Source organism: Mobula hypostoma, chromosome 3 (genome assembly GCF_963921235.1).
Source record: "Mobula hypostoma chromosome 3, sMobHyp1.1, whole genome shotgun sequence".
Classification (NCBI taxonomy): domain Eukaryota; kingdom Metazoa; phylum Chordata; class Chondrichthyes; order Myliobatiformes; family Myliobatidae; genus Mobula; species Mobula hypostoma.
Window position 1 is genome coordinate 91110915 of NC_086099.1, and position 72089 is coordinate 91183003.

Genomic DNA, 72089 nt, shown 5'->3' on the forward strand with positions numbered 1-72089 from the left:
CTGGATGCTGCTTTCCTGTGACAGCGCTCTGTGTAGACTCTGTGGGCCTTCTCCACTACTTCGTAGGATTTTCTGTTCAAGGGCATTGGTGTTTCCATACTAGGCTATGAGACAACCAGTCAATATACTCTCCAACACATATCTATAGAAGTTTGTCAGAGTTTTAGATGTCATGCTGAATCTTCACAAACTTCTTAAGGAAGTAGATATGCTACTGTGCTTTCTTCATAATTACTCTTACTTGCTACACCCAGGACAGGTCCTCTGAAATGATAACACTCAGGAATTTAATGCTGTTGATCCTCTCCGCCTCTGATTCCCTGATGAGGACTGGCTGGTGGACCTTTGGTTTCCTTCCCCTGAAGTCAATAATCAGCTCCTTGGTCTTGTTGACATTGAGAGAGAGGTTGTTGTTGTTGCACCACTCAGCCTGATTTTCAATCTCCGCTATATGTTGATTCGTCAGCACCTTTGATACGGCCAATGACAGTGGTGTCATCTGCAAATTTAAATATGGCATTGGAGCTGTGCTTAGCCATGCATTCGTAAGTGTAAAGGGGGCTAAGCACAAAGCCTTGTGGTGCTCCTGTGCTGATGGAGATTGTGGAGGAGATGTTGTTGCCAATCCAAACTGACCGAAATGATAAGAGAAAATGATAAGAGAAAAGGTGGAGATGCACTAGGTACAGTAGGTAGATAGGGAAGATAGACCCATATTTAATCTTGTTAACAACATTGTTGGACGTATAAGGAATGAGGAGGAATTGCATCTAAAAACAATTGGATAAAAGAAGATATTGTGGGGAAAAGAATCAAATTATATTTTAAATAATATATTTAAAAATAGTTAAATCAATCCATAATTTCACTCCAATTGTTAGCTTGGAGAAATTACCATTACACAGTCAATATTGAAAATTGGTGTAACTCTGCACATGATTAATCCATCTTCAACCTTTTGTTTCTGTAATTTTTCAGTGTCAAAGATGAAGCTAGTCAGTTCCTCATCCTGCCTTGATCTGAATTAATTTGTGCTTTAGCTTACTTATTTTATTCAGTTCTTTGATCTTGATATTCTTACTGAGTGAAAACACTTGATATCAGTTCTGAAAATTCCAATTAGTCCAGCAACAATAACCTGCCAGAGAGGGGAGATGAGTTTTACAACATTTTAATGTGATTAGCTTCATAAATTAGCTTGATCTAATTTTATCATTATATTTCCATTATTCTTGAATGGATGATCATCATCTTTTTTCCACCTCTATACATCATTTTAATAGGTAGTCAGAGCTGTTGTGCTACCTACGTCATTGAAACCACTACACAGTTGTGATTACTTTTCCAGATTAGCACAAAAGTTGCATCTTCCAGTGATTTTGGTGAAGGATTGAAGATTCTATGCCCACTTTTTGGTGTAAAATTACAGAGATACTCTGGTAACTTTGCCAGGAGGTTGTTTATTTGCAAAAATTGGGACTTTCTGTTGAATTTTTGGCAAATTTGCATTAGTAAAATGAAAGCAGATCAGTGGATATCATGGCATATTGGTTATTATTTCTTTGAATAAATAGCACCAAAAATGGATTAGATAAGATTAGGTTATGAGGACACGCAGTCCTCTTTTATTGTCATTTAGTAATGCATGCATTAAGAAATGATACAATGTTTTTCCAGAATGATATCACAGAAACACATGACAAACCGACTTAAAAACTGACAAAAACCACATAATTATAACATATAGTTCCAACAGTGTAATGCAATACCGTAATTTGATAAGAACAGACCATGGGCACGGTAAAAGTCTCAAAGTCTCTCGAAAGTCCCATCATCTCATGCAGACGGTGAACCTCCAGCACCGCAAACTTGCCGATGCAGCATCCTGGAAGCATCCGACCACAGTCTGACTCCAAGTCCGTCCGAAAACTCCGAGCCTCCGACCAGCTCTCTGACACCGAGCACCGAGCACCATCTCTGCCAAGCGCTTCGACCCATGGCCCCAGCACCAGGCAATAGGCAAAGACAAGGTTTTGGGGTCTTCCCCTCCGGGGATTCTCGATCGCACAGTAGCAGCGGCAGCGAAGTGGGCATTTCAGAAGTTTCTCCATGCTTCTCACAGATGTTCAGACTATAACAAAAATTTGCCTCAGACTTTATGGTTCCTCCACTTCTCACCAAGATATGTTCAGCTTAAGTATCTTTCTTCTCCTTTGTGGAAAACAGTAGGAGAATAAGGTATGTGCTATGTTGTCTGGCGGATATGGGAGGCTTCAGTGGCCAAAGGTGGAATGGCTGAATAGCTGCACTCTGGTTGAAGTCCTAAACTGAGGGAGGGGGAAAACCATGGTGTCTACCTATGTTAGAGCACAGAACAGTACAGCGCCGGAACAGGCTCTTTGGCCCACAATGTTGTGCTGAGCTAATTAAATTAGTAATCAAATGGCCAACTAAACTAATCCCTCCAACCCACACAATGTCCACATCCTCCTCAACATTTTCTGACAACATCTCCTTTCAAAATGCCCCCTCACGTTAAATGCATGCCATATGGAATTTGACATTTTAAACCTGGGAAAAAGATACACTTGTCTACTTTCTCTATGCCTCCCAGAATCTTATAAGCCTCTATCAGATCTCCTATCAGTCTCCGCCCCTCTGGAGAAAACACCCAAAGTTTGTCCAATTTCTCATTTCAGCGCATACCATCTAATCCAGGCAGCTTCATGGTAAACACCTTCTGCACCCTCTCTATAGCCTTGACATCCTTCCTATAACAGGGCAATCAGAACTGTATGCAATACTGCTGATGCAGTCTAACTAGAGCTTCAACATAACTTTCTGACCTTTACACTCAATGCTTCCACTAATAAAAGCAAGTATGGAATATGACTTCTTAACTGCCCTATCAACCCATATAGCCATTGTCAGGGTGTTAGGAACTTGGACACAATATCCCACTGCTTATCAACACTGTTAAGGTTCTTGCACTTAACAGTGTAGTGTCTCTTTACATTTGATTTGCCAACGTGTAGCGCTTTACATTTGGCCAGGCTAAACTCTATCTGCCACTTCTTGGCCCATTTCTGCAACTAATACATATCCCACATATTCTTTGCCTGTCATCTATACTATCCACAACACCAGCAACCTTTATATCAGCTGTGTACATACTTATTAACCAACCCATCTACATTTTCATTCAGGTCATTTACTATATATGCATCACAAACAGCAGACGACCCTGCCCAGATCCCTGTGGAACACCACACTAATCACAGACCTCCTGCTAGAACAAGGGTTCCCATCTTCTTTTATGCATTGGAGCCTTACCATTAATTGAGGGCTCTATGGACACCAAGTTGGGAACCCCTGAGCTAGAGTAAGTCCCTTCAACAACCACCCTGTGTCTTCTATGGGCAGAAACCAAAAAGCCAATTCACCATTGATCCCATGCACCTTAATCTGCTGGATACAGCTCCCATGAGGGACTTGGTCAAGAACCTTAGTAAAGTCCATGTAGACAACATCCACAGCTCTACCTTCATCAATCACCTTCATCACCTTGTCAAAAAACTCAAGCATGTTATTAAGACAAAACTTGTCTTGCATAAAGCCATGCTGGTTTTCTATAACTAGGCCATGGCTTTCTAAATGCTCATAAATCCTATCCCTAAGAATTCTCTCCAGTAACTGTCCTCCTACTGAAAGGATATTCACCAGCCTATAGTTTCCAAGATTATCTCTGATTTCCTTCTTAAATAATGAAACAACTTTAGCTAATTGCCAGTCCTTTGGGACCTCACCTGAGGGGACACAAAGATATTGGTCAAGACCCTAGCAATCTCTTCACTAGACTCTCTCAATAACTTGGGGTATATCCCATCAGTCCCTGGGGACTTATTCACATTAAAGCTCTTTAACAGACCCACACTACCACCTCCTTTACCTCAAAATGTCCTGGCATATTACTATACTCTGCATTGATCATCCTATTCTCTATGTCTTTCTCCTCGGCAAATACTGATGTAAAGTACTCACCCACATCCTCCACATCCAAGCAAATGTTTCCCCCACCCCAACCGCCCCTTTATCCCTGAGTGGCCCTACCCTCTCCCTAGTTACACTATTGCTGTTGAGGTATGATGAAAATCCCTCAGCGTTCTTTTCAATACTATTTGCCAAGGACTTTTCATGATCCCTTCTGACTTTCTTCATTCCTTTCTTAAGGACTTTTCTAGCTTCCTTATAACCCTCAAGGGCTCTATGTATTTCTAGGGATTTACCCTGCATGAAGCCATGCTGGGTCTCCCTAATTACTTTACTTTATTACTATTACCTTACTTTATTGAAACCAAACAATTGATTCTAGAGCGTACAATCATCACAGCGATATTTGATTCTGCATTTCACGTTCCCTGGAGTACAAATTGATAATAAATATAATAGAAATTTAAATTATAAATCATAAATAGAAAATAGAAAAGGGAAAGTAAGGCAGTGCCAAAAAAAAAAACGAGAGGCAGGTCCGGATATTTGGAGGGTACGGCCCAGATTCAGGTCAGGATCCGTTCAGCAGTCTTATCACAGTTGGAAAGAAGCTGTTCCCAAATCAGTCCATATGAGTCTTCAAGCTCCTGAGCCTTCTCCCGGAGGGAAGAGGGATGAAAAGTGTGTTGGCTGGGTGGGTCGTGTCCTTTGTTATCCTGGAAGCACTGCTCCGACAGCATGTGGTGTAAAGTGAGTCCAAGGATGGAAGATTGGTTTGTCTGATGTGCTGTGCTGTGTTCGTGATCTTCTGCAGCTTCTTCCAGTCTTGGACAGGACAATTTCCATACCAGGTTGTGATGCACCCTAGAAGAATACTTTCTTCGAGTGCATCTATAAAAATTAGTGAGTGTTTTAGGGGACAGACCAACCTTCTTTAGCTTCCTCAGGAAGTAAAGGCGCTGGTGGGCGTTCTTGGCAATGGACTCTGCTTGGTTGGACCAAGTCAGGTCATTTGTGATATTGACCCCGAGGAGCTTAAAGCTTTTGACCTGTTCCACCTGCGCACCACTGATGTAGATGGGGTCGTGCAGTCCGCTACTCCTAAAGTCAACAATCAATTCCTTCGTCTTGCTGACATTGAGGGATAGGTTATTGTCTTCGCACCATGCCACCAGGTTCTTAATTTCCTCTCTGTACTCAAACTCATCATTACCCGAGATATGGCCTACAATTGTTGTGTCATCAGCAAACTTATGTATTGAGTTGAATGGAAACTTGGCTACACAATCATGGGTGTACAGTGAGTACAGCAGGGTGCTGGGTACACAGCCTTGTGGGGCATCGGTGCTCAGATTGATTGCAGAGGAGAGCTTGTCCCCTATTTTTACAGCCTGGGTCCTGTCTGTGAGGAAGCTGAAGATCCAGCTGCAGATCTGAGTGCTTAGGCCCACGTTCCGGAGCTTAGGAATCAGTTTATTTGGAATGATAGTATTAAGGGCAGAGCTATAGTCAATGAAAAGGAGCCTTACATATGCGTCTTTATTCTCCAGGTGTTCTAAGGAGGAATGTAGGGCCAGAGAAATGGCATCTGCCATTGACCTGTTGCTCCGGTAGGCGAATTGCAAAGCGTCGAGGTTGACCAGTAGGCTGTGGTTGATGTGTGCCATAACCAATCGCACTTCATAGCAATTGATGTCAGAGCCACAGGTCGATAGTCATTCAGGCATGGCACCTTGCTCTTCTTCGGCACAGGGATTATTGTTGCCTTCTTAAAACACAAAGGGATCTTAGACTGAAGCAGTGAGCAGTTGAAGATGTCAGCAAACACACCAGCTAGCTCGCTTGCACTGGCCTGGAGAACCCATCCTGGGATGTCATCTGGGCCTGTCGCCTTCCTTGGATTTATCTTCAGGAAGGCCCTTCTAACGTCCTCCTCTAATTAGGCCAAATTGATAAAATAAAGTGTCCCATTTTATACTAGGAAATAAAGTGCCTATCCAGCAACAGAGGTGATGAGAACAAGAAGGCATACAGTAAGGAACAGGAGCTTAAAGTCTGATATAAGAAAGTATTTTTTTAACACCAAGAGCTTGAATGAGGTTAGAAGTGCTCTGTCTGAGAGTATGATGTGCTCAGAGACTCTCACAACATTTAAAAAGTACATGACCGTGTTCAGGAACTGGAACTGCAGATGGATAACCTTCACCTTATATGGGAGAATAAGGAGGAGATAGACAGGTGCCACTGGGAGGTAGTCACATCTAAATTGCAGGAGGCAGGTATCTGGGTGATTGTCAGGAGAGGGAAAAAGTTATCTGGTGCTGAGTACCCCTGTGGCCATTCTCCTCAATAATAAATATACCATTTTGGATACTGTTGGGAACATCCTACCAAGGGAAGCCACAAGACTGGGTCTCTGGCAGAGTCTGGCTCTGTGGCTCAGTAGGGAAGGTGGGGAGAAGAGGAGTGGAGTTGTGATAGGGGATTCTACAGACAATGAAGAGACAGAATATTCTGTGGATATGCCAGGTCCCTCCCGGTGCCCAGGTCAGGAATATCTCAGATCGAGTCCACGGCATTCTAAAGAGAGAAGGTGAACAGCCAGAAGTCATGATACGTATTGATACCAATGGTATAAGTAGGAAAAGGGATGAGGACTTGAAGAGAGAATACAGGGAGTTAGGTGGAAAGTTAAAAGGCAGGATATTGAGGGTAGTTATCTCTGGATTGCTGCCTGTGTCAGATGCCAGTGAGGGTAAGGATAGAATGATTTGGCAAATGAATGCATGGCTGAGGAATTGGTGCAAGGGCCAGGATTTCAGTCTTCTGGACCATTGGGCTTTCTTCTGGAGAATATATGACCTGTACAAAAAGGATGAGTTACACGGGAACTCGAGGCGGACCAATATTGTTTGCTGTCAGGTTTGCTCGAGCTCTTGAGGAGGGTTTAAACTAGTTTGGTAGGGGAGAGAACACTCATAATAGGGCTGAGGTTGTGGCTGTTGGTGCTCAAGTGGATACAGTGTATCGTGAGAATGAGAGGAAGGACAAGTAGATGATAGGGCAAAATTGCAGTCAGTGGAATGAGTTGAAGTGTAACATGGGGGAAAAATCAAAAAGGGTGATAATACATGACTGAAGGTGTTATGTTCAAATGCGCACAGTGATCGGAATAAAGTCGATGATCCTGTCGCGCAATTAGAGATTGGCAGGTATCTCATTGTGGATATCACTGAGCCGTGGCTAAAGGAAGAGCTTAACATCCAAGGATACACATTGTATCAACAAAATTGTCAAGCAGGTAGGCAGAGTAGATGGAGTGGTTCTATTGGAAAAAAATGAAATCAAATCCTTAGAAAGAGTTAATATAGAATCCTTGTGAGTAAAGTTAAGAAAATGCAGGGGTAAAAAGACCCTGATGGGAGTTATATACAGGCCTCAAAATGGTATGAAAGAGGATATCAAACATTTTTTAGATATATAAAGAGCAAAAGAAAGGCGAGAGTGGATATTGGACAGCTGGACAATGACAATGGAGTGGTAGTAATAGAGGACAAGGAAATGGTGGATAAACTTAAAAAGTATTTTGCATCAATCTTCACTGTAGAAGACACCAGCAGTATGACAGGAATTCATGAGTATCAGTGGACAGAAGTAAGTGCAGTTGCTGTTACTAAGGCGAAAGAGCCTGGGAAGCCGAAAGGTCTGAAGGTAGGTAAATCACCGAGACCAGATGGGCTACACCCCAGGGTTCTGAAAGAGGTAGCTGAAGAGATTGTGCAGGCATCGGTAATGATCTTTCAAGAATCACTATATTCTGGAATGGTTCCAGAGGAATAGAAAATTGCAAATGTCACTCCAAACTTTCAGAAGGGAGGGAGGCAGGAAGTTATAGGCTAGTTAGCCTGACATCAGTATTTAGGAAGATAATAGAGTTCAAAGGTTCAGAGTTCAATTTAATGTCAGAGAAATGCATACAGTATACATCCTGAAATGCTTTTTCTTCACAAACATCCACAAAAACAGAGAAGTGCCCCAAAGAATGAATGACAGTTAAATATGAGAACCTCAAAGTCCCCCCCAGCTCCCTCTCCCGTGCGTAAGCAGCAGCAAAACGACGATACCCCCTCCCCCCAGGCAAAGAAAATGCACCCGCTACCGAGCACAAGCGTGAGCTAAGTGATAGCAAAGATACACACATTGCAGTTACCCCAAAGACAATCGCATTTCATCCGACATTCGAAAAACCACAGGTTCTCTCTCTCCCTAATAAGAGAGGGAGGTGGCCCCTATTTTCACAGTGTGCGGGAGGTATAACAACAACCTGCTGGTTTACGATGTTAAAATGTCCGTTACGTCGCTTTTTATTAGCTCTGTGGCTGAAGATCACAAAGATCTTGAGTCTTCAGGCCCACAGCGAAAGATTTTCTGGCCTCCCCAATGACACACGAGTCCCCTGCCATAATACTGACCCTTGATCCGCCTGCTTCCAGAGCCCCAAGATCTTAGGTTTCCAAACACGAGGCCGCCTTTCAGGTCGAACCCTTGGCATGCTGAACAACGCCCAGTTCTGTAACCCCGAGAACAGTTCTCTTACTGGCAAAGAACTGAAGTCTGTGTGTAACTCCAGGTCAAGGTCTTCAAAAGAATTCTGAAAGGAAAAAACAAATATATTAAAGATGGAAATAGAGCTGTTTCCAAAGTTGCAAGCAAAGGAGTCGCTGTTTAATGCCATCATACGAATGAATGAGTTCATTATGAATGAATGAGATTTCAGGGTACTTGGAGACCAAGTGAGCATGTTTTCCTTAAAGGGCAATTTTGCCTGTTAAATTTGCCTGTTGGAATTTTTTGAGGCAATAATAGGCAGGATAGACAAAGGAGAGTCAGTGGAAGTTGTTTACTTGGATTTTCAGATGGCTTTTGACAATATTCCACATATGAGGCTGCTAAAGAAGATAAGAGCTCATGGTATTACAGGAACAATTGTAACATGGATAGACGATTGACTGAGGAAAAGAGTGGAATTAAAAGAGTCCTTTTCTGGTTGGCTGCCAGTGACAGGTGGTGTTCCACAGGGGATGGTGTTGGAACTGCTTCTTTTCTTGTTCTATGTCAATGATTTGGATGATGGAGTTAATGGCTCTGTGGGTAAGTTTGTAGATGATATGAAGACAGCTGAAGGTGTGTTAGTGTTGAGGAAACAGGGAGTCTGCAGAGGGACTCTAATTAGGAGAATGGGCAATTAAGTGGCAGATGGACTATTGTGTAGGGATGTGTATGGTCATGTACTTTGGGATATAAACATGAACTATTTTTAAACAAGGAGAAAATTCAGAAATCAGAGGTGCAAAGGGACTTGGAAGCCTTACAGGTTATCTTGCAGGTTGAGTCGGTGGTAAGGAAGACAAATCCAATGTTAGCATTCATTTCATAGAAACATAGAAAATAGGTGCAGGAGTAGGCCATTCGGCCCTTCGAGCCTGCACCGCCATTTATTATGATCATGGCTGATCATCCAACTCAGAACCCAGCCTTCCCTCCATACCCCCTGACCCCTGTAGCCACAAGGGCCATATCTAACTTCCTTTTAAACATAGCTAATGAACTGGCCTCAACAGTTTGCTGTGGCAGAGAATTCCACAGATTCACCACTCTCTGTGTGAAGAAGTTTTTCCTAACCTCGGTCCTAAAAGGCTTCCCCTCTATCCTCAAACTGTGACCCCTCGTTCTAGACCTCCCCAACATCGGGAACAATCTTCCTGCATCTAGCCTGTCCAATCCCTTTAGGATCTTATACGTTTCAATCAGATCCCCCCTCAATCTTCTAAATTCCAACGAGTACAAGCCCAGTTCATCCAGTCTTTCTTCATATCAAGAGGATTAAAATCTAAGAGCAAAGATGTGATGCTGAGGCTTTACGAAGCATTGTTCAGACCACACTTGGAATATTACAAACAGTTTAAGGCACCTTATGTAAGAAAGAATGTGTCAGCTTTAGAGAGGGTCTCGAAGAGGTTCATGAGAATGATTCTGGGAATGAAAAGGGTTAAAGTATGAGGGACATTTGATGGATTTGGGCCTGTACTCTCTGGAACTTGGAAGAAAGAGGGGGTATCTGATCGAATCCTATTGAACATTGAAAGGCCTAGACAAAGTGGATTTCAAGAGAATGTTTCTTATAGTGAGTAAGTCTAGGTCCAGAGGGCATAGCCTCTGAATAGAGGGACATCCCTTTAGAACAGAGGTGTGTAGGAATTTTTTTAGTTAGGTGGTGGTGAATCTGGAATTCATTGCCTCAGATGACTGTGGAGTGCCAAGTTTTCGGGTATATTTAAAGCAGAGTTTGATAGGTCCTTGATTAGTAAGGGTGTCAAAAGTTACGGGGTGAAGACAGGGGAATAGAGTTAAGAGGGATAATAAATCAGTATGATGTAATGGCGGAGAAAACTTGATGGGCTGAATGGCCTAATTCTGCTCCCATGTATTGTATCTTATGTTGTTATGGATGTGGTCTAGAGTTGCTAAGACATAGGAAGCTACTGAGTGCTGGTAAATAAGGTTAATATAACTGTATACCTGATGGTTGACATGAATAGAATGGGCTAAAAGGCCTGTTTCTGTGGTTTATGACGTTTATTTTCTTAGATATACAGCATGGTAACAGGCTCTTCTGGCCCAACAGGCCCAAACCACTTATTTATACCCATGGGATCAATTACCCTACTAGCCCGTACGACTCTGGAATGTAAATTGAAAGCTGAGGCATCCAGAGAAGGTCCTGCTGATTTTAATAGAAATATGCACAGTAATATGTGGACATGGACAGAATGGATGTGGCAAAGTTGTTTCCCATGATGGGGGAGTCTAGTACGAGAGGGCATGACTTAAAGATTGAAGGGCGCCCATTCAGAACAGAAAAGTTAGGGGATGTCTTTTCTCAGGGCGAGTTTGATGTGGGATGTTCCAAGAGCACTCGGCACACCATTCGGGTGACAAATGACACCCCGTTTAGGGAGAGGTCGCGGTGGTTGTCCCCAGCGGATGTGGAAGATGTGCGGCAGCACTTACGGCAGTTGAAGGATGCAGGGATTATCGCGGAGTCCCGAAGCCCCTATGCGTGCCCCACAGTGGTGGCAAGGAAGAAAAATGGGAAGGTACGCATGTGCGTGGACTATAGGACCCTGAACCGGCGCACTGTTCCCGACCAATATACGGTCCCGAGGGTGGAAGACGCATTGGCCTGTTTGAGTGGGGCGCAGTGGTTTAGTGTATTGGATTTGCGGAGTGGGTATTACCAGATTCCGATGAGTGAGACTGATAAAGAGAAGACAGCCTTTATCTGCCCCCTGGGGTTTTTTCCAGTTCGAACGAATGCCCCAAGGCATCGCGGGGGCCCCAGCCACCTTCCAGCGGCTCCTGGAGAGGACAGTGGGGGACATGAACCTGCTGGAGGTATTGGTGTACCTAGACGACCTGATAGTGTTTGGATCTATGTTGGAGGAACATGAGGAGCGGCTGCTGAAGGTGCTGAGTCGGCTGAAGGAGGAAGGGTTAAAACTTTCCCTGGATAAATGTCAGTTCTGTAAGACATTGGTCAGTTATGTCCGGCACATAATCTTGCGAAATGGAGTGGCCACTGATCTGGGTAAGATAGTAAGATAGCAGTAACCACCCGGCCGAGACGGCAGAAGATGAGTGCCTTACGTTCGTTTTTGGGGTTTTGTGGATATTACCGGCGATTTGTGAAAGGATATGCAAAAATGAGTCATCCATTGAACCAGCTGCTGTGTGGCTATCCACCTGTGGGGAGGAGGAGGAAGGGAGACCGAGGGTCGGAGGTAGGAGGATACTTGAACCCGGGGGAGCCTTTTGGATAGAGGTGGGGTGCTAAATGTGAGGAGACATTCCAATCTCTAAAAAGGGCGCTGACTCAGGCCCCAGTGTTGGCTTTTGCTGATCCCTGGAAGCCGTATGTTCTACACACTGATGCCAGTCACGAGGGTCTGGGGGCTGTTCTGTACCAGGAACAGAGCAATGGATTGAGGCCGGTGGCATTTGTCAGTCGGAGCTTGTTGCCATCTGAGAGAAATTATCCCACTCACAAGCTGGAGTTCTTGGCGTTGAAATGGGCGGTGGTGGACAAGTTGAGTGACTACCTATACGGGGCCCAGTTTGAGGTGAGAACTGACAACAACCCCCTCACTTATATCCTGACCTCAGCAAAGCTCGCCGCTACTGGGCACCGGTGGTTAGCAGCATTGTCTGCCTATGAGTTCAGCCTGAAGTACTGCCCGGGGAGTCGGAACATCGATGCAGATGCCCTGTCTCGTCAGACGCACGACGAGTTGGGCACGGCCGAGGAGTGGAAGAGTGTCCCTGCCCAGGGAGTAAAGGCCATGTGTCAAGTTGGAAGCGACGGGGAAGTAGGAGCACAGATGGGAACGGATCGGGCAGTAGATCAACTGGGGGCTGACGATGACGCGCTGCCCACTGTTTACTGTAATGTGACTGCTCTGAGGAACAGGCAGCTGCCGGAGTTGAGTCCCCAGGAAGTAGAGGCGGCTCAGTGTGATGACCCGAGCATTGGCACTATCTGGTACGCCGTTAGCCGGGGTGATAGGGGGCAGGTGGAGAAGGCGAAACATGCCTCCGTTCCCCTACTACTGAAGGAGTGGCCCCGGTTGAAGCTGAAGAACCACGTCCTGTACCGGGTCACGTCGCCTCCGGACCACCCCCGGCGCTGGCAGCTGGTCATGCCTGAGAAGTATTGGGAGTGTGCTCCAGGCTCTACATGATGATTCCGGGCACTTAGGGGTAGAGAAGACCTATGGATTAGTCAAGGACCGGTTTTACTGGCCCCGGATGAGGGGGGAGGTGGAAGAATACTGTAAGACCTGTAGCCGTTGCGTCAGGAGGAAGACCTTGTCTGCGCAGGCGGCCCCGTTATCCCACTTGCAGAGTGCGGGACCCATGGACCTGGTGTGTATGGATTTCCTGTCTATTGAGCCAGACACCAGCAACACCGCGAATGTTTTGGTCCTCACGGATCACTACACTAGATATGCACAGGCTTTTCCTACTAAGGACCAGAAAGCGACTACAGTGGCGAAGGTGTTATGGGAGAAGTACTTTGTTCATTATGGCCTTCCCTGGCGGACCCATAGTGATCAGGGACGGGACTTCAAGAGCAGGCTTATCCATGAATTACTGGGTATGCTTGGGGTTGAGAAATCCAGAACCACCCTTATCACCCGTACGGTGATCCTCAGCCCGAGAGGTTTAACCGGACCCTGCTGGACATGCTCGTCACCTTGGAGATTGGACAGAAGAGTAAGTGGAGTCGGCACATTGCTCATTTGGTTCATTGTTACAATTGTACTCACAATGATGCTACGGGGTACTCGCCCTACTATCTGATGTTCGGACGGGAAGTGAGGTTGCCCATTGATCTGTGTTTTGGGACTGAAGCGGGTGAAATACCTTCGAAGCCATGTCTGAAGTACATGTCCGATATGAGGACAGAGTTGAAAAGGGCGTACGAGTTGGCTGAGGCGGCAGCCACCAAGCAGAACCAGTGGAATAAGAAGAGATATGATCAGAAAGTTAAGTTCGTCCAGCTATTGCCGGGAGACTGAGTCCTTATCCGGAATTTAGGACTACCTGGTAAGCACAAGTTGGCGGATGCGGAATCTCCCGGTTTACCGGGTGAGACCCGAGGACGGGCAGGGGCCTGTCAAGGTACTCCATCGGAACCATCTGTTGCCTCTGGGTCGAGAGGTGAAGGCCAAATGGGAGTTTACAGCTAGTATGAGGACTCTGCCAGGGCGTGCGGTGAGGGAAAAGCCCGCTGCGAAAGAGATGGGGCTGGTCCCCACCTCGAGAAGGGATACATCATCAGAAGACGATGATTCGGACGTGTGGTACCCGTTTCCATTCGCTGATTCCCCGGTGCCGGGAGAAGAGGCTCCTGGCCCTTCCATCACTGAGTTAGGGGAACCGAGGGAGGGAGTTGCAGAGCCGCCTGTATTACAGCCGGGATTGGGGGAGGGTGTTGCAGAGCCGCCTGTATTCCAGCCGGGATTGGGGGAGGGTGTTGCAGAGCCGCCTGTATTCCAGCCGGGATTGGGGGAGGGTGTTGCAGAGCCGCCTGTATTCCAGCCGGGATTGGGGGAGGGTGTTGCAGAGCCGCCTGTATTCCAGCCGGGATTGGGGGAGGGTGTTGCAGAGCCGCCTGTATTACAGCCGGGATTGGGGGAGGGTGTTGCAGAGCCGCCTGTATTACAGCCGGGATTGGGGGAGGGTGTTGCAGAGCCGCCTGTATTCCAGCCGGGATTGGGGGAGGGTGTTGCAGAGCCGCCTTTATTCCAGCCGGGATTGGGGGAGGGTGTTGCAGAGCCGCCTGTATTCCAGCCGGGATTGGGGGAGGGTGTTGCAGAGCCGCCTGTATTCCAGCCGGGATTGGGGGAGGGTGTTGCAGAGCCGCCTGTATTACAGCCAGGATTGGGGGAGGGTGTTGCAGAGCCGCCTGTATTACAGCCGGGATTGAGGGAGGAGAGGGTGTTGCAGAGCCGCCTGTATTCCAGCCGGGATTGGGGGAGGGTGTTGCAGAGCCGCCTGTATTACAGCCAGGATTGGGGGAGGGTGTTGCAGAGCCGCCTATATTACAGCCGGGATTGGGGGAGGGTGTTGCAGAGCCGCCTGTATTCCAGCCGGGATTGGGGGAGGAGAGGGTGGAGGCAGAACCTGAGCCAGAGGGCTCACAGGGGCAGAGGGGTCCCGGTGAGGGGGAGGGTCCGACAGATAGGCCCGGGGGGGTCACCTGGGATGTCTGAACAGGGAGAGTCAGCAGAGGCCTTGGAGGAGTAGGCATCCCCCAGAGAGACTGACTTATACAGCGCCAGGAGAGCAGGGTGTGATCTCTACTGCCCTGGAAAGTTATGTCACTGCTTTATGCACCTGGGATGGGTTTTGTGTTTTACAAAGAGCACTGGTGAACTCTGTTAACGTCATGAGGGCATGACTTTTATTGGTGGGGGGAGAGTGTAAAGGGTCTTTCTTTTTGTTAAATTATAAATGGCTTCTTTTGTTATGTTATACTGGGGAATGCTGAGACAGTCTCTAACTAGACAGTTGTTTGGGTTATTAGAGATAGCAGGGTACTATTAACCAATGGGTGGTCATGTATCGTTTTGTTTTCGGATACCATGCTGTATCATATGACTGTGGACGGGGTTTTGGCGGGGAGTCGGAGGGGAGACGAGGGGGACGGTGGACAGGGTTTTTGTCCGGAAGTCAGAGGAGAGACAAGGAGGATGGTGGACTTCCGGGGGTTCTGGGGGGGAGTCGAAGGAGAGACGGGGAGGACGGTGGACTTCCGGGGGTTTTGGGGGGGAGTCGGAGGAGAGACGAGGAGGACGGTGCACGTGCGGGGGTTTTGGGGGGGAATCGGAGGAGAGATGAGGAGGACGGTGGACGTGCGGGGGTTTTTGGGGGGGAGTCGGAGGAGAGATGGGGAGTCAGAGGAGAGACGGGGAGGACGGCGGACGTGCGGGAGTTTTTGGGGGGGAATCGGAGGAGAGACGAGGAGGACGGTGGACGTGCAGGGGTTTTTGGGGTGTAGTCGGAGGAGAGACAGGGAGTCGGAAAAGAGACGAGGAGGACGGTGGAGAGACGGGGAGTTGGAGGAGAGACAGGGAGTCGGAGGAGAGACGGGGAGGACGGCGGACGGGCGGGGGTTTTTGGGGGGGGAGTCGGAGGAGAGACGGGGAGGACGGTGGACGTGCGGAGAGGCTCTGGTCGATCACTCTGGGTGGTCCCGAGCCGTGAGTCAACAGGATTCGGGTGGTCGTCCGGATTCAACTGAGCTCCAACGGTTGCGCGCGAAGAACTTGGACTTTGATAAGTGTTGGCACCTTTTTTTTTCCATTACTTCCTTTTCTGTATCGAATTTATATTAACATCACAGAATTAGTACTATCTATAAAGTGTACTTGTTAAAAGTTACTGAGTGTGCTGGCTGATGATTGATGTTTGGGCTTGATTTGGGCGGCAACCAACCCTATGGGGAGTATTGAGGCAGGTACTGGGTGGGATTTCCCCTAGACATATACGAGCCAATATAACAGAACGTTACAGGTGTATTTAAGGCAGAGATTGATAGGTATCTGAGTAGCCAAGGCATCAAAGGTTATGGTGAGAAGGCGGGGGAGTGGGACTAAATGGGAGAATGGATCAGCTAATGATAAAATGGCGGAACAGACTCGATGGGCCGAATGACTGACTTCTACTCCTTTGTCTTATGGTCTAATATATGAATGCTTCAACATAGCATGAAGACATTCATGAAATCTTATTTTGAATAGTTACATAAATTCTAGAAAGTAACCAGACTCACACAATTCTGTCAAATAACTCATTTCATCCATAGTTTCAAACCTCTGGCATTTATTCTATAGTTTCCCACCCTCTCTTCCCAACAACTAGGAGAAATCTGCTCTTACTGTTTCCCATACTTCGACAAATTCAAATATTCACATAGTTTGCACTTTTCTAGGAAAAGGACAGAAGTGATTTTGTTTTTCCTACTCTTCATGATTGCCATTCTTTATGTTAGGCTGCATTCTAGTCAGTTGGCACTACGCTGGTGTAGCAGCTAGTGAGACATTATTACAGCTTGGTGCATTGGAGTTCAGAGTTCAATTCTGGCACCATCTGGAAGGAATTTGTACGTTCTCCTCGTGACTGCTTGTGTTTCTTCTGGATGCTCCAATTTCCTCCCACAGTCCAAATACATGGTTGGTTAACCAGTCATTGTACATTGTCCTATGATTACGCTACAGTTAAATAGATAGGTTACTGGGTGGTGTGGCCTATTGTCCCAGAAGGGCCGATTCTGCGCTATAAGTCTGAATAAGTAAATGCATCCATTTCATGTCTTGATATTTGAATGCTATGAATTGTGCATCAGCTGAATTCTGATTAGGATTTTACTTTGACTCATTTTTATCTTTTGGCCTTCACATTCAATAGGCTTTGTTAGATATTGTTTTCTGAGAAGACTTTGTCAGTCTTTCATGTCATGGAAACCCATGTCTGCAAATTGTTTATGTCATGCCACAGCAGAGGTGTTATTAATATTGAGATATTAATTCCAAAATGCATCATCTCACACATTATTTTTATTCCATCTGCTTACTCACCATCTACATTATTTCTTTGCATAATCCTATAATTCTCATAAGAATCAATAATAATACTCACCTTGGCATTTTCTACAATACTCAACCAGCTCTCTTCTGGACCTGCCACTTCATTAGGTACACCTGTACACCTGCTCTTTAATACAAATATCTAATCAACCAATCATGTAGCAGCAACACAAAGCTTAAAAAGCATGCAAACGTGGTCAAGAAGTTCAGTTGCTGTTCAGACCAAACAACAGAATGGGCAAAAAATATGACCTAAGTGACTTTAACTGTGAAATGAATGTTGATGCCAGATGGGGTGGTTTGAGTATCTCAGAATCTGCTGACATCCTGGGATTTTCATGCACAACAGTCTCTAGAGTTTACAGAGAACGGTGTGCAAAACAAAAAAAAATATATAGTGCGTGCTGTTTTGTGGGTGGAAATTATTTATTTATTTCTCTATTCAGATACATTACAGCACAGAATAAGCACTTCCGGCCTTTGAGCGAAACCACCCAGCAATCCCCTACAATTTAATCCAAGACTAATTTACAATCTACCAACCAGTATGATTTTGGACGGTGGGAGAAAACTGGAGCACCCGGAGGAAACCCACGTGGTCATGGGGAGAATGTACAATCTCCTTACAATCAATGGTGGGAACTGAACCTGCGTCACATGTACTGTAAACTGTTGTGCTAGCCCCCACGCTACCATGCCACTTTAACGAGAGAGGACAGAGGAAAATGGTCAGACTGGTTCAAGCCGGCAGGAAGGCAACAGTAATTCAAATAACCACGTGTCGCAACAGTGCTGTGCAGAAGAGCATCGCTGAACATACAACACGTCAAACCTTGAAGTTGATAGGCTACAGCAGCAGAAGACAACAAGCTTCACTCGGTGACCACTGTATTAGATACCTCCTAATGCCCTCAGTATCTCCTAATACCTCCTGTACCTAATAGAGTGGCCACCGAGTGCCTTTTGTTAAATAAAGAAACTAATTGTGTTCCAAGATGGTGGCGTGCCACCATGCCCAACAAATGGTGTAATTGTTTGACTTATATGCTTTTCTTATGATCACAAACCCCTGCTGGAGGTTAAGAATGTAAAAACTGTAAGTCTCCATCTGTAACAGCGGAGATATGGATCAGACCCTTAGACGATGAAGTTGCCTGCCTCAGACGCAGAGGAAAGGAGGCATTGGAAGCGGTGTGCAGTAAATGAGCTGGAATCCATGCTAGATTGAAGATGAAAACATTCAGTCTGGTTCTCCCTTCAATACTACTTTCCAGTGTCTGATCCCTGAGGAAAAAACTGGATTACCTGCTGTATGTCTACAGTGTGCGAGATGAGAGACTGCTGAGTTTTATCTTTACAGAATTGTGGCTCCAGGGCACCAGCACAGTCTCAGCCATCCAACCAGAGGGATCCAACTCTTTTTGTGAAGATACGAATGCTGTGACCTTAGGTAAGACCTCAGTGGAGCCCTGTGTATCTACATTAATAGGAACTGGTGTGCGAAAGCTACGGTAGTAGGAACCCAATGTTCACCACTTCTTAATGTTCACCAGATCTTAACGGTGAAGTGCAAGCCCTACTACTTACCAAGGGAGTTCACTGGCATGGTGATTGTGACCCTCCTTGTGCTAATGCTGGGGAAGCACTGTGTGACCTGCAAAGCATACACCTCTTGTTGGGGGCTTCCGTGATGCAAACTTCAAATCAGTCCTACCTAAATTTTATCAACATGTGAACTTTGCTACCAGAGGAGAGTACACATTAGACCTGGTTTACACCAGCATCTGTGTGGCCTAGGAGACTGCCTCCCGCTCCCACCTTGGATACTCTGATCACTTATTTAATCTGTTAATCCTTGCATGCAGAGCACTGTTAAAGTGGGTAAATCAGGATCTGGCCAGTAGGACCAACTTCAGTGTTACAAGACTGTTTTGAAAGCAATATGTTCAGGGAGGTGGCTACCTTCGATCAACATATAAACATTGATGAATATGCATGACACGTGACTATCTATCTGGCAATATTCATTGAAGGCATTACTGTCATTAAGTCCATCACCATTTGGGCTAATCAGGAGCCATGGCTGACACAGTGGTCTAGGTGCTACTGAAAGAATGTCATGCTGACTTCAGTTTGGTGGATAAGGTGACTCACAGGTCAGCAAGAGCTGCTTATTCCTGGTCCATCAAGAAGGCAAAGTGACAATCTACAGCCTTTTATGTGATACCAGGGACACCTGGGAAATCTGGCAGGGCAGTCTGTCCAAAATGGACTATAAGACTACATTGCATGTCAAATAGAGCAACATTCCTCTTCCTGATATGTTGAACGTCTGCTAAGCACAATCTTGTGCACTGAACAATGTGCTGACAAGGAAGGACCCCCTTCTGCAATAAGCCGACATTCCGTCAGCCACAGGTAATGTGAGGAAGACCCTTGGCAGGATCAACTCACGCAAGGCTGCAGGGCCTGATGACATACCTAGTTGGGTGTTCAGAGTCTGCGCCACCCAGCTAGCAGATATCCTCATGGAAATGTTCAACTTCTCTTGAAGCAGTCCACTGTCCCTGCAGGCTTCAAGGCCATCACCATCATCCCAGTGCCCACGAGGTAAATGGTAACCTGCCTTAACGACTACTGTCCAGTGGCACTAACCTCAATAATAATGAAGTACTTTGAGCAGCTGGTCATGAACTGCAATAAATCCTGCCGAGCCACAACAGTTTGTGCATCTCCTGGTACTATAGCCTCTTGCCCTCTACTTCGTCCTGTCCCATCTAGAGAATGGTGTCTCCTACATCAGAATGCTGTTCATCAACTTCAGTTCAGTGTTCAATATGATCATTCCGATCATTCCTCAGAAGCGGGTGGGTAAACTCTCCTTGTTGGATCTCAACACCTCCCTCTTTAACTGGATGTTGGACTTCTTGATGGAGAGAGCTCAAGCTCCACCACACTGAGCTCTAGTGCCTTCCGAATGCTGACTCAACCCACAGCTGATACACAACTGGACTGCTAGACCCAGCTCTAACCACATCATTAAGTTTGTTGATGATGCAGCAGTGGTTGGTCTCATCAGCAATAAAGATCAGTCGACATACACAGAGAAGGACAATTGATGGCTTGTGGGCTGGTGTGAATGTGGACACCCAATTTATGATTGTGGATTTCAGGAAGGTGCAGGCTGATCACTCCCTACTACACATCAATGGCTCCTCCTGTTTCTTGGAGTGCGCATCACGGATGATTTCCTTTGGACCCTTAATACCACCTCTTTAGTCAAGAAAGCACAGTAGCACCCCCACTTCCTGAGAAGATTGAGGTGAATGAGGTTCTTCACCCCTGTTCTAACTACATCTACAGGAGCACCACTGAGAGTGTCCTGACCAGTTATATCACCGTCTACTGTGGGAATTTCAAGGCATCTGATTGCACGACCTTTCATCAGGTTGTGATAACTGTGGAGACTCTTCCCCCCAACTCCATCCAGGTCATACAACTGAAGCCCTGTGCTGACTGAGCCCTCAGCAACGTCAAGGACTCTTCCTTCCCATCCATCTCACAATCTTTTCGACCTCCTACCGTCCAGCAGAAGATATCACAGTATCAGAACAAGGATTGTTCAGCAGGGGAATGCCTTCTTCCACCAGGGTGTGGGACTTTGGAACACCCTACTTATCACCCAATGTATATAATTTATGATAGTACCAGCAGCAGTAACACTGTTGTATATTTAATGATATGTTGTATATGCACTTTATGGCAATTTGTACATCTACAAAATACTTTTTATTATTGACTACAGGAGGAAACCCGACATCCATGAGCCAGCTCTTATTGGGTGATCAGAGGTGGAGAGGGTCAGCAACTTTAAATTCCCTGGTGTGATCATTTCATGTAAACACCACTTCAAAGAAAGCAGGGCTGTGTTTATATTTCCTTAGATGTTTGCAATGAATTGGCATGATATTTACAACTTTGACAAACTTCTACAGATGTGTGATGGTGAGCATACTGACTGGTTGCATCGTGGATTGGTATGAAAACACTAATACCCCTGAATGGAAAAGCCCACAAAAAGTAGTGGACACAGCGCAGTCCATCACAAGTGAAGCTCCCCCACCATTGAGTACGTCTACAAGGAAAAATGTCGCAGGAAAGCAGCTTCTATCATCAAGGTCCCTCACCATTTTGGCCATACTCTCTTCTTGCTGCTGCCATCAGGAAAGAGGTACAGGTGCCTCAGAAACCACACCATCAGGTTCAGGAAGAGTTATTCTGCTCAACCGTCAGGCTCTTGAACCTAAAAGGGATAACACTCACCCCAATACTAAACTGTTCCCACAATCTATCAAAATACTTTCAAGGACACCTCATCACGTTCTCAAAATTTATTGCTAATTTATTTATTGTTATTTTTATTATTAATATTATTTGTACAGTCCATTGTCCATCTTGTAATGTGCAACTTTTCATTGATTCTGTGGTGTTTCTTTGTATCTACTGTGATTGCCCACAGGAAAATCAATCTCAAGGTTGTATATGTACTTTGATAATAGATTTACATTGAACTATTAACTTATTTTTTATCTGTTAATATTATTATGTTAATAATATTTTATATGCTGTATGTACTGTGTTTTGCTCCTTAGTCCCTGAAGAACATTGTTTCATTTAGCTCTAAACGCGTATGGTTGAATGACAATAAGCTTGAACTTGAATTTTTACTTGCGATATGATCTTGCTAACATTCTCTATTAGTGTAGTAGAGCTACTAGGACTTGATGTTTCAATCCCTATAGTAAGTCAGCACTCTCAATGTTGGCAGTGGGCTTGGAGTGGTGACAAGGAGAGAGGGTAGGTACGTCATCAGGGTCATCAGGTGGGCACCCTCCTTCTTTGACGTTTCGTTGATAAGCCCAGGACGTCTCCAGAGGGTTCAAGGGTGCTACCTGGCGTCCCAGATACACCCCCCTCAGTTCCATACCCTCCTGTCTTCATCTTGCAGCCCAGTTGCTGTCTTTCCTTTAATCCAAATCTAATTGCTGCTTTCTTCTGCTGCATTTGACAAGGACTTGATTGCTTGTTGGAGGGAGTGACCCCCATCTTCTTCGATAGACTGGTCGTAGATGTAGCAACGAATCCCCTGCATCCCACTTCTACAGGGAAAATCTTGGTCTTCCAGCCATCGTGGGCAGCTTCAGTTGCCAGTTCAGAGTACTTGATCTTTTTCCTCTCATAAGCTTCTTTGGCACCATCTTCCGATGGTACTGTCAATTCCACAACATATGCCTTACTTGAGATACGATCTTGCTAACATTCTCTATTAGTGAAATATAACCTCTCTAACTGTGTATTCAGTTTCCCTTGTAATATAGAAAAACTATTCTCTTAGCTTTCCTAATTCTTTGCTATACATCCATATTAGCCTTTTGTGAATCATGCATCAGATCACCCTGATCATTCTGCACCTCAGAACTTTATTTTCTTTATGCAGGTTTTTTTTTTACTTTTCTTGTCAAAATAGACCACTGTTGCATTTTCCTGCATGTACTCCACTTGCCAGATCTTTGCCATTCGCTTAACCCAGATAAATCTCCTTGCAAAGGCAGAAGGTGAAGAAAATGTACAGTAGCCAATAGATTTAGAAAAAGTTTTGATACGACATGAAATAGATTATTTCAAAAATAATAAAACAACAATTTCTGATAATGAGGAAGTATGATAAAGTATGAAAAAGAGAGCTTCAATGAGTTTTTTAAAATGGCATGTAGTGTTTTCTCTGGAACCATGTGCATGTTTAAATTTGATCCTATTGGTGAAGAGTTATGTGATATGACAACTTCTCAATGATGCTATAATTTCATAGATGTTCACCTGGCACCGGTAAGTGACAAAGATTGAATATTGTTGCCTTGTAGACATACATATTGCTACATCTCTACGTTTGAATATATACCTAATAGCCCAATACATTCATGAAGATATTTCAATGACTAGAATTTAAAAATGCTTATTAGGGTGACAAAGTACCACTGAGAGATTGAGAGTGGACATGAATAGAGAAGCAATATAGCCATTGGTTCTGGTCTGACTTTCCTTGCTTTGCTGTTGACAGTTGGAATATCCTCAGTGGTCACTTTATTAGGTATTATTATTTATTAGTTATTGACTTTCTGTACTATTCTCTGTAAAATCTAGAGACTGTTGTGCATGAAATCTCAGGGGATCAGCAGTTTCTGATGAACTCAAACCACCCTGTCTGGCACCAATAATACTATCATGGTGAAAGTCACTTAAATCACATTTTTTCCCCATCTTGATGCTTGGTCTGAGTAACAACTGAACCTCTTGACCATGTGTGTATGCTTTCATCCATTGAGTTGCTGCCACCTGATTGGCCAATTAGATATTTGCATTAACGAGCAGGTATACAGGTCTACCTAATAAAATGGCCACAGAGCTTATGTTGGGAGCAGAGCAGAGTGGATTTATTACACTAATACCTGGAATGGGAAGAATGCCATATAAGGATAGATGGGATAAACTAGGCATCAGAGATTCTCTGATTGTTTCCAGCATTTTCTGATGTTTGTTATATAATTTCCAAACACAGATGTGATGGCTTTCTGATTTACACTGACAAATTTCACACTACTTCTCTCGATTCTTTGTATTTACCACCTAAAGAGAGAGTTCACCAACCACCTTCAGCAATCAATTGCAGGATATTGAGAGAATAGGGCTTGTTGGTGTTCCTACTGTCTGGAAAGTTGAAGGCTTTCCTCATCAAGTGGGTATTCCTTTGATAAACTTGCCCTTATTTTCACCAGGTACATTGTTTTCAACTGGTTGTCCAAATCTAATCCCACCTTCTCTGTTAGAGAAAACTAACTTGTTTATTTTTTTCTTTTTCCCATTTCTGACCAAGGGTCCGACATTTGAAATGTAACTGTTTATTTTTCAGTGGGTGCTTCAGGTGTCTGAAGTGTATATAATAACACCATTCACAGATGTTTATTACAGTTCGTTACAGTTTTCTTGACATAAGTTGGAGCTCAATGTTGTAATGTGACTGTGTAGAACAATCTCATTACAATGAGGACATCTCCAATTTGCTGATCAAATTTGCAGATGACACGACATTGATCGGGCCTTATTTCTAGCGGTAATGAGACAGCCTGCAGAGGAGAGGTTGACACCCTGACACAGTGGTGTCAAGATAGCAACCTCTAGCTCAATGTCCAAAAAGCAAAAGAGCTGATCATGGATTACAGGATGAATGGAGACAGGCTCACCCCCATCAACATCAATGGATCTGCAGTTGAAAGAGTGAGTAGTCTCAAGTTCCTCGGTATACATATCACCGAAGATCTCACCTGGATTGTACACACTGGCTGTGTGGCAAAAAAAAACACAACAGCGTCTCTTCCACCTCAAGTGACTGAAGACGTTTGGCATGAGCCACCAAATCCTCAACACCTTCTACAGGGGCACCACTGAGAACATCTTGTCTGGCTGTATCACCACCTGGTACAGGAACTGCACCAACTTTGATCACTGGACACTGCAGATAGTGGTACGGACAGCCCAGCACAACTGTGGATGTGAGCTTCCCTCCTTTGAGGACCTTCACAGCAGCAGGTGCAGAAAGATGGCCTGGAAGATCTTTGGGGACACCAGTCACCCCAACCATAAACTGCTTAAGCTGCTTCTGTCCGGCAAATGGTACCGCAGCATTAATGCCAGGACCAGCAAGCTACACGACAGCTTCTACAGGCCTTTAGACACATAAATTCATATGTCTGTACATTGTGATAGAGTCATAACGTGAAGATTTTTATTCCCTCACATTGTGGGATGGATGTAAGATTTAAATAAATCCAAACACAACAGTATCTTGCCCACTTATGAGCTATTCTGTTGTTAGTAGGAAACCTCACTCACAGTTTCATTGCAGTCTACTCAAATATTTCCTGAAGTTCAGAATGTATGCAAGTTGTAACAAAGAGTACTTTTTTACAACATTTTTTTTTGGAAGACATGGTGGCACAATAATTAATGCTGTTCACATATGGCTCCATCAGCACAGGTTTTTATTATGGCCTCCTATGCTTTTGTGTGGGATTTGTTTGTTTATTCCTGTGACTGTATGGAGCTTTGGATTCTTCACATCCAAAGATGTAAGTGAATGGTTTCTTTTTGTTACTTCAAATGTAGGAGCTGGTAGGAGAATTGGCATGGGGTGTTGGGGGGGGGGTGGTGATGTAATTGGCAGCAAAGAAAATTAAGATAGAATGGATTACATGGGGAAGAGTTAAAGGCAAAATCTCTTGTGGCTGTGTCTTGAGGACTACATGAAATTTTTGGAACATCTGAAACTGAAACTAAAAATGAAGTCTTATTTCTCAATATTTGAAAAGGATCTGATTCTATATAATTTTCACCACAGTTCAAAATTGGTATACACTACAGGCAAATAAAGGGTAAACACCCTGGAAGATTCTTGCACTTGCCCATTACAACTTCAGCAGAATTTTAGAAAAAAACTGTAACTACATGTGCACATAGAATATTAAAGCATGTATGTAGAAAAATAGATGGACACTTCTACAGTTTGAAAGATGACAATTATTCTCTTGATGAAATGACTTTCTTGAGATTATTTCAACAGAATAATAATTTTAGTTCCATTTATAAAAATGCAAGTAAGCATCATGAATATTTAGTCTGTTCACTTTTTTATTGTTTGTGTGATTTGTTCTTTTTTTGCACATTTGATGGTTTTTTCTTTAAACAGGTTCTGTGGCGTTGCTTTGTTTTATGGCAAGAAGATAATCTCAAGGTTGTATACTGTATACATACTTCCATAATAAATGTATTCTGAAATTTCAACTTTGAAACAAATATTCAGAAAGTGATGATATGTACCAGAAAAATCACACAGCTTCATGAAATGGAAGTCATGTCTGATAAATTATTAGTTATTTCAGAAAGTTATAGCCTGTGTGATTAAAGAGAACCAACAGAAATAACATATTTAGATTTTCAAAATCCATTCAACAAGGCGCCAAATAAAAGGCTACTTGAAAGTTAAGATCTTATAGTAGTAGTGGTATTATCTTCCCCTGGATAGAGGATTGATTGATTAGCAGGAAGAAGTGAATAAGAATAAGGGGGGGGGAGGAGTGATGTACCAATTAACAATCTCTAATTGTAGGGGCCCCAAAAGATCAATATAGCTCTTTACTAAATCTATTAAAAGACAGAAAGAGGAAACAAATACAATATTGCAAAACTTGCAGAGGAAATTAAAATGGGAGGGAGAGATGGGAGGCAAGCTATGAAAAGGGAAATGATGGTAGGTTAAATGGTGGTTGATTAAGAGTTCACAAATGGAATTTAATGTAGGAAGATGTGAAAATATGTCCTTCTGAAGGAAGAATTATAAAAGAGATTACTGTTCAAACGTAGAACATAGAACATAGAATAGTACAACACAGGAACAGGCCCTTTGTCCCTCAATGTTGTGCCAGAACAATTAAATTATTAATCAAATGATTAAATGAACTACACACATATGTTGGAGGAACTCAGCAGGCCACTCAGCATCTGTGAAAAGAATAAACAATGGACATTTCGGGCTGAGATCTAATCTTTTCTGCCAACACAATGTCCCTATCCGTCCATATTCCTCACATTCGTGTATCTATCTAAAAACCCTTTAAGGGTATCTAATGCTCTGCCTCTACCACCACCTCAGACAGCTCATTCCAGGCGCCCATCGCTCTCTGTTTAAAAGATTTACCCCGCACATCTTCTCTGAAATTACCTCCTCTCAACTTAAATGCCTACCCTCTGGTATTAGACTTCTCTACCCTGGGAAACAGGTGTTCCTGTCTAATCTACCAATGCCTTTGGTAATCTTATAAACTCTATCAGATCTCCCTTCAGACTCCACCGCTCCAGAGAAAACAACTCAAGTTTGTCCAACCTCTTGTTAGAGGCACACGCCCTCTAATCCAGGCAACAGCCTGGTAAACATCTTCTGCACCCTCTCCAAATCCTCGACATAATAAGGTGACCAGAACTGTATGTGAATAGCCAGATGCGGCCTAACTAGAGTTTTATAAAGCTGCAATGTAATATCCTGACTTTTGAATTCAATACCTCAACTAATAAAGGCAAGTATGCCATATGCCTTCCTAACCACACTCTCAACTTGTGTACAGATGTCCCCCGCTTTTCGAACGTTTGCTTTATGAAACCTCGCTCTTATGAAAGACTTACATTAGTTACCTGTTTTCGCTAACAGAAGGTGTTTTCACTGTTATGAAAAAAGGCAGCGCGCGAAAAAAGCTGCGTGTGAAAAAAGCAGCGCGTGGAAAAAGGCAGCACGCTCCCTGAGCAGCCAAGCTCCTCCCCCAGAATTGCATTCTAGCCCGCATTGCTTAAACATGTGCCTGTGAGCAGCCATTAGCAAGATGAGTTCTAAGGTATCAGAAAAGCCTAGAAGAGCTTGAAAAGTTGTTACACTTAGTGTAAAACTAGACATAATTAAGCGTTTCAATCGTGGTGAGCGAAGTAAGGACAAAGTGAGTTTGGCTTGTAGAAGTTGGTGAAGATGATGTTGAAGAGGTCTTGGCATCCCATGACCAAGAACTGATAGATGAAGAGCTGATGCAATTGGAAGAGGAAAGGATAACAATCGAAACCGAATGCAGTAGCGAACGGACCGAAAGTGAAGTCATCCAGGAACTGAACGTGAAGCAACTGTACAAGATGATAGAAAAATGCGCGAGGCTAAGCAGTCAAGCATGCTGTCATTTTTCAAGCCTTCCACATCAGCCACAGCAGACGACGAACCTCGACCTTCGACATCGAGGCAGGCAGACATAGAAGAAGATGACCTGCCTGCCCCTGTTGGTAACAGAAAACGATGAGATGACACCCCAGTGTCCCACCACCCCAACATCCGGGCTGCAGACTGATGCATTGCCGTGGAGAATGCAACGGTAGCCGGGACGCACCCAACACATCTTTAAGAAAAAAGTCGAAATAAACAAGCTGATTAATTAGGTGCCGCCTGGCATGTAAATGTTGGCCCAGACCAGAGGCGATTGCCAATTGCATCGCCACTGATCTGGGCCAACATTTACATGCCAGGCAGCACCTAATTAATTAGCTAGTTTATTTCGGCTTTTCTCTTAAAGATGTGCTGGGTGCGTTCCTGTTATCGCTGCATTCTTCACGGATCGGTATTGGTCGGCGGCCTGGAGGTTGGGGACCACTGTACCACCCCAACCTCCGACCTAACACACCATCATCAGTGTGCTCAGCGCTGTCTTCCCAATTCCGGTAAGTGATACTACACTGTACTTACATTATTTCTACTTTATATAGGCTGTGTATTTTTATGCGTTATATGGTATGACTTGACAGCTTCATAGCTTAAAGGTTACTGGAGAGAGTGTTTCTGCCGAGAGCGCTTGCGCCGTGTTTCTGCCGAGAGCACTTGCGATTGATTTTCGCTATGGTGGACAGTGCGGCAGTGATTGTAGTAAAGTATTTCTACTTTATATAGGCTGTGTAGTTATCATATCATTCCTGTTTTTACTATATGTTGCTGTTACTTTAGGTTTTATGTGTTATTTGGCATGATTTGGTAGGTTTTTTTTGGGTCTGCGAACGGTCATAAATTTTTCCCATATAAATAAATGGTAATTGCTTCTTCGCTTTACCACATTCCAGTTTACAAACTGTTTCATAGGAACGCTCTACTTTCGGATGGCGGGGAAACCTGTAATCACTTTCAAGGGTCTATGAATATGAACCTCAAGCTCCTCTGCTCATCAAGACCGTTAAGAGACTTGCCATTAACAGTCTACTGTCTCTTCAATTTGACCTATGAAGTTGCAACTCTTCATATTTGGTTGGGTTATACTCCGTCAGCCATTTGTCCACCATGATCTGCAAATGATCTATGTTTCATTGTATTTTTGCCAGTCTTCCACGTTATCCACAACACCACTCACCTTTGTATCATCTGCAAACTTACTAAGCCACCCATCTACATATTCATCCAGGTGATTTACATATATCACAAACAGCAGAGGTCTCAGTACGGATATCTGTGGAACACCACTCATGACTGACCTCCTGCTAGAATCAGTCCCTTAATCCACGACCTTCTGTCCTGCACTGGCAAGCCAGTTCTGAATCCAAACAGCTAATTCACCACGGATCTCATGCAACTTAATCTGCTGAATGAGCCTCCCATGAGGGACCTTGTCAAATGTGCTACTAATCATGTGAACAATATCTACATCTCTACCATCATCAAACACTCTCATCACCTCATCAAAAAACTGAATCAACTTAGTTAATAACATTTGCCCTGCACAAAGCCATGATAACTCTCCTTAATTAGGCCATGGTTTTCCAAATGCTCATAAATCTTATCCTTAAGAATTCTCTCCAGTTCCTGACATGAGGCCTACCAGCCTACAGTTTCCAGGATCCCTGGATCCCTGGTTCCTTTTTTGAATAATGGCCAGAACTCTGCACCTTGTATCGGCTAGAGAGGACTCAAAGATATTGCTGAAAGCCCCAGTAATCTCTTCTCTTGCATTACTGAATATCCTGGGGTATATTCTATCTGGCTTTGAGAAACTTTCCACTTTAACGCTCTTTTGGAGACCCAATATATCTCCTCCTTTACCTTGAAATACCCTAGAATATCAATACGCTGGGCACTGATTTCTCTATCCTCCATGTCCTTCTTGGTAAATACTGATATAAAGTACTCATAAAGGACCTCACCAAAATCCTCTGCATCCAAGCAAATATTCCCCTTCATCTTTGAGTGGTCCTACTCTCTTGCTCCCGATGTATGTATAGAATGCCTTGGAATTCACTTTAACCTTATTTGCCAAGCACATCTCATGGCCCCTCCTGGCTTTCCTAATTCTCTTACTGGGTACGTTTCTGGCTTCTTCAAAAGCATCAAGGGGTCTGCTTGATCCTACCTTCCTATGATTTACATACTTTTCCTTTTTTTCTTGACTAAATTCATCTCCTCCATTGACATCCAAGTTTCTGTTACCTTGTCACCCTAGCCATTCCTTCTGATGGAACATATAGTGTCTATAAAAAATATTCACCTGCCTTGGAAGTTTTCATGTTTTATTCTTTTACAACATTGAATCGCAGTAAGTTTGGCTTTATTGACATTGATCAACAGAAAAAAGACTTCCATGTCAAAGTGAAAACAGATTTCTACACAGTGATCTAAATTCATTATAAACATAAAACACAAAATTATTGATGGCATAAGTATTCACCCCATTCAAGTCACTATTTAGTAGATGAACTTTTGGCAGCAATTACAGCCTTGAGTCTGTGTGGATAGGTCTCTATCAGCTTTGCACATCTGAATACTGCAATTTTCCCCATTCTTCTTTACAGAATTGCTCAGGCTCTGTCAGATTGCATGAGGATCATGAGTGAACAGCCCTTTTCAAGTCCAGCCACAAATTCTCAATTGGGTTGATGTCTAGACTCTGACTTGGCCATTCCAGGACATGAACCTTGTTGTTTTGAAGCCATTCCTGTGCAGCTTTGGCTTTATGCTTCCACTATGCTTCACGGTAGGAATGGGGTGTTTTTGATGATGTGCAGTGTTTGGTTTAAGCCAAACATAGTGTTTAGTCTGGCCAAAAAGCTCAATCTTGGATCCATCAGACCAAAAGAATCTTCTTCCAGCTGACTTCAGAGTCTCCCACATGCCTTCTGGCAAACTCTAACTGAGACTTCATATGAGTTTTTTTCAAGAGTGGCTTTCTTCTTTTTGCTTCTCTCTATTAAAGCTGCGACTGATGAAGCACCTGGGCAACAATTATATACGCAGTCTCTCCCATCTTGGCCACTGAAGCTTGTAACTCCTCCAGAGTTGTTATAGGTCTCATGGTGGCCTCTCTCACCAGACCCCTTCTTGCACGGTCACTCAGTTTTTGATCATTTACAGCTGCGCCATATTATTTCCACTTCTTGATGACAGAATTAACTGCATTCCAAGGGATATTCAGTGACTTTGAAATGTTCTTGTATCCATCTCCTGACCTGTGATTTTCAATAACCTTTTCATGGAGTTGCTCGGAGTGTTCTTTTGTCTTTATGGTGTAGTTTTTGCCAGGATACTGACTCAACAGCAGTTGGACCTTCCAGATACAGGTGAATTTTTAATACAATAAATTGAATCACCTTGCTACAAACAGATTTCCAAAAACATATCATCATTTAACTAATCACAAATGAGAAAATCTACAGATGCTGTAGATCCGAGCAGCAAACTCAAAATGCTGGTGGATCTCAGCAGGCCAGGCAGCATCTATGGAAAAGAGTATACCTCTTCCCACCGTGCCACATGCAAAAATGCCATTCCTTATTCCCAGTTCCTCCGTCTCCGCCGCATCTGCTCCCAGGATGAGGTTTTCCGTTCCAGGACATCTCAAGTGTCCTCTTTCTTTAAGGATCGTGGTTTCCCTTCTACCGTCATCAAAGATGCCCTCACCCGCATCTCCTCCATTTCCCGCACTTCAGCCCTCACCACATCTCCTGCCACCACAACAGGGACAGAGTTCCCCTTGTCCTTACCTACCACCCCACCAGCCTCCGGATCCAGCATATTATCCTCCGCAACTTCCGCCACCTTCAACAGGACACCATCACTAAGAACATCTTTCCCTCTCCACCCCTCTCCGCTTTCCGCAGTGATCGGTCCCTCCACGACTCCCTTATCTGCACATCCATTCCCAAGGATCTCCCACCCAGCACTTATCCCTGTAAGCGTAAGTGCTACACCTGTCCCTACTCCTCCTCTCTTGCCACCATTCAGGGCCCAAAACAGTCCTTCTAGGTGAGGCAACACTTCACTTGTGAGTCTGTTGGGGTCATCTATTGCACCCAGTGCTCCCGGTGCGGCCTCCTCTACATCGGTGAAACCCGACGCAGATTGGGGGACCGCTTTGTTGAGCACCTCCACTCCGTCCGCCACAACAGACAGGATCTCCCGGTAGCCACTCACTTCAACTCTGCTTCACATTCCCATTCAGATATGTCCATACATGGCCTCCTCTACTGCCATGATGAGGCTAAACTCAGGTTGGAGGAGCAACACCTCATATACCGTCCAGATAGTCTCCAGCCCCTTGGTATGAACACAGAATTCTCCAACTTCCAGTAATTCCCTCCCCCTCCCTTCCTCTATCTCTATTTCACTCTGCCCCCTCCCCCAGCTGCCTATCACCTCCCTCATGGTTCCGCCTCCTTCTACTACCCATTGTGTTCCTGCCTATGACATCCCTGCTTCCCCTCCCCCACCCCTTTGTCTTTCAAATTACCGGTCTTTGAACTGAACCTACAAGCATTCTTCAAATCCTTCCCTCTCCTTCTTTGTTCAGTCCTGACGAAGGGTTTCGGCCCAAAATGTTGACTCAGCATTTCCACTGATGCTGCCCGACCTGCTGAGTTCCTCCAGCGTGCTGTGAGTGTTGCTTTGATCCCAGCATCTGCAGATTATTTTGTGTTTATGGAAAAGAGTAAACAGTCGATGTTTCGGGCTGAAACCCTTCGGCAGGACTGGAGAAAAACGCCGAGGAGTGGATTTAAAAGGTGCGGGGAGGGGAGAGAGAAACACCAGGTGATAGGTGAAATCTGGATGGGGAAGGATGAAGTAAAAGCGGGGATGTTGATTGGTCAAAGAAACAGAAGGCCATGCAGGAAAGAAAAGGGGGAAGGGGAGGAGCACCAGAGGGAGGTGATGGGCAGACAAGGAGATAAGGTGAGTGAGGGAAAAGGGGATAGGAAATGGTGAAGGTGGGAGGTAGTGGGGTACATTACTGAAAGTTTGAGAAATTGATGTTCATGCCATTAAGTTGGAGGCTGCCCAAACGGAATATAAGGTGTTATTCCTCCAACCCAAATGTGGCTTTATCACGGCAGTGGAGGAGTCCATGGATGGACATCTTGGAATGGAAATGGGAAGTGGAAATAAAATGGGTGGCCACTGCGAGATCCCGCATTTTCTGTCAGACAGAACGTGGGTGCTTTGTGAAGCAGTCTCCCAAATTACATCATGTGTCACCGATATACAGGAGGCCACACTGGGAGCACCAAACACAATATATGACCCCATCAGACATGCAGGTGAAGTGTCGCCTCACCTGGAAAGTATGTTTAGAGCCCTGAATGGTAGTGAGGGAGGTGTAGGGGCAGGTGTAGCACTTGTTCCGCTTGCCAGGATATGTGCCAGGAGGCAGATCAGTAAGGAGGGATGAATGGACAAGGGAGTCACATAGGGGGCGATCCCTGCGGAAAGCAGAAAGTGCTGGGGAGGGAGGGAAAGATGTGCTCAGTGGTGCGATCCCGTTGGAGGTGGCGGAAGTTTTGTAGAATTATGTGCTGGACACGGAGGCTGGTGTGGTGGTAGTTGAGGACAAGAGGATCCCTATCCTGGTAGGGTGGTGGGAGGATGGGGTAGGAGCAGACGTGTATGAAATGGAAGAGATGTGGTTGAGGGCAGCGTTAAAGGTGGAGGAAGGGACGCTGCTTTCTATGAAAAAGGAGGACATCTCCTTCATTCTAGAATGAAAAGCCTCATCCTGAGAGCAGATGCAGTGCAGACGGAGGAATCGAGATAAGTTTTTGCAAGTAACAGGGTGGGACAAGGTATAGTCCAGGTAGCTGTGAGAGGTTGGAAGAACAACACCTTATATTCTATTTATGTAGCCTTCAACCTGAGGGCTTGAACATCGATTTCTCAAACTTCCAGTAATGCCCTGCTAATCCCACCTCCTTCTCCATTTCTCACCCCGTTTTCTCTCTCTCATCTTATCTCCTTGCCCATCCCCCCCATCACCTCCCTCTGGTGGTCCTCCCACTTTCTCTCTTCCATGGCCTTCTGCCTCTTTCACTAATCAACTTCCCAGCTCTTTACTTCATCCTTCCCTCTCCAGCTTTCACCTATCTCCCTGTGTTTCTCTCTCCCCACCCCCAACCTTTTAAATCTGCTCCTCAGCCTTCTTCTCCAGTCCTGATGAAAGGTTTCAGCCCCAAACGTCAGCTGTACTGTTTTCCTAGATGTTTCCTGGCCTTCTGAGTTCCTCCAACAGTTTGTGTGCGTCCATTTTAGTTGTGTGACTTCGAAAATCAATTGGATGCACCAGTGATGTTTTGGAGTGTCATACCAAAGGGCGCAGGGGATGAATATTTATGTAATCAATTATTTTGTGTTTTATATTTATAATTAATTTAGATCACTTTGTTGAGATCTGTTTTCACTTTGACACGAAAGAGTCTTTTTCTGTTGATCAGTGTCAAAAAGGCCAAATCCACTGTGATTCAATGTTCACATGAAATCTTGGCTAGAGTTTGCCAGAAGGCATGTGGGAGACTGTGAAGTCAGCTGGAAAAAGCTATGGTCTGATGAAACCAAAATTGAGCTTTTTGGCCATCAGACTATATGCTATGTTTTTTGTAAGCCAAGCACTGCCCATTATCAAAAACGCACCATCCCTACCGTGAAGCATGGTGGTGAGGATGCTTCACTGCAGCAGGCCCTGGAAGGCTTGTGAAGGTAGAGGGTTAAATGAATGCTGCAAAATACAGGGAAATCCTGGAGGAAAACCTGATGCAGTCTGCAAGAGAACTGTGACTTCGGAGAAGATTTGTTTTCCAACAAGACAATGACCCCCAAGCATTAAGCCAAAACTACACAGGAATGGCTTAAAAACAACAAAGTTAATGTCCTGGAGTGGCCAAGTCAGAGTCCAGACCTCAATCCAACTGAGAATTTGTGGATGGACTTGAAAAGGCTTGTTTACTCATGAACCCCATGCAATCTGACAGAGCTCGAGCAGTTTTGTAAAGAAGAATGGGGAAAAATTGCAGTGTCGAGATGTACAAAGCTGATAGAGACCTATCCACTCATACTCAAGGCTGTAATTGCTGCCAAAGGTGCATTTACTAAATATCATATTAAAGCGGGGGGGGAATCAATTTTTTGCGTTTTGTATTTGTAATTAATTTAGATAGCTTTGTAGAGATCTGTTTTAACTTTGACACGAAAGAGTCCTTTTCTATTGATCAATGTCAAAAAAGGCCTAATTAAATCCACAGTGATTTAATGTGTAAAACAATTAAACATGAAAATTTCTGGGGTGGGTGGTGGGTGAATACTTTTTATAGGTACTGTATATCCGTAAAGCTCCTAACATTAAAATACATTCACTTCAAACTATCCAAACCAATATATCTATTACTTTGCTACTACCTATTGAATACAGAGAAAGCATGAAGAAAGCCATAGCACAAAGAGCTCCTTGAGCATGAAACACAGAAAGCTAACTGTGAGCTGCAGCAGATAATCTGGAAGGAAAATAGAATGGCAACTTTTACTTCAAGAGTGATGGACTATAGAAGTAGTGAAGACTTATGAGAACTGCTCAAGGCAATAATGAGCCCACATCCAAAGTATGGTGTACACTGTTGGTCTTCATAATTGATGTTATCATTGAAGGTGGTTCAGAAGGTGTTCACCAGGATCAATGCATGGGAGGATTTGTCTAATGAGGCTATGTTTACCGGGTTGAGTCTGTACTCTATGGAGTTTTGAATGATGAGAGCTGCTCTTATAGGAGGATAAAAGATTCTGAGGGATTTCATCAGGGTAAATGATGGAGGCTATGAGTCTATGACATCAATAAGGTAGTGGTCATTAAAATTGAGATGATAATTAATGACTCAAATACAGTGATGCCCAGTTAAGACTGAGGCGATAATGAATTCTTCTTTTAAAAGATTGTGAGCCTTATGAATTCCTTGCTCCAGAAAGGTGTGTGGAGTGTGTAGAGGTGTGCAGTCAGGCAATGAAAGGATAGATATCATGTGCAGGCAGATGTGCTTTGTTTTGCTCACAAAATGGTTGGCATGACATCTTGGGCCTGTTTCTGTGCTGTACGATTTTATGATCTATGTTTAAATATCACATTATCAATAGGATATGAAGGCTTTGGAGAAGGTGCAGAAGAGTTTCATCAGTTCTGAAATGCGTGAGTGACTGCTCTGACTGCTGTAATGTGAGCTTTATCAAAAATAAGTTAATACCAATTAGGATAATGGGGGATGGTGGTGGGTTTACTTCGGTTCTTTTCACTTCCAGTGCTCTGTATGTAGTGCTCCTGCCATGCCATACAGGTTGTGAAAGGTTGTTTCTTTGGGCTTGAAGCTGTCGAGTGTGCCTTTTTCAAAGTAGAAGTTACCACATATTTTTGGCGATGAGGTGAACTGGTTTTGTGAACGTGCCGGCACGTTTCGAACGGGAGCAGCAGCGCCAATAAGGGGCCTCACGTTCAGGTGGCTACATTTGGGACTATTGGTGAATTTGTGTAGGTAACGGAGGACTGGCCTGAGTATGAGGAAAGGTTGGGACACTTTTACTGTGCTAATGGAATTACTGAGGAGGCTAAGAAGCGCTCTATCCTCCTGAGTGTGTGTGAGACAAAGACTTACAAGCTAATGAGGAATTTAGCCACACTGCAGAAACCGGGGGACATTCCATATGATGAACTGGTCAGGCTTGTGGGGAACCACTACAATTCGAAACCTTCTGTGATAGTCCAACGGTGTAAGTTTCATAGCTGCTTCAGGAAGCCAGGTCAGTCTGTGGCCAATTTTGTAACCGAGTTTCACAAGCTGTCGGAGCATTGTGATTTCGGAGCGGTGTTGGAAGACGTGCTCCGTGATCAATTGGTATGCGGCATTAATAATGACGGCATACAACACTGCCTGTTAGGGGAAACCCCACCGTTGACTTTCAAGAAAGCCTTAGAGATTGCCCAAGGCATGGAGATGGCTGCTAATAATGTCAAGGATATCCAGAAAGGACATGGGGGTCACAGTTGGCGGCAGTGCACCAAGTCAGGAGGGAGACTGGTAAACAGGTAAAGCGGGTGGAATGTTTCCGGTGTGGAGGGACACACTATGCAAATGATTGCAAATTCAAAGACACTGTCTGCCATGCTTGTAGCAAAAAGGGACATTTAGCTAAAAAGTGCAGAAGTTCAAAAGGTAAGATTCATCCTGGGCAGAGGAAAACTCAACAGGCCCAGGCAGCCACACACCATCTAGAAGAAGCAGATGAAGAGGCAGCGTGTGCCTACAACATGTTTGCAGTGGAAACAGATGAGGAACCACCTGAACCATATTATGCCACAGTCACTGTCAGGGGAAAGGACATTAAGTTCGAGATTGATTCAGGGGCTACTGTATCGGTCATTAGTACGGAGACCTACAGGAGGACATGTGGGTCCAACCTGCCTCCCATCAGACTGTCAAAGCTCAAACTTAGGACCTATACGGGGCAGCCCATACCTCATTTAGGGGTGTTATATGTGGACATTTCAGCTGGGGGTCAGAAGGCTGAAGCCACGCTAGTGATAGCTAAGGGCAGGGGGCCCAGTCTTTTGGGTGGTGATTGGCTTTGGAAAATCTGGCTAAACTGGCATGAAATTAAGTATGCGCACACGATGGAGGACATTCCGCAGCGGTACAGTGACGTTTTCAGGGAGGAGCTAGGAACACTGAAAGGCGTGACAGTGAAACTCCATGTTGACCCTGAGGCTACACTTCATTTTTATAAGTCCAGGTCGGTGCCCAATGCCATGAAAGGCAAAGTCGAGGAGGAGCTGGAACGTTTACAGAGGCTGGGCATTATTAAGCCTGTCCAGTTTTCAAGTGAGGTGGCTCCCATTGTTCCAGTTTTGAAGGCAGACAAAACAGTGAGGATATGGGGGATTATAAACTTACGGTGAATCAGATCTCTAGGCTGGAGGAATACCCATTGCCACGGGTGGATGACCTGTTTGTGACCCTGTCAGGGGGTAAACTGTTCACAAAGCTGGACATGAGCCATGCCCCAACAGCTGCTGCTCGACGAGGATTCAAAGGAGTACTTCACAATTAATACGCACAAGGGATTATTCAAGTACAATCGCCTGGTGTTTGGAGTGGCGTCCAGTCCTGCCATTTTCCAAAGGACAATGGACACTTTGCTGCAGGGGATTCCGCATGTAGCAGTGTACCTTGATGATATCTTGATCATGGGGGCTACGGATGTGGAGCATCTGGCTAACTTAGAATGGGTGCTGAAGAGGCTCTCAGACGCAGGGCTGTGGTTGAAATGTGGAAAACGTGTGTTTCTGGCATCGAGTGTGACTTACCTGAGACACAAGATCACAGCTGAGGGGCTTTGCCCTGTAGAAGACAAAGTGAGAGCTATTAAGGAAACCCCAAGCCCCAAGACTGTCACGGAATTCAGATCATTTTTAGGCATGGTGAATTATCATGGCAAGTTTCTTCCTGACCTCTCAAGGGTTTTGCCCCCACTGTATAAGCTGCTTCACAATGACACTAAGTGGCAGTGGGGTGAAGAGCAGGAGAAAGCTTTCAAGGAAGTGAAAGAATTCCTCCACTCGGCGAAGCTGCTTGTTCACTATGACCCAGACAAGGAGATTACCCTGGCATGCGATGCGTCGCCCTATGGAGTCTGGGCAATTCTCTCACATGTAATGGAGGACCGTTCAGAGAAGCCTATTGGTTTTGCTTCACGTACCCTGACAACTGCTAAGAAGGGATATTCACAGCTAGACAAAGAAGGTCTGGCCATTGCTTTTGTGGTCAAACACTTTCATCAGTACCTTTATGGACGCGTATTTACAGTTTATACGGACCATAAACCACTGATGAGCCTGTTCAGTGAGACTAGATACATCCCACCGCTAGCCTCAGCCAGGATACAGCTTTGGGCTCTTACACTGTCAGCCTACCAGTATACTATAGTGTACAGAGTGGATGGGGATAATGCAAACGCCAATGCACTGAATCAACTACCTTTACCTGAGACACCTGTTACTACATACGTGCCTCCAGAGACTGTGTTTTCATTGGAGAGGCTGTCAGAGACACCTGTAAAGGCGACCCAGATCAAGTAGTGGACAGAGAGGGACCCAGTCCTATCCCAAGTCAAGACTTAACTTTTACAAGGTTGGCCCAGAGTCATGGAAGGAGAGGAACTGAGGCCTAACGCAAGACAGAACTCAGTCTGCAGGATGGCTGCATTTTCTGGGGGGGGGGGGGCGCGAGAGTCATTGTGCCTCCCCCTGGCCGTTCACAGATTGTGGAGGAAATTCATGAGACTCAACCAGGAGTGTCTCGAATGAAAAGCTTCGCAAGATCCTATGTTTGGTGGCCAAGAATGGATTAGGATCTGGAGAACAAGGTAAAATCATGCACGCAATGTCAGACTAATCAGAATATGCCACCACCAGCTCCTTTGCATCCATGGGAGTGGCCAGACAACCCCTGGTCTAGGCTACATTTGGACTTTGCTGGCCCTTTTATGGGACAGATATTTCTTGCAATGGTAGATGCGCATTCTAAATGGATCGAAGCTCACATCATGAGCAACATCACAGCCCCCTCAACCATAGACAAACTCAGGCAAGTGTTTGCAGTCCACGGGTTGCCTGACACTCTGGTCACTGATAATGGCCCGACGCTCACCAGTGAACTGTTCAGTGAGTTCATGCAGCAGAATGGCATTCATCACATTCGTACGGCCCCTTTCCACCCAGCCTCCAATGGTTTGGCTGAGCGGGCTGTTCAGACAGTGCAGGAAGGCCTGAAACGGATGACAGGGAACTTTCTTAGCATGCGGTTTTCACGTTTCCTATTTAAGTACCGCCTCACACCACAGACTACGACGGCCCGCACTCCAGCAGAGGTGCTGATGGGGCATAGGCCCAAGTCAAGATTGGACCTGCTGCGCCCGGACATGAAGGCAAAAGTGGAGAGAAAGCAGGAAAAGCAGAAGGAGGGACAAGATCAACACGCGTGAGAGAGACAGTTAAAACCGGATGACAATGCCTGTGTGAGAAACAATCAGCAATGGCTGCCTGGGGTTATTCTTAAACAGAGTGGTCCCATCTCCTATGTTGTTAGGCTGACTGATGGGCGTGTTTTCCGCAGACATCAGGACCATGTGTGCCGGCGTCATGATACCGGCTCAGAGGCAGACAGTTCCATCGATTTTCCATTTGTGAGACAGACTATGGTGGGAGCATGTCCACCAGTGACTTTGCCAGAGGGCAAGACGCTGGCAGAGGGGTCGGGGTCCCCTGAGGAGGATGGACATTCTCACGCAGGCACACAGACCCCTCTCATGCCCCCCAAACCAGATCCACCCAAAACACCATCACCAGTGGTGCCTGCTGGGTCACTGGGGGTAGTGCGCAGATCATAGCGCACTTGTAAACCTCCTGACAGACTGAATCTTTGACGGGACAGTTTTTTGTTGTTGTTGTTGTTTTTGTTGTTGTTGTTGAATCTATCATGTTTTCCAGATGTTTTGTATTGGTTAGCTGTTGCTGAGAGACTAGTATAAGTTTTCAGGGGTACGCAAGTTAATAACACCACTGTTTTTATTTCCTAGTTTTTTACATTTAAGGAATGTTCGATTTGAAGGGGGAGAAGTGTTGTAATGTGAGCATTATTAAAAGTAAGTTAATACTATGTAGGATAATGGGGAGGGGGAGGGGGTACTTCCATTCTTTTTACTTCTGGTGTGCTCTGTATATAGTGCTCCTGCCATGCCATACGGGTTGTGAAGCCTCTGTATATACATAACGGTTTTGAAGTCCGAGATAAAGTCATTTCTTTGGGCATGAAGCTGTCGAGTGTGCCTTTTTCAAAGTAGAAGTTACCACACTGACTACCATCTATAAACCCACCAAGAATACCAAGGAAGGTTCCAAATATGATGCTAAGAATCCCAGAAAGTTAGTAAAACTGTAAATGCTTCCTGGCCAAAATTACCAGACCGGATGGGCAAATAGCTGGCCAAAATGAACGTAAGAATTTTAAAAAATGAATTGATGCCTCCTCAAAAGAGTAGCTGAGACAGTGTTGAAAGGAAGATGCAGGTGCAGTCTCACCTTACCTTTGAAGCCTTGAGTATTTTTGCTTGAAGTCATATTCAGCCATAGTATACTCAACCACCTATTTTTTGCATACTCATTTGAAACAGTTTTTGTGTGAGGATGTTGACCAAACTGCGTAATTATAATATCTTTGGTTTCAAAGCAGTGTGTGTGTCCTGCAAGCATTTCAACTTATGACACACACCTTTCAGTGAATAAGACTGGAGTTCAGTTTTGAATTCTGGGTTGTCATTCAGTGGGATACTTCTGTTTGGTGGGAATGGCCCCATTCAGCTGCAATCAACATGGCTGTGGCAGCATTCATGATGTGGCCATTCAGACTGCTTAAGAGCCTGCATATTCTTCCACTAGTGCACTATATTCTCCAAAGGGAGAATGTGAAGATAAGGAAACATCTAACTGCTTGATTGAACCAGATTCAATAAAGATCTGAACTGGAGGGAATACTAGAAAATGAGGTTCCCTGAATAAATTGACTGCAAAGGTAACATAAACATTAGATTAATATCTGCACAGGGCATTTTCTTTTCTTGTTTGCCATACTGATTTGTAATTTCTTTCATAGGGGTGGGGGGATAAATTTTCCATTACTAACTTTAGGCAAATTCAATTCAATGAGATAGAATCTCACAAACATTGTAGAACTTTCTTGGGATGGAGTTAAGCACATTTAAAAATTGTACTGCCTTTATATTACCAGCCAATATATTAGAAAACACAAGCAATAATATAAGCACATAACTTTGCAAAAATTATTTTATAGATGTGAAAACGATGAATGCAATCATTTGATAAATTGGATTAGTGAATGTGACTGGAACTGAGGTGTAATCTATCATATTATGAAAGCCGCTCTGTGTACTGCTATAATAGAAACACAACACCAGCAGATTTTAGGATACACATTTGGGAAGAGTGAAATATGTGAACTAATAACACTACTTGAATTAATATAATGGATTATGCACATTATTGAAATAATGATTTCTGGGTCTTGCAATATTTAGGCATTTAATGACTGACAATAGCTTGGATTATTAGATAATCACTTGGGGCTACATTATAAGACTTCATTGCTTTAAAAGTCATTCCCCTAAGTCACCCAAAATCAGACACCAGACATAATTGCATGCCGTTTTCAATTACAATAGGAATATCAATAACATTCAAAAGAAAATTACTGTATCAAAAAGCAAAATAAAATGCAGATGTTGGAAATCTAATGTAAAGCAGAACATGCTGCAAATACTCAGCAGGTCTGGCAGCATCTGTGGTGAGAGGAACATAGATAAAAATTTGGTTTCAGGAAAAGTCATTAAACTGTTGTTTTTACAGATGCTTCTATTCTATATCTATTGAATATTTCTGGCATTGTTTGATTATTTTTATTATTTGTAGTTTTTTGAAATATTGTTCCAAATAACAGTTAAGTCTTAATATTTCAATAAAGATGAGGCTCTTAAACTGCCATAATCTATCAAATGATGCCTCTGGAATTTCAGAGCATGCACCATCAGAGCAGAAGCTCTGACATCTTTTGTTTGTAACTATTTCCACTGTTCAATCTTATTAAATGAGTCTATTTTGGTGTGAAATCAGTAAGTACTTTTTCACATAAAGGTAGTGGAAACCTGGGATTCAATCTCCCATCAGGCTATAAATATTGGACCATTGACCGTTTCAAGACAGACTGATAAATATTGGTTGGGTAAATATATTAAATGGAAAGGAACAAAAGCAGATGAATGATGCTGAGATATATTTAAATAAATGATAAGACAGGGAAAAGAAGGCTGATTGGCTTACTTTATTTATATATTCTTTTAGGATGATCCCTCAAAAAAACATGTATTTTCTTTTTCTTAAAGTTCCAACAAAATATATTTGACAAGCAATGCAATAAAAATTGGCTACACGTAGAAATAAAAAAAACTTATCGATAGTTTAATATTTAGTTCAAATTGGAAAGTAGATTGTGGACATAATGCCGATCTGGTTTATACATGTCACCAGGAACTCGGGATGAAATTACAACCTCTATTTCTCTCTCTAATCTCTATACTTTCTCTGCAAGACCAACAGGCCAATAAATATCAGAAGAAGAGAGACCCATTGCAGTTTAGAGCAGAAGCATGGGATCATTGAAATGCTGGATATATATTCTAACAAAAATAATTTTTTAAAATTCCAAATCAAGGAATATTTCTCCATTTATGGACTTCTGGCATCAAGCTAAATTTGTAAATGTTTTTCTCTCATACTTTGGTAAGCCCCATTTTGATATCCATAGTTTGTAATAACTAGATTATGTCCCTTTCAGTTAAACATCCCTGTTTTGGCTGACTGAATTAACTTCCATTTTGCTTTTGTTTGAAGGGTGCCCAGCTAAACAGAATTTAAAGAATGCGTAGAGAGAAAAAAAAGCTTCTTCATTGTGTAAATAACTTGCATAATCAGGTGCTTTTCATATTTTGTTCAAAATGAAGTTGAAGTTATCACTGGTAGCCTCAAGTTCTTCCAAATCCACATGTATTTGTTACAACATTTCTTTAAATAATTGGAACTTTGATCTTTTCCGGCACTGTAATTTTTCCACTAAGTGATTCATTCAATCAAGATGATTAGGTGGAAAGATGCCATGCAATGTTCACGTATTTTAGAGTTACTGGACTAATATGTAATGTCATTTACAGGAGTAACCAATTTGCATGTTCTGAAACAGTTGCAGAAATTTTAAACGTGCAGCAGAATTCTCAGGTTTTAGATAACTATTAAATAAGTAGTTGTCTATTTTGTGATGTATTAATTTAATTGGAATTTATTACTTTCTCATAATAGTTAACAGCTTTCAGATTATATGGTTCTATGGTTATTCTGTCATTGAAAATAGCACTCAGTTGCTCTCAAAGCCTGAGGAAGGAGCATGAGCTACAGAATCCTGATGGTTCAGCAAGTAGAATTGCAGACCCATCATACAAGCTTGTCATGAATGTAACAACAACTTCTCACATTAGCTTGACAACGACCACAGCAAGACAATGCATGCAAAGGAAGCCATATACTGCAGATGTGGGAAATCCGAAATAAGAACAGAAAATGCTTAAAAAGCACAATCAGCAGGCCAGGAAATATCAGCAGAAAGAGAAACAGGGCCTAAAACGTTAACTGTTTCTCTTTCCATAGAAGAAAGGTGGAACCAAGATGATAGAATAAAAAACACTATGTTGTATCTTGCCGAGAAGTATTGGAGTGAAGAGGCTGCAGCTCCAAAGCCACACTGCACCCACATTTTTTACATTAACCTGTTGAGAACAAAGCAGAGTCTAAAATTCCATTGTTGCATGTGTCACTTGGCTTTACTTGGTTCTGGGATTTCTTAAGGTTATCTGAATCAGCTGCGGAGGTCATTCAGATGTATGTTTATGTGAGCTTCTGTGACACATCAGGACTATAATTAAAACTTCTGGAACAAATGAGTGAAGGATGTATTCACAAAATGGTGTTGGAAATATCTATTATTTTCTTTGGTTCTTCAGGAAATATTCAAGACCATTAATAAGACATTGAAGACCACAGACCTCTGGCTGTATATTGCGACTGACTCAACAAGGGAACACCAAATTTCTAGCCCCTGTAAATTGCCACAATGTGACTGCTTGGCATTCTCAGCAAGCTACTGAATGGAAATAAGAATGGAATGTAATATTCCTCCAATTACTTTTTCAATCAGGTCCCTCAACAGAATCTATTTCACTTCAAGTAAATCTGATCTCATCTATTTTCCCTCTCAGACGCGTTGCTGGATTTTTTAGGCCTTGTCCTCCACTCCATCATATTGTTTCTGCCATTTCCAGAATTTCAGTGAAGGGTTTTGATAGGATAAATTCCAGCAAACTTCTCCCCTCAGACTGTGTGAGACTAGAGCTAGGGATCATTGACAGATAAAATATTTAAGAGAAATATGAAGCAAAGCTTCTTCACTTGGCAGGAGGGTGGGGTGCAAGTGTGGAATGAGCTGCCAGTGGAAGTGATAGATACAGGTTCAATTGCAACCTTTGAGAGAAGTGTGGATATCTATGTGGATGAAACGGGTGTGGAGGTCGGTGGTCTGGTTGCAGATAGGTGGGACTATGCAGACCAGGTTAGCATGGACTAGGTGGCCTGTTTCCGTTTCTATGACTCTATAACTCAAATGTAAAATGACCTGCAAAATATCCTTTCCACCTCTTGTGATATTTTAATGGAATTGTTTCCTCCATAAAAAGATAGAACAGCTGCCTCACAGGCACAGAGTCTTAGATTCAGTGCTGTCTTGGAGAAGCTTGCATAGTCCCTTTGTGACCACATTGATTTCCAGAGTATGTTACCATTTCCTTGTTCAAGTGCAAGCTGGTGGGTTAATTGGCCTCTATTAGATGCCCCTAGTGCCTGTGTGAAAAATTGGTAAAATTGGTTTATTATTGTCACTTGTACTGAGGAAGAGTGAAGAGCTTTGTTTAGCATGTTGTCTCTGCAGATCATTCCATCATATCAGTGCAATGAGGCAGTACAAGGGGAAACAATACTGCAGAGTATGGTGGTAGAGTTATGAAGAAGGTGCAATGCAGGCAAACAATAAAGTGAAAGGCTATGGTGAGATATATTGCGAGGTCAAGAGCTCATATTATTGTACTAGGGCACCATTCAATAGTCTTGTAAACAGCAGGATAGAGCTGTTCTTGAACCGGAATGATAGAATCAGCATGTAGTTCACTGTATTCACTGCTCACTTCTCCACGTGGGAGTGCAGAAACATACAGTGTGACGGCTCTGCTGATATTTTACTTTAATCTTCTGTTGCATGCTTACTCCTGTACATTCAGGGGTCGAAGCTGGGAGGAGGAGGAAATGAAGGGTTGATGAGATTGAGAGGAGAATAAAGGAGGGATTAATGCAGGATTAGTGTGGATTAGGTCACTAAAAGTCAGTGGTGTGAACCTTGTTGTAATGTGAGCATTATTAAAAGTAAGTTAATACTAATTAGGATAATGGAGTGTTTTCCTTCCATTCTTTTTACTTCCAATGGGTTTTGTATATCGTGTCCCTGCCATGCTGTACGGGTTGTAAAAAACCTCTGTATATACATGCAAACACGAGGAAATCTGCAGATGCTGGACATTCAAGCAACACACATCAAAGTTGCTGGTGAACGCAGCAGGCCAGGCAGCAGGAAGAGGTACAGTCGATGTTTCGGGCTGAGACCCTTCATCAGGACTAACTGATAGAAGAGCTAGTAAGAGATTTGAAAGCTGGAGGGGGAGGGGGAGATCCAAAATGATAGGAGAAGACAGGAGGGGGAGGGATGGAGCCAAGAGCTGGACAGGTGATTGGCAAAAGGGATATGAGAGGATCATGAAACAGGAGGCCTAGGGAGAAAGAAAAGGGGGAGGGGGGAAAAACCCAGAGGATGGGCAAGGGGTATAGTCAGAGGGACAGAGGGAGAAAAAGGAGCGAGAGAAAAAGAAAAAGAATGTGTGTATGAAAATAAATAACGGATGGGGTACGAGGGGGAGGTGGGGCATTAGCGGAAGTTTGAGAAGTCAATGCTCATACCATCAGGTTGGAGGCTACCCAAACGGAATATAAGGTGTTGTTCCTCCAACCTAAGTGTGGCTTCATCTTTACAGTAGAGGAGGCCATGGATAGACATATCAGAATGGGAATGCGACGTGGAATTAAAATGTGTGGCCTCAGGGAGATCCTGCTTTCTCTGGCGGACAGAGCGTAGGTGTTCAGCAAAACGATCTCCCAGTCTTCAAAGTAGAAGTTGCTACATATTTTTGGCGATGAAGTGAACTGGTTTTGTGAACTTATCGGCAGATTTTTCAAATGGGAGCTTTGCGTTTCAGATGGCTATGTTTGGAACTATCGGTGAATTTCTGGAAAACGAGGACGGTCCAGAGTATGAGGAAAGATTGGGACACTTTTTCTGTGCTAATGGAATTACTGAGGAGGCTAAGAAGTGCTCTATTCTCCTGAGTGTGTGTGGGGCAAAGACTTGCAAGCTAATGAGGAATTTAGCCACACCGCGGAAACCGGGGGACATTCCATATGATGAACTGGTCAGGCTCGTGGAGAACCGCTACAATCCGAAACCTTCTGTGATAGTCCAACGGTGTATGTTTCACAGCTGTTTCAGGAAGCCAGGTCAGTCTGTGGCCGATATCGTAGCCGAGTTTCACAAGCTGTCGGAGCATTGTGATTTCAGAGCGGTGTTGGATGACATGCTCTGTGATAGATTGGTATGCGGCATTAATAATGACAACATACAATGCTGCCTGTTAGGGGAAACCCCACCATTGACTTTCAAGAAAGACTTAGCGATTGCCCAAGGCATGGAGATGGCTGCTAATAATGTCAAGGATATCCAGAAAGGACATGGGGGGTCGCAGTCGGCAGCAGTGCACCAAGTCAGGAGGGAGATTGGTAAACAGGTAAAGCGGGTGGAATGTTTCCAGTGTGGAGGGACACACTATGCAAATGATTGCAAATTCAATGACACTGTCTGCCATGCTTGTAGCAAAAAGGGACATTTAGCTAAAAAGTGCAGAAGTTCAAAAGGTAAGATTCACCCTGGGCAGAGGAAAACTCAACAAGCCCAGGCAGCCACACACCATCTAGAAGAAGCAGATGAAGAGGCAGCGTGTGCCTACGACGTGTTTGCAGTGGAAACAGATGAGGAACCACCTGAACCATATTATGCCACAGTCACTGTCAGGGGAAAGGACATTAAGTTTGAGATTGATTCAGGGGCTGCTGCATCGGTCATTAGTGAGGAGACCTACAGGAGGACGTGGGGGTCCAACCTGCCTCCCATCAGACCGTCAAAGCTCAAACTTAGGACCTACACGGGGCAGCCCATACCTCATTTAGGGGTGTTATATGTGGACATTTCAGCCGGGGGTCAGAAGGCTGAAGCCAGGCTAGTGATAGCTAAGGGCAGGGGGCCCAGTCTTTTGGGTCGAGATTGGCTTCGGAAAATGCCAGTAAACTGGCATGAAATTAAGTATGCGCACACGTCGGAGGACATTTTGCAGCGGTATAGTGACGTCTTCAGGAACAAGCTAGGAACACTGAAGGGCATGACAGTGAATCTCCATGTCGACCCTAAGGCTACACCATGTTTTCTTAAGCCCAGGTCGGTGCCCTATGCCATGAAAGGCAAAGTCGAGGAGGAGCTGGAACGTTTACAGAGGCTGGGCATTATTAAGCCTGTCCAGTTTTCAAGTGGGGTGGCTCGCATTGTTCCAGTTTTGAAGGCAGACAAAATGGTGAGGATATGTGGGGATTATAAGCTTATGGTGAATCAGGTTTCTAGGCTGGAGGAATACCCATTGCCACGGGTGGATGACCTGTTTGTGACCCTGTCAGGGGGTAAACTGTTCACAAAGCTGGACATGAGCCACGCCCCAACAGCTGCTGCTCGACGAGGATTCAAAGGAGTACGTCACAATTAATACATACAAGATGTTATTCAAGTACAATTGCCTGGTGTTTGGAGTGGCGTCCAGCCCTGCCATTTTCCAAAGGACAATGGACACTTTGCTGCAGGGGATTCTGCACATAGCAGTGTACCTTGATGATATTTTAATCATGGGGGCTACGGAGGTGGAGCATCTGGGAAATTTAGAATGGGTGCTGAAGAGGCTCTCAGACTCAAGGCTGCGGTTGAAACGCAGAAAATGTGTGTTCCTGGCATCAAGTGTGACTTACCTGGGACACAAGATCACAGCCCCCTCAACTATAGACAAACTCAGGCAACTGTTTGCAGTCCACAGGCTGCCTGACACTCCAGTCACTGATAATTGCCCGATGTTCACCAGTGACCTGTTCAGGGAGTTCATGCAGCAGAATGGCATTCATCACATTCGTATGGCCCCTTTCCACCCAGCCTCGAGTGTTTTGACTAAGTGGGCTGTTCAGACAGTGAAGGAAGACCTGAAGCGGATGACAGGGGACTTTCTTAGCATGCGGCTTTCATGTTTCCTGTTTAAATACCGCCTCACGCCACAGACTACGACGGCCCGCACTCTAGCAGAGATGCTGATGGGACGTAGGCCCAAGTCAAGATTGGACCTGCTGCACCCAGACATGAAGGCGAAGGTGGAGAGAAAGCAGGAAAAGCAGAAGGAGGGACATGATCAACATGCGTGAGAGAGACAGTTAAAACCGGATGACAATGTCTACGTGAGAAACAATCAGCAATGGCTGCCTGGGGTTATTCTTAAACAGAGTGGTCCCATCTCCTATGTTGTTAAGCTGACATGGGCATATTTTCTGCAGACATCAGGACCATGTGCACCTGCATCATGATACCCGCTCAGAGGCAGACAGTTCCATCGATTTTCCATTTGTGAGACAGACTATGGTGGGAGCATGTCCACCAGTGACTTTGCCAGAGGGTGAGACGTTGGCAGAGGGGTCGGGGTCCCCTGAGGAGGATGGACATTCTCACGCAGGCACACAGACCCCTAGACCCCTCTCATGCCCCCAACACCAGACCCACTCAAAACACCATCACCAGCTGGGTCACCGGGGGTAGTGCGCAGATCACAGCACACTCGTAAACCTCCTGACAGACTGAATCTTTGACGGGACAGTTCTTTTTTCTTGTTATTGTTAGATTGAATGTTGAATCTGTCACATTTTCCAGATGTTTTGTACTGATAAACTGTTGCTGAGATACTAGCATAAGTTTTCAGGTGTATGCAAGTTAATAACACCACTGTTTTTATTTCCTAGTTTCTTACATTTGGAGATGTTGGATTTTAAAGAGGGAGAAGTGTTGTAATGTGAGCATTATTACAAGTAAGTTAATACTAATTGGGATAATGGGGGGTTTTACTTCAGTTTCTTTTTACTTCCAGTGGGCTTTGTATATAGTGTTCCTGCCATGCCGTATGGGTTGTAAAAAGCCTCTGTATATACATAATGGTTTTGAAGTTCGAGGTAGAGTTGTTTCTTTGGCATAAAGTTGTCGAATGTGCCTTTTTCAAAGTAGAAGTTACGACAAACCTGATAAGCACAGGAGCCCATTTCTGTGTTTTATGACTCCACTCTATAACAATGACCCCTGGTCCATTTTACAAACACATTAACACCATCTTCAGTGCCACAGTATTATTCCATCAGCAGTTGCCATACCTTCCCTTTTACATCTCTTCCATTCAGGATCCAGGACTCGAAGGAAGAGTAATGGAGTGAAGTTGAGCTGGCTGGGGCTCTTTTTCATCGGAGTGCGGGAGAATGAGGAATGATCTTACAGAGGCATACAAAATTCTAAGGGGCATAAGTGGGGTCAATGTGCACACTTCTCCCCGGGTTCAGGAAATGAAGAACTAAAGGACATAACATTAGGGGAGAGGGAAGGGATATAATAGGAACCTAAGGGGCAATTTTTCAGCCAGCAGGTGGTCTGTATATTGAATGAGGAAGCGGTTTATGCAGGAATATTAACAATTTTTACAATGCACATAGACTGCAAACCTTTAGAGAGATATGGAACAAATATAGGTAAATGAGGCTAGCTTGGATGAGAATCTTGATTGGCAAGGACCATCTAGGCCAAAGAGACTGTTTCTGAGCCACTCCATAGATCTATTACTCTGTGACATCAAACACTCTATCAAAGTGAAGCAGTGATTTCCTTCTGTTCTCCCCATTTAGTTCACTGCCTTCACTGCTTATGAAGCAGTCACTTCTCCACATGGGAGAGCAAAAGCATACTCTGTGACTGTTCTGCGCATACTTCATTTTAATCATTTGTTGGAGCTGTGGCTGACAGGATCCATGCAAGGATCTTAAAAGAAGGCTAGTGAAATAGCAAAACACATAGAAGTTGCTGGTGAAAGCAGCAGGCCAGGCAGCACCTCTAGGAAGAGGGACAGTCGACATTTCGGGCCGAGACTCTTGGTTGTAACTTCAATTTACCACTTGCAATTTACAAAAGAAAAACTGAAAGCTAATTGCAAACTCCCTGAACTTAATTACATTTACAATAAAAAAAAGCCTGATTCTTATTTAAATGAATATCTGCTATAATTCATATAACTCCAAAATACCCCCTAACACCATGGTCTGTGAGTTACCCCCCCCCCCGCCCCACACTTCTTGTTGAACTATGACCTTGGCTGTCTTTGCTGGTTTTCAGTCCTTTCAGTAAGCCTCAGGTGCCAGGAACAAGGGCTGAATAAGCAATCTGTAAACTGTGCTGCAACTAAACTGGAGTGAGAACATGCAACACACATAAAAGTTGCTGGTTAACGCAGCAGGCCAGGCAGCATCTCTAGGAACGTCGACTGTACCTCTTCCTAGAGATGCTGCCTGGCCTGCTGTGTTCACCAGCAACTTTTATGTGTGTTGCTTGAAATTCCAGCATCCGGAGATTTCCTCGTGTTCTAGTGAAATAGTTAAGGCTTTGGTTTAAAAATTTCAAAACCCTGTACAGTAGAAGAACTTTCCACTAGTTTGCAAAATAGCAGATTCTCTGGTGTGCTTTCCTTCCCTCTCATCTTTCTCTCCAATAAGAAAATCATCTTACCTCTATTTTTTTAAGTTTTCAAATCTGATTGGATCTCTCTCTCTCTCTCTCTCTCTCTCTCTCTCTCTCTCTCTCTCTCTCTCTCTCTCTCTCTCTCTCTCTCTCTCTCTCTCTCTCTCTCTCTCTCTCTCTCTCCTCTCTCTCTCTCTCCCCCCCCCCCCCTCTTAATCCCTGCTGGGAACTGAATGGCTTAGGCCTTCCATTGAATTGAATAGATGGGTAACCTATTCTACACTTAATGTTCGCTGAAATGTTTCAAAGATCCACTAAAGCATAAAATATTCAAACTGTGGCTAGAAAATTACTGGCACTGAGGAAGGCAGGCCAAGTGCATGCCAATGATTGTGGGCATGGGGCCTCATTACAGCAAAGTTAAACATTATCTTGGGCCCAAATCATTAGATGCTATTGAACAGATATTTTAGAAAGCTTATTTATGGTGTGGCACTACACCATTAAGGTTGGGACCAGATCTGGGATTAATGTGGGAGAGAGGAAGCTGCCACAGCTGTGGATTGCAGTGTCTGAGGGGAAGGGAGTCAAGAGGTGATAGTGTGTTGGCAGAGGAGTGTGGAGTTGAAGGACAGTCATGGGGCTGCACGTGGCATAGCAGCACTGCTGGTCGTACCCCTGTCTCACAATCGGAATTCAATCCTGAACCCCTCTGCACGTCGTGTTTCCCATGTGGGTTTCCTCTGGGTGCTCCAGTTTCCCTCTGCATCCCAAGTACTTGTGGGTTGGTAGGCTAGCTGGCTCGGGCAAATAGCCCCTAGTGTATAAGTGAGTGTAGTGATGCTACGGAATCTGGAGAGAAACGGTCGGGATGTATGGAATATAAAGTGGGGAAAATGCAGAATTACTTTAAATGGGTGTTTCATGATTTGGGTGAACTCAGTGAGTTGAAGTACTTTCATGTTGGATTAGTAGATACTCTTCAGAAGGGGACTCAGAGGGGATGACTTAAATATGAGTTACTTGGACAAGGTTTATTTCTCCAGGCAATGCTACAAAGAGTCAACTTTCTGGAATGGCACAATTCAAGTCCGAATTTCAGAGACATAAGAGATTCCGTAGATGTTGAGAATCTTGAGCAACACACACAAAATGGTGGAGGAACTCAACAAGTCAAGTAGCATCTAGCGAGGGGAATAAACAAGATTTCAGGCTAAGATCCTTCAAAATGACTGGAAAGGAAGGCGGCAGAAGCAATGATAAGACGCAGGAGGAGGGAGAGGAGTACAAACTGGTCCACTTTCTTATTCTGCCTTCTGGCCCCTTCCATTCCAGTCCAGCTGAAGGTCTCAGCTCAGAACGTCAACTGCTTACTCCCCTCCACAGATGCCTCCTGACTTCCTGAGTCCCTCCAGCATTTTGTCTCCGTTACTCAGAAATTATTACATTCATTTTCTATTCCAGACATATACAACGTTCATAGGTGTAACACTGAGAAGGACAGTTTTATGCATTCTTAGTCCTTCATCTCCAGACACTCCATCATTCTTTCCCTGATAAAACTGGTAAGTCTTTCATCATCAATGCAAACGGTCACTTTTTGAAATATATTTCCTATGATTACCAAAGAGCAACATGACCTAAGAAACTTAGAGTAAGCAGTGAAAAAAACAGCATTTTTTTTAATGAACAGTCTATAAACACTCCTGTTGAAAAGTTTCGGCCCAAAACATCGATGTACTCTTTTCCATAGATGCTGCCTGGCCTGCTGAGTCCCTCCAGCACTCTGTGTGTGTTGCCTGGATTTCCAGCGTCTGCGGATTTTCTCCTGTTTGTGATTGCTTTTCAACATCCCAGTCTGATCTGTGCGTGTGATATTTCTGTGAGGATGTTCAGCCACGGGGATGCAGGCCAACCCAAGATATGACACAGATGCCATTTCAGCTATAACTCCCTGGTAGTTCATTTTAGCCCCAAGACTGCATAATATTTAATCTCTAGTTTCTACCCTTGCACTGTTACTCTGGTAAAAGAATTGCTACAGCAACTGAACAATAATAGACTTCAGTTATAATACAGTATTAAAAATCCCAGTCTGAACAGAGAGAGGGAAATCCTTCCAAGTTGTAGGAATGGAGTCCCACACATACCAACCATCTCACAAAAAATCAAAATGCTGCCCATCTGCTGTTTTGTTTATTGTTATTAGCATTATTAGTGCCTGCTGACTTAAAAGGCTATTTCACACCGGAGAAAATTACTTTTAAAATTCTCCAATTCACATTAAAGCTTTCAAGTTAGATATTCTAAACCGTTGCTTCTGGAATACTAACATGAGTCTATAAACTGGTATTCAAAGCTTTTTAGTCCAAAAGAATATTTAATTTGATGTTAATTAAAGCAATTTTTTTGTGAGATTGCAACAAGTACATCATGCATTGTTGGTTTGTAATTAGTTTCTTCTTCTTTAAAATACCAATCATATGAATTAATGACTAGGCAAATCAAGGGGAAAAGGAGAATCAATAATACAGATCACGAAAATGCTAACTACAGTATAGCTACAAACAATGTTTAACCCTGAAAGAGAACTTTGCAGTTAAATAAAAAAGAATATTAACCTTTCTTGTAACAGGAGCAATAAATCCATTTAGGAAGTAGTCTCCAAGTCTGAAGAAGTATATTAAATGGATGCAAAAAACAAGGAAAGAAAACATAAACGAGCTTCAATTTGTTTAATGCAGAGTGTGGATGTTGGTCAAAATCAATGTTTTCTATGGTCACCCAAGCCTTTTTGCCTGATAAGATGCCTGTATAACACAAATGAATTGGGGATGAAAATAATAAAAATGATCTCCCAATATCCAAGTTGTTACCTGGACTTGCCTTTAGAAACTTGGAACATTGATGGTGTAACAAACTCTTCATGCCTGTGCGAGGAGCCAGAGCCATTTGAGCTCTGAGGCTTTTCAAGCACTTGAACTGGTTAACTGTTGTTTAATAAGAGTTGTTAATCATTTAAATTTCATTCTATTTTTCTTGATCAACTCAATCTTTGTAATGCTGTCTCCAGGTGTTTTCTGTTTACTTTGGTCACCATCTTTACATCGAAGTCCATCTTTCCTCCACACATGGTTTCCAACATTGTCGGCTCACATCACGAAGAAGGACTCCGCCACATAATGGACCCAGCGGAGGTTGAACAGCAGCTTTTTGACATTGGTTGGCTTTAGCTGAGAATGCTATCTATTCCCAAGTCCACATTCTGAGTTCCTCAAGTTTCTGTTCCAAATATCTATAGTCTACGTTCTGAGTTTCTCAAGTCCACTTTCTGAGTCTGTGCTCTGAGTATCTCTAGTCTACATATCAATTTTCTGAAGTCCACATTCTGAATCCTTGTTTTGAGTTTCTCTGGTCCACATTCAAGGCTCTTTCCAGTTCTCAAGGCCTTTCCTGGGTCTCAGGGTTTGTTTAGGCTCTCAGCATCTCAGGGATTGTTTAGGCTCTCAGTGTCTCAAGATTTGTTCTGGATCTCAGGGTCTCAGAGTTTGTTCAGGCTCTCGGGATTTGTTCAGCGTCTCAGAGATTGTTCAGGGTCTCAGCGTCTCAGGATTTGTTCTGGATCTCAGGATCTCAGGGTTTGTTCAGGCTCTCAGGGATTTGTTCAGGGTCTCAGACACTGTTCACGGTCTCAGGGTCTCAGGATTTGTTCTGGATCTCAGGGTCTCAGGGTTTGTTCAGGGTCTCAGAGTTTGTTTTAAGTCTCAAGGCATTTTCCAGATCTAAATGTCCCCAAGAGTCTCAAGCTCATTAAGGTTCTCCAGTTCTCCCATGGCCCACCAGGTCTCCAAGGTTTATTCAATATTCCAAAGTTCCAAGGTTTTTATTCAATATTCTCCCTCTCTCGAGTTCCCCAATTCGCCCTGGGTCATCAGGTGCTGGTCACAGAGAGGGGGATGCTATAGTGAGATCTTCGGACCTGTGTGGGGAGCTGGAGAGTATTGGGCGCTGATGTTTTTAGGGCACCTGAAATGGTTAATTGTTGTTTAATAAGAATCATTAATCATTTAGATCAGCGGTCCCCAACCACTGGGCCGTGGAACGGTGCCAGGCCGCAAAGCATGTGTTACCGGGCCGTGAGGAAATGATATGATTTGGCAATATGAGTCAGCTACACCTTTCCTCATTCCTTGTCACGCCCACTGTTGAGCTTGAAGGCACGCGAGGTCATTACGCACGCGTCATCCATGTCAGCACGGGAAGAAGATGAACTCCTCAAGCCTGCAAATGACGGTGGGCTGAAAAGTTATATTTGACATAACATCTCTGCCAAAGTCAATCTGGATCAAAGTCAAGGCTAAATATTCTGAGATAGCCACAAAAGCACTGAAAAAGTTGCTTCCATTTCCAACATGATATTGCTGCGAAGCAGAGTTTTCTGTGATGAATGGAACAAAAACTAAATTGCGGGATAGACTGGACATAAGGAACCCCCTTTTGAGTATCGCTGTCTCCCATCACCCTTCGATGGCACCATCTCGTTGCAGGGAAACAAGCCCAGGGCTCCCACTGATTCAGCGATATTGGTGTGTTGCAATGATCTTATATGCTCATATGAGGAAAATATGTGCTGTGCGTTTAATATCTAAATGTTATTTAAAATGTTATGATGCTATTGACTTATAATTGACTTATCACTATATTCATGCGCTGTTACATAAAACCTAAAATAACACTAACATATAGTAAAAGCAGGAATGATATGATAAATACACAGCCTATATAAAGTAGAAATAATGTATGTATAGTAGTTTCACTGAACAGAATCGCCAAAAACGATTTTGTAGAAAAAAAATCGGCACGTACACACATGCGCACACAGGTGTCCGCGCAAGGCTTCATGGTCATGGTAGTCTTTCTCGGGGTAAACACAACGTATTTGACTGCTACTTTTGTACGTTGGCAACCCTACCCCCCCCCCGCCACCGCCGATCGGCCGGTCCACAAGAATATTGTCAATAATAAACCAGTCCGCAGTGCAAAGTAGGTTGGGGACCCCTGATTTAGATTTCCTTGTGCTTTTCTCAAGCAACTTTCTCTTTGTAATGCTGTCTCCTGGTGCTTTCTGTGTCAAGTTGTTATTTTTATAGGTTTGGGGATTCTGTGTTACTTGTATTATTGAAAGGGATGTCTGATTAGCTCAAATTGCGGGGTCTTACTTTTGAGAAAGTTATTTCTTTTGGTGTCGCTCGGCCAAGCCACTGATATTCTGTTGGAATTCTTATTGAATAAACGTTTGTTGTCACCTCTACATCAGAGTCTGTCTTTCCTCCGCAATTGGCTTCTGACATTGCCAGTTCACATTTTGACAGAGGAACATCCCTGAGTTCAAATCCTGTCTCAACAGCTGGAGAGTTTAATTTCAAGTAAGTAAATACACTTGGAATATACAAGAAATAGCTCCTATCATTTAAAATGGCAAATAAACTACATGAAGTCATAGAAGACATTAGGTTTACTAAAATCCTTTGAGGAAAGAATTCTGCCTTTTTTTCGTAACCTAACCTATATGAGACTCCAAACCCAGAGCAAGTAATCAACGCTGGACAGTCCTTTGAAATGGAACAGGAAGCTATCCGACTGATGGGCAATCTGGGATGGACCACAAATACAAACCAGTGCTGTGATACCCACATCCTTTAAGCAAAGAAAGAAAAATCCAGGAATTCACATTACAAATTGTAACTGGACATTTCCTGGAACTTGATGAAAATAAACTGTTGAGAATTGTTGCCACTTTGCACCAAGATAGAATTACTTTTAAATTTTATCTATCCATGCTAGCAATGAGACTGTGTCCATAATAATAATTAGTAATGCAACATTTGTAGCTCTGGTTTTCATTGCACAGATATAAATCAAATAGGATTGAATTTTAAAACATTTCCAGATATAAAAGCTCTTTTTATTATGTTACACAAGACAGGCTGAGTCTATTTATTTGTTGTTATTTCCTCTTAGTTACACTAAATAAAAATGGCAAGAGGATTCTACACATATTCTTTTAAATGCCTTTCCTTTGGTTCTTCAAGGTTGGCTAAATTCAATGTTTGAGTGATTTTTAAAATGGACAGCTTGCACTCCTGCCCAAATCAACCAGAGCCTGATTTGAATACTTAAAATAACTAATTCTGTTGGACACTGGTAATGTAGAATACTGCAAGTTCAGTTCAAAGAAGGGTTGTGGATTACAAGAGGAATGGAGACAGGCTAGCCCCTATTGACATCAATGGATCTGGGGCTGAGAGGGTAAACAATTTTAAGTTCCCCAGCATAAACATCACCGACAATGTTTACCCACCGAGGAGATCAAGTGATCTGTACAGGCTGCCTGTGTGGTGATAAAGGCACAACAGCATCTCTTTCACTTCAGACAATTGAAGACGTTTGGTATGGGCCCCCACTGCCTGGCATGAGAACTGTACTTCCCTCAGCTGCAAGACTCTGCAGAGAGTGGTGTGGACAGCCCAGCACATCTGTAGATGTGAACTTCCCACCATTCAGGACATTTACAGAGACAGGTGTGAGAAAAAGGCCTGAAGGATCATTGGGGATCCGAGTCACCCCAACCACAATCTGTTCCAGCTACTACCAGCCAGGAAAATGTACCACAGCATGAAAGCCAGGACAAAGCAGGCTCCCGAACAGCTTCTTCCACCATGTCATCAGACTGTTTACTTCATGCTGATGCAACTGCATTTCTATGTTATATTGACTGTTCATATTTAACCATCTTGTTACTGAACTGTTGTACATACTGCTTATTATAAATTACTATAAATTGCACATTCCGCATTTAGATAGAGACATAATGTAAAGATTTTTACTCCTCATGCATATGAAGGATGTAAGTAATAAAGTCAATTCAATTCAATTGGTTCATTGCAGAGGCCAATGGTGGGGGAGCTGTGTTGTCTTGGTTGTTGTGCAAACCAGACCCTTATTTTGTGGCTTCACCTGTTACAGCCACTCACGAGAGAAGATGTTGGAGACAATGTGGGAGAGACCAGAGGCCTCTGAGTGCATGCTGGAATCCGTACTGTGTTAGGGGCTGCCCCCTCCCATCAGTACTGCCCTCCAGTGTTCACTCTCTAGGAGACAAGATGAACCAGGACAACATCCCATGCATCATCAGTCTGCAGGCCATGCTACTCAAGGGCTTGGGCTATATTAATTTTTTTGTGAATATGTGTTTTTCTGCATAGTAATTATATGTGCAATATGCACAATGTGCTGTGCGCTGCTGGTACTATGTTTTGCATCTTGGCCCAGGAGGAATGCTGTTTTAAATCATAAAACATAGGAGCAGTATTAGGCCATTCAGCCCATCAAATCTGCTCCATCATTCCATCATGGCTGTTCCCCGATCCCACTCAACCCCATACACTTGCCTTCTTGTCATATCCTTTGATGACCTGACGAATCAGGAAACTATCAGCTTCCACCTTAAGTATACACATGGACTTGGCCTCCACTGCATTCTGTGGCAGAGCATTCCACAGATTCACCACACTCTGGCTAAAAAAATTCCTCCTTACCTCCATTCTAAAAGGTTGCCCCTCAATTTTGAGGCAGTGCCCTCTAGTTCTGGATACCTTCACCACAGGAAACATCATCTTGTCATCCACCCTATATAGTCCTTTCAACATCCTGTAGGTTTCAATGAGATTCCCCTAGCATTCTTCTAAATTCTGGTGATTACAGGCCCAAAGCTGCCAAATGCTCCTCATATGTTAACCTCTTCATTCCCAGAATCATCCTTGTGAACCTCCTGTGGGCTCTCTCCAATGACAACACATCCTTTCTGATATATGAGGCCCAACTCTGTTGTTTAGCTGTATGCATGTGTATGGTTGAATGACAGTTAAACTTGATAGAAGGTATCATCTACCAAGTAGCAAATGGAGAATTTATACTGAGGATCACTCAAATTGTGCTGGAGAAACTCAGGTCAAGCAGAACCCATGGAAAGGAATAAACAGCTGACATCTTGGACCAAGACCCTACATCAGTATCGGAGAGAAAGGGGGAAGAAACCAGAATAAAAATGAAGGGAAGAAATGGAGTACGCACTGGAAGGTGATAGGTGAAACCAGGAGAGGGGGAAAATGGGTGGGTAGGGGAGAGGGATGAAGTAAGAAGCTGGGAGGTGATAGGTGGAAAATGTTCAGAGTTGAAGAAAAACTGAATCTGATAGGAGAGGACAGTGGACCATGGTAGAATGGGAAGGAGGAGGGGCATGAGAAAAAGGTAATGGGAAGGTGAAGAGATGTGAAGGAGCAGGAGGGGAGCCAGGATGGAGAAAGGAAAAAGAAAGGAGAGAGATGAGAAAGTACTGCAAGTTTGAAAAATTGATGTGCATATACAATACGAAGTGGAAATAGCAAGTGGAATTGAAATGGGTGGCCACTAAGAAATCTTGCTTTTTGCACAATGAAGCAGTCTCCCAGTCTACATTGACTCTCACTGATCTAGAGGAAGCCATACTGGGAGCACCGGATACAGTAGACAACCCCAACAGGTCATGTGTCACCTCACCTGGAAGAATTATTTGGGGCCCTGAATGGTGGTGAGAGACAGGTATAGCACTTGTCCCAATTTCAGGACAGAAGTCAATGGGGAGGGATGAGTAGACAGGGGAGTGACGTAGAGAGCAATCTCTATGGAAAATGGAGAGCAGTAGAGAGGAGAAGGTTTGCTCAATAATAGGATTCTGCTGAGGGAATTTAACCTGCTAGGGACTAAATTAAAAAGCAGAACCAAAAAGCTAGAAATCTCTGGATTACTACCTGAGCCATGTGCAAATTGGCACAGGGTCAAGAAAAATAGAGAGTTAAATGTCTGGCTCAAGGATTGGTGTGGGAGAAGAGGGTTTGAATTCATGGGAAAATGCCACTAGTATTGGGGAAGGAGGGAGGTGTTCCACATAATTAGGGCTGTAGATAGGGTTTTAAACTAAATAGCCGGGGGGCGGGGGGGAAAGTTTTAACAGATTGGAAAAGTATGGATTAAGTAAAAGAGAAAAGTGTGAATATCGATAAAGTAAAAGCAGAAGTTAAAGTGGAGATAAGTAAGGGTCGAATGTAAAAAAGTCAAGTGCTAAAGAGACAAAGATGACTAGATTTTAAAAGCACAATGAGTGTAAAGGCATTTTATCTGAATGCCTGGAGTATTCGAAACAAGGTCATTGAACTTGTAGCACAAATCAGTATCATGGGGTATAATTTAATGGCCATTATAGAAACGTGGTTGCAGGGTGAAGAGGATGGGAATTAAATATCCAAGGATGTCAGGTAATACAGAAGGATAGGCAAGAAGGTAAGGGAGGTGGGGTAGCTCTTAATTAAGAATAAGATCAGGTCAATAGTGAGAGATGATATAAGATCTAAGGAGCAGAATGTTGAATCCATCGGGGTAGAAATTAGGGATAGTAAAGGGGAAAAATCGCTGGTGGTATTTGTCTATAGACCACTGAATAATAACATTACAGTGGCACAGTCAATAAACCGAGAAACATCTGAGGCTGGTAAGAATAGAACAGCAGTTATCATGGGGGACTTCAACTTGCACATAGATTGGGTGAATCAAGTTGGTTGAGGCAGCCTTGAGGAGGACTTCATAGAATACACCCGTGATAGCTTTCTTGAACAGCGTGTTACTGAAACTAGAACATGCTACAAATAAGAGAAAATCTGCAGATGCTGGACATCCAAGCTACACAACAAAATGCTGGAGGAACTCAGCAGGCCAGGCAGCATCTAGGAAACGAGTGCAGTCAACATTTCAGGCCAAAACTCTTCAGCAAGACATGTTATCTTGGATTTGGTCCTGTGCAATGAGACAGGTAAAATTAGTGATAGGGTTGACTGCAAACAAAGGCTATATGGTGAGACAGTTGAGAAACAATGGAAGAGATTTTTCACGGTACTCAACAAAAGTATATTCCAGTTAAATGCAAGTACAGTAATGGTGCGGGGGGTGGGGGGGGGCAGGGTTGGGTTACCAGCCATGGATAGCTAAGGAAATAAAGGGAGGCATCAAATTAAAAGCTCATGCATACAAAGTCACCAAGAGTAGTGGGCAACTGGAAGACTGGGAAAACTTTAAAAAGCAACGAAGAACCACTAAGCGAGCAATAAAGAAAAGAAAGGTAGAATAAGAAAATAAAGAAACACAAAATATAAAAATGGATAGTAAAAGTTTTTTAATTATTTAAAGCAGAAAAGGGTGGCTAAAGTGAATATAGGTCCCCTGGAGGACGAGAAGGAGGAATTGATATAAACTAATGAGGAAATGGCCGAGGCTTTGAATGACTATTTTGAGTCAGTCTTCTCGGTGGAGGACATGTCTAACATGCCAAAGAGAGATGATGTGGATGTGATGGAAAGTGAGGACCATGATGCAATAGTAATCACTAAAGAGGTAGTGCTGAGCAAACTTATGGGCCTAAAGATAGACAAGTTCCTTAGTCCTGATGGAGTGCATCCTAGAGTACTGAAAGAATTGGCAGAGGTTATAGTAGAGACTTTGGTGATAATTTACCATAATTCTCTGGATTCTTGGAAGGTTCCAACATATTGGAAGAAGGCAAATGTCACGCTACTGTTCGAAAAAGGATGTAGGCAAAAGGCAGGTAACTATAGGCCAGTTAGTTTAACATCTGTAGTTGGGAAAATGCTTGAAGATAACATTAAAGAAGAAATAGCAAGGCATCTGGAAAGAAATGGATCCATCAGGCAGATGCAGCATGGATTCAGCAAAGGCGGGTTCTGTTTTTACAAACTTACTGGAGTTCTTTGAGGATACAATGAGCGCAGAGGATAGAGGGGAAAAATTAATGCTATTTATTTGGATTTCCAGAAGGTGTTCAATAAGGTGCCACATAAAAGACTTATCCATAAGATAAGGGTGCATAGAGTTCGGGTGATGTATTAGTGTGGATAGAGGATTGGTTAACCAATAGAAAGCAGGGAGTTAGGATACATGGGTGTTTCTCTGGTTGGCAATCAGTGGTGAGCAGTGTGCCACAGGGATCAGTGCTGGGCCTGCAACTTTTCACAATATACATTAACTAACTGGAAGCGAGGAGCAAGTGTAGTGTACCTAAGTTTGCTGATGACACTAAGTTGAGTGGAAAAGCAAATTGTGCAGAGGATACGGAGAGTCTGCAGAGAGACGTAGACAGGATAAGTGAGTGGGCAAAGGTCTGGCAGATGGAGTACAATGTTGGTAAATGCGAGGTCATCCACTTTGGAAGGAAAAATGGAAGATCAGATTATTATTTAAATGGTAAAAGATTGCAGCATGCTTGGGTGTGGTTGTGCATGAATTGCAAAAGGTTATTTGCAGGGCAGCAGGCTATCAAGAAGGCAGATGGAATGTTGGCCTTCATTGCTAGGGAGATTGAATTTAAGAGCAGGGAGGTTATGCAGCTACTGTAAAGGATACTGGTGAGGCTGCACCTAGAGTATTGTCTGCAGTTCTGGTCTCTTTACTTGAGGGAGAATATAGTGGCTTTCGGGGCGGTGCAGAAGAGGTTCACCTAGTTGATTCCAGAGATGATGAGGGGGTTAGACTATTAGGACAGATTGAGTCGCCTGGACTGTACTTGCTGGAATTTAGAAGGATGAGAGGAGATTTTATAGAAACATATAAAATTATCAAAGGGATAGATAAGATAGAGGCAGGAAAACTATTTCTACAGGTAGGAGAGACTAGAATGAGAGGACATAGTCTTAAGATTCAGGGGAGTAAATTTAGGACAGAGAAAAAGAGGAAATGCTTTTCCCAAAGAGTGATGAATTTGGAATTCTGTGCCCAATGAAGCAGTGGAGGCTACATCAATAAATATATTTAAGACAAGGTTGGATAGATTTTTGCAAGGTGAGGGAATTAATGGTTATGGGGAAAATGCAGGTAGGCAGAGATAAGTCTATGCTCAGATTAGCCATGATCTTATTGAATGGTGGAGCAGTCTAGACAGGCCAGATGGCCTACTCCTGCTCTTATTTCTTATGCTCTTATATAGATGGTGAAAGTTACAGAGAATGCTGAACTGCAAATGTATATTCATGCAGTTTACTTGAGCTTCCAGAAGGCATTTGATAAGCTGCCGTACAGAACTTTATTAGTGTAGATTAAATTTGTGGAATTAAAGACAAATAGCTGACCTTATTAAAGGATTGGTTAGGTTGCAGAAGAAGAAGTACACTTGATGTGAATTAATTCAAGTTAGGGAGAAGAGGCTGATGATGTGCCACAAGAGCTTTGCTGGGAGCTCAAATTTATACCAAGTTTATATAACCGGAGAGGGTGATATATATCCAAATTTGCCTATGGCACAAAGTTCAGTACAGAAGATGTCAGAATAATAGGAGTGTAAAATTGCCAAGTTATGTTGGTAGATTAATCTAGCCCACAAAAATTATCTTTGCTGGATAAAAAAATAAATCAAGTATTTTCTTTAATTTTGAATAAAGCAATGGGAGTCTAAAAAGAGTGCGGTGCTAAAGTAATTTACGTTTGTCCAAGGTAAAGCTTGTAAAGGTTTCTCTGGAGCAACAAACAACATACCAGCACAGCATCTGATTCGGGAAATGGACAGTCGATGTTTTGGATTGCAGATGGGATATAGCCTATAGATGAGAGGACACTGTGGAGTAAAAGCTTGCAAATGATGGTGTTTCCAAGTGAGGAGAACTGATAGATATATTGAGGAAGGAAGAGTGCAAAATAGCAACAGATACCGGGAAGTGATAGGTGGAGGCAACAAAAATATGCAGATAAAGGAATCTGATAGGAAAGGAATAAGGGAAGTGGGGTAGGGAGGGATGAGACTTTGAGTCTGGCTGGGAGCGTGATTGAAGACCAAGAGAAAAGCTGAGAGGGAGCAGCGGGAAAGCATCTCACCGAACTGTTGTCGTAGAGCGGAGGTAGACTTCTTGTGCATACCTCGAACAGACTGTACAGAATCTAAAGTACTGTGTCGTTCTGAGCATCACATTCTAGCGTGGATATTTGGAAGGAGGCAGTGTAAATTTGTTCAGTCATGACTAATGCTTCATAAGTTGGATTATGAGTAGAGTTAACATAATTAAGTTTGCATTCTCTAGATAAAAGGCAACCGATGATTTGATCTACAGTATATTGTTAAGACTTTAAAAGAAAATAATGGATCTAAGTGGGAGAAATATTACTTGACAATAGAAGGATCCAGCTCAATCAGGAGGGGAGATATAAGAGAGACTGGAAATGGGATGTTGGAAAAAAATAGATCCCCCTATTATTTATTGCTATTAATTAATAACTACATCTGAGAACAATAGTATTATGCAAGGCAGTGATAGCAATAGATGTAGAGGAAAAATAGCTGGATAGAGGCAGGGTAAAGATCAAACAAGATTGCATCTGGCAGTGTATATTTGTGGTCTTCTGCTGCTGTAGCCCAACTACTTCAATGTGTTGTACGTTCAGAGACCTTCTTCTGCATATCACTGTTGTAATGTGTGGTTACTTGAGTTGCTGTTGCCTTCCTGTCAGCTTGAACCAGTCTGGCCATTCTCCTCTGACTTCTTTCATTAGCAAGGCATTTTTGGCCACAGAACTGTCGCTCACTGGCTGTTTTTAAAAATGTTATTGCACAATTCTCTATAAATTCTAGAAACTGTTGTGCATGAAAATCCCAGGAGATCAGATTTTCTAAGGTACTTAAACCACCCCATCTATCATCAGCAATCATTCCACAGTCAAAGTCACATAGATCACATTTCTTCCCCTTTCTGATATTTGTTCTGAACAACAACTGAACCTCTTGGCCATGTCTGCATGCTTCTATGCATTGAGTTGCTGGCACATGATTGATTGATTAAATATTTGCATTAATAAACCAGAGTACAGGTGTCCCTATAAAGTGGCCACTGAATTTATGCCTGAGCTGTATTTGGCCATTTCACACTTCACCCAAGCTCACGGTGTACAGTTTGATTCTAAATAACAATGAGAAAGATGTTCTATCATGAATCAGCCACGGATTAGTTGGGAACAAGAGATGAAAACACAACAATGGAGACTGACCTGATTATAATCATGTTTTATTTTACAATTTACAAAAAATATTCTAAGGAAACTAAAATGACTCCTTCATGAACATGTTCTTTAAAGTACAAAGAGGAGTGTTTCTGAGCTGATGACTGAGGCAAATTAATGTGAAGTGATGATGACTTAAAAGCATAATGTTTATGTGAGAAAAGAAAATCTGCTTTGGGATATGATTGCATTATCCAAATCATTCTATTAGCCTATGAGCACACTGAAATGCTTTCACTATGGTAACTTTATTATCTGCTTGTCGATTACATGTTGTCCAGGCTGTCAGCAAAGTCCAAGCACTCACATATCTGGAAACAGAACCAGTTCACACTCATGTACCAGTGTGGCTATTTTATTCTTTAACACTCCCAGCAGGCTTTTAAGATCTTGGAAAATAGAGCGTAGAGCACCACAGCTCATAATGTTGTGCTAACTTTATAGCTTACTTTAAGATCTATCTAACCCTTCTCTCCTACATAGCCCTCCACTTTTATATCATGCATGTGCTTAGCTATATATATATATAATATATTCAGGTGCCTTGCCGTTTGGCGTGGGCGATCATGTCTCTCCATCCATCATGGTCCCTGACCTTCTGAATTGTAGTTGTTGCCTCCCCTGTTTCTAACCATGATGTTATTCCATCTGTCATTTTCATTCTCTGTCTGCCTCTGCTTCTTTTTCCTTCCAGCTTTCCAGTTGTAACTAAATGTTCTAATGTCTCTCATCGCATGATGTGTCCAAAGAATTTTGACTGCTGTTTTCTGAATTTTTTAAAGTTAAGTACGTTTTGCTTTTGTTCTCTGCAGAACTTCTTCGTTGGTTATGCTGTCCATATATGATATGCATAGCGTTCTTCTGAGGACCCACACCTCTGCTGCATTGATTCTTTTTCCCATTGCACCTGGATATGTTTTGCATGATTTCAGAGCATTGCTATACCTTCTTCTTATAAGCTAAGAATTTCCTAAATGCCCCAAATGCATCGACCTCTGCTACCACCCCTGGCAGGTATTTCACACCCTCGCCACTCAGTGTAAAAAACCTGTCTCTGACAATTCACTTACACTTCCCTCCAATCACCTTAGAATTTTGCCTCTGGGGAAGTGTCTCTGGCTATTCATTTGATCTATGCCTCTTACCATCTTGTACACCACTATCAAGACACCTCTCATCCTCCTTCCCTCTAATGATAAAAGCCATAATTTTCTCAACATATCCATGTAAGACATGCTATTCAGTCCAGAGTAACAAAATGCTGGAGGAACGCAGCAGGTCAGACAGTATCTAGGGAAATGAATAATCAGTCGACGTTTCAATATGGGACTCTCCATCAGAACTGGAAAGGAAGTGGGAAGATGCCAGAATAAGAACATAGGGAGAGGAGAGGGAGAACAAGTTAGAAGGCAATAGGTGAAGCCAGGTGGATGGGGGAGGGGGATGAAGTAAGAAGCTGGAAGGTGATAAGTGCAAAAGGCAAAGGGCTGAAGAAGAAGGAATCTGATGGGAGAGGAGAGTGGATCATAGGAGAAACAGAAGAAGGAGTGGCAGCAGGGAGAGATGATAGGCAGGTGAGGAAAAGAGGTAGGAGACCAGAGTGAGGAAATGAAGGAGAGACAAGGGGGAGAGGAAAATACTGGAAGCTGCAGAGATCTATGTTCATGCCGCAGACTGGAGGCAACCTGGATGGAATATGAGGTGTTTCTCCTCCATCCTGAGAGTGACCTCCATATGGCAGAAGAGACCATGGGCTGACATGGACAGACATAGGAATTGAAAAGTTTGGCCACTAGGAAATTCAGCTTTTTTGCAGATTGAGCTTAGGTGCTCAACAAAGGTGTCCCCAGATCGGGTCTCACCAAAGTAAGGAGGATGCAATGGGAGCAATGTCTACAGCAGATGAACCCAATATATTTGGAGGTGACATATTGGCTCACCTGGAAGAACTGTTTAGGACCCTGAATGGAGGTGAGAGAGGAAATGAATGGGCAGCTGTAGCACTTCTGACATTTGCAGGGATTAGTGCCAGGAGGGAGATTATGGGGAGGGATAAATGGACAAGGAAATCACAGGGGGAGAAATCCCTGTGGAAAGTGGAGAGTGGAGGCTTGGTAAAGATGTGTTTGTAATCCCTGTGGAAAGTGGGGAGTGGAAGTTTGGTAAAGATGTGTTTGTAACCCCTGTGGAAAGTGGAGAGTGGAGGTTTGGTAAAAATGTGTTTGGTGGTGGGGTCCAGTTGAAGATGGCAGAAGTAGTAGACAATGATGTGTTGGATGCAAAAGCTCATGTGGTGGTTGGTGAGGACAAGACGAACTCCATCCATGTTAGGGTGGCGGGAAGATGGGGTGAGTGCAGATATATCTAGGAAATGGAAGAGATGCAGGTGAGGGCAGCATCATTGGTGGATGGCCCCTGAAGAAAGAGGACATTTCTGTTGTCCTGGAAAGAAAAGCCTCATCCTGAGAACAGATGGTGAAGACGAAGGAACCGAGAAAAGGGAATGGCATTTTTACAGAAAAATGGGTGGGCAGAGGCATAGTTAAGATACCTTTGAGGATTTGTGGGTTTATGATATTGGTAGACAGTTTGTCTCCAGTGATAAAGACAGAGACAAAGAGAAAGAGGACGGAGGTGTCAGAAATGGACCAAGTGAATTTAAGCGCAGGATGGAAGATGGAAGAAAATTGATGAAATTAGCAAGTTCATGATGGGTACATGAAGCAGCACCAATGCAGTCGTCAATATAGCACAGAACGAGTTGGGGAGCACTATCAGTAAAGGCTTGGACCATGAACTGTTTCACATAGCCAACGAAAAGGCAGCTGAAGCTAAGGCCCATGTGGGTGCCCGTCGCTGCACCTGGAGTTTGGAGAAAGGGGAAGGAACAGAAAGAAAAATTGTTGAGGTGAGAAGGGTAGTGGGGGAAAGGTTCTGTTCGAGACTGTTGTTAAAAAGAGGTGAAGAGCTTTAAGACTTTCTTGATTTAAGTATATTGGGACTGGACATCCATGATGAAATTGAGGTGATCAGGGTCAGGGAACTGAAAGCTGTTTTGAGAAGATTGAGAGCATATGAAGTATTACGGATGTACATAGGAAGGATCTGAACCAAGGAGAATGAGGTGATAAAATTAAGTCAAGGTATGTGGACGCGAGTCCATTGGGGCAGGAGCCAACAGAAACCCTGACACAGGTGGCTGTGGATGGGAACTCTCCAGAGTTGATGAGGTTGGTGATGGTGTTGGAGCCAATATTCTGATTGCCCTGAGTGGGGTCCTGTTAAAGTAACAGGAGGTGTCTGAGAGTTGCTTTCTGGCCTTGGCAACGTAGAGATCAGTGCACCACACTACAACACACCTTCTTTGTCTGTGAGTTTGATGGTGTGATTGTTATTGATGAAGACCACAGCTGATGTCTCATCGAGAATTAGAGATGAAACTATCCAGTGCAGGATGCCCAAGAAGAGGAGGAGGATTGGAGATGGGAGAAGGAGTCATTGGTGTGGGGTGGGGAATTCTTGCCAAGGAAGTGGTTCAGAGTCGGAGGTGATGGAAGAAGAGTGGCGTCATGGTGGGCACAGAACTCACTGACGTGCGGGTGAAGGGGGACCTTGCTGTAGACAGAACCTTCCATCTCAGAGAGAGAATGGTAAAGAAACAGCAAGGATTAGAGATAGGATCAGAGGGGGGAAGAGATTAGATGGAGTCAGAAGAGAGGGGAGGGTTAGAGTGTTCAGAGAACGTAGAACAGAAGGAAGATGGAGGTCCCAAGAGACGACAGGAAAGCCTCTCTAATCCAGGGAACATCATGATAAATCTCCTCTGCTCCCTCTCTAAAGCTTTTCATCTTTGCAGTAATGTGGTGACCAGAACTGAACACAATTTTCCAAGTGCGGTTTCAACATGATTTTAGAGAGCTGCCACATTACCTCACAGCTCTTAAGCTCAATCCACAGACTAAGGAAGGCCAACACACCATATGCCTTGTTAACTACCTGATCAGGTTGCATGACAACTTTGAGGGATCAATGGATGTGTACCCCAGGATCCCTCTATTCTTCTACACTGCTAAGAATCATGGCATTAACCCTGTATACTGCATTCAAATTTGACCTTCAAAATTTAATGATCTTCTGGTGAATATCGGCGTTAGAGCAATTTCATGCTGTTACTGAATAAAGTCTACAAGTTATCATACTGAGTGGCTGGCAATGTCCATGTGCTCACCCTGCACCAGAAGGGGATTTGAGCCAACCAAAATGTCTGGTCACAGCCTGGCTACGGGAAGACAATAAATAGCACCTTCCATCCACGGCATGTCTCAGAGAATGTCTGACATACTGGACACCCTGAACATTCGGTTCGCAATAATTCAGAACATCAGAGATACCAGCATCGACTTATGTCAGAATTCCAGCAGCTGGTCAGCTCCATGAACACCAGACGCATCTCACCCTCTGACTCCTGTCAAGATTATTGGCCCAGCAGCATGAGAGCTTCTTCATAGTCAGAAATAATGTCAAATGATGCTTCTGCCGCCTGGTCTACTGAGAAAAACTCTCAAGCGCGGCTCTAAGGAGCATCCAGGTTACTGGTTTCTTGCTGCAGACTTTGTAATTTTGTCATAAATAGGGACACCATCCCTGGCCGCCTCTTAGAGAACAAGAGCATTAAACAGAGTATGAGGAGCATTTGTGTTCACCAATGTTTCTTGCTGGTGAAGGCCTTAGAGCGCAGCCCACATGAGAGTGTGTTTGGCATCTGCATTGCTCACCTGCAGATTACAGCTTAACCTTGCTGTACTCATCATAAGCTTCCACCACGTTTTGTCTTTCTTCCGTTAACCTTCTGTATCATGGACAGAGCAACAGGACTAAATGTGAGGGTCTATAACTAACCTGTCAACTGCACAACAAGAACAGATTGCAGAAGGAGTACAGCTCAATTTCAAATTTATTGTCATAGGCATGTATACACTGGGCTTTTTGTTTCAATCCTTTGAAGTCCAGTTATGGACCAGTTCCAGCCTTTTTAATCTCTTGGTGTCAGACCATCCCCCCCACCCCCCACCCTGCCCCCAAAATGTGCGTGTGTCTCCAGCAATCACACATCCGTTTTCAAGTGCAAACAAATTTTTGGACTTACAAACCTGGAACTAGACTGCAGGAGATTGTTCATCTTGAATGTAAACAGCAGCTATTGTTAGCAGATTTCATTAGAAAATTCTCTCTCTTCAGCATAAATGGACTGTGACTATCAATTGCTACCAAATTGTGGAACACAAAATGGAAATTTTCTCAATAATTCCCTTCATCGGCTGCCATGACTTTGGACAAAAAGAAACATTTGGGATCTCATTTACATGATTTATCTGGGATTAGTTTTCAAAGGATTGTCAACAAATCAGTAGAATTTCTGAGAAAATTCCGAACAATATTTAAAAATGCAGCAAGGGAGTGGTTTTGGAGCAGCAGTAGTAGTTTCTGCTTCATAAATGAACAACTTGAAGTATAATTTCAGATTGTGGTTTCAGATCGGGGTAAAGGAGGTACTGGGATGCCTTGGACCTTCCGGATTTATTGTACGTTTAAAACGGGTGAGTCAGCAATGTCTTAAAATCTTGCACCGTTCCTCCTGAGTTCTCACAATTTTAAAAAAAAGCAGAAAAATGAAAATCAGAAAACTGCAAATGCTAGAAATTCTGACGTAATCCTTGACCTGAAAAGTTAACTTCCTTTTCTTTTTCCACAGATACTTCCTCATCTGTTGAATATTTCAGTAAATTTCTGCTTTCATTTTAAATAAAAATTCTCAGTGAGGAGACAAGATCGGCGATGAGACAAGTAAAGAACTGAACTAAGTTATTGATGTCAAACAGCCTTTCAATAGTTTATTGTGATGATTCAAAAAAGAGTAGCATATAGTTTGTTTAAGAGACACCTACGTGGGAAAAGCATAGAAGGATATTGTCCTAACACAAATTGGATTAGTATAGATGGGCAAAAAGATTACCTTGGACATTGTGGTTTGAAGGGCCCATTTCTGTGTGTATGATGTTATGACACTTGGGATATTCTGCATGCACAGTTTCCAAGGAGATCATAAGACCATAAGACAAAGGAGCAGAAGTCGGCCATTTGGCCCATCGAGTCTGC

The 72089-nt window shown here is 43.5% G+C and overlaps 1 pseudogene; it reads left to right on the plus strand.

Moving 5' to 3' along the window:
• The first annotated feature begins 7611 nt into the window (after positions 1-7611).
• On the plus strand, positions 7612-40155 carry LOC134343713 (uncharacterized protein K02A2.6-like; annotated as a pseudogene).
• The last annotated feature ends 31934 nt before the right edge of the window (positions 40156-72089 follow it).